At 43.0% G+C, this 72,089-nt stretch overlaps 1 long non-coding RNA gene across 1 annotated transcript; it reads right to left on the bottom strand.

The window, feature by feature from the left end:
* Nucleotides 1–23,536: 23,536 nt before the first annotated feature.
* Nucleotides 23,537–51,722, bottom strand: LOC122458463. The gene is made up of 3 exons (XR_006278520.1): nucleotides 51,680–51,722; nucleotides 48,815–48,822; nucleotides 23,537–23,648 (listed from the first exon to the last, which is right to left on the bottom strand). It is a non-coding gene; the product is annotated as an uncharacterized LOC122458463 (long non-coding RNA).
* Between the last annotated feature and the right edge of the window lie 20,367 nt (nucleotides 51,723–72,089).

Below are 72,089 nucleotides of genomic sequence, written 5' to 3'. Positions count from 1 at the left end.
ACTGGAACAAGTTTCAGGGATGCTTTTATGACATTTTTACTCACTGAGACGTATCATTTTCCTGTTTATAGGTTTAAAACAAGTGGGCAATAAGAAGAGCATGCTATTTCCAAGATTCTTCAGCCCCTTTTCTATCTACACATTTCCTATCAGACCTAAGCTTCTAAACACTTTTTCAGCACTAGAAATGACAATTACATTGACTGCTTTTCTAAGCCTCTTGAAAGCTTGCCACCAGTTGGCATCACATCCTCTCAGCTGTTAGAGATGGACTATGATATTGTCAGTAATTTCAGAGGCTGACAAACCAGCAGTGTTTCAGCACAGGGATTACACAAACATTTACCCTCATTGGTCACTGGCTCAGCCTGCCAATTAGAAGCTTTCCTAGATTAAATCTTATATGTGCCAATTTAAATTGTTGTCAGTAAGCCAGCATATGTCGATGCAGATGCATACCATTGTTATACTGCATAGGACACAACAACAACAATAGGGCAAGTCCAGATAATGCTAGCTACCTGTGGAAAAATCTATCAGGCTATGAAGCTGCTTTCAGGCAGAAAATCCTTTTCAGTTTTCATAATACTAACCATGTGCAAAACAAGCTTATGTGATAAAAATTTGTTTGTTTGTTTTGTTACATTTTTCTGTCAGACTTAGCTGCATATAATTGGAAGTATTTTATCTATTAGCCGTTTGTTTAACATACGGGCAGTGAAAATTTCACTAATGTATCTTCCAAGAATGGTGTAAACCAAAATACTTTCCCATCTATTTATCTACCCTTCCTTCCATCCAACATCTTTACTACACCCATCATTGTGATATCTGAGGTATTAATATTCTGCTGCCATTTGAAAAGGAATTTTTAATACTCTTGGTGACAGGTTTTTATATACCTCTTATTTATAATTATGAAGTCTGGAAAACCTGTATCAGCTTGTAATTTTACATATGATAGACTCCATAAACTTTTCCAAAAAGTTAATGAACTAGAAATATAACAGGTAAACCTCATCTTCTCAACAGAATGTGGAAGCAGGGGGAAATTAGGCCTTCAGGTCAACAAGCCAGATCCTCAGTTAACGGAAATCATTGTAGCTCCACTAAATTACCTCAGATTTACACCATCTATGGATCTGGCACAACATGTTAAAATTAGCCAATCTTTCCCATCATTTCTTGACCACAGGCTAACATCAAAACAGATCATAAGGAATCACACATAACTATGTTTTATTATTATTAATGATGTATATAGTGACTACAATGTGTTAGGCATTGTACTGCCAAGTAATAAGAGAAGCCTTCCTGTCTGAAAAAAATCTTTTTTAGGATGTGATCCCACAATTCCCTATTCATGAGAATATCCCCTTGACCTAATGAATTATCTTCAGACAATACCTCTGTTACGACAATCATACACTGCTGAATACTGATATAGTTATAACAATTCTGGGGCAGATCCTCAGCTATTGTAAGTCAATGTAGCTTCATGGATGTCAGTGGAGCTACTCTTATTTGCATTATCTGAGGATCTGGCATGTTGACTCTTAAAGAAGGAAGGTATATTTGACAGTTCCATGAACTTTGCTACACTAAATAAGAAAACTGACAATTATTTTATTTTAGAAGTGAAGAATATATAAAACACTATTGTGATGCATTCATAGACTAGGTGTATTTAAGAACAAGCAATAGAAAGCTTATTCTCCCTGTAGTTTTCTGCAGCTGAGCAAGTGTAGTTCTCCCATTCTTTTCCCCCCATTTAGTAAATGTGTAAGAGCTATGAAAAATATGGAAGTCAGTGGGGGTTTTGCTAATGACTTCAATGGGACTGAGATTTCACCCCTTATTTTTTAGTGCCAAATACAGCTGTTTTCCAGGCAACAAAGTGCGTTCGAGTGAAATGAGTGCATATACCTGAGGGAAAAGTGTTCCTACTCATTACTTGTCAAACCACGGAGTTGTGGTCCTATGCTATCCCTATCACAAATGGTGGAATTTCAACGTTCTTAACCACAACATTTAATGTGCCTGCACTATTGGTAATACTGTGGCTTTCAAAGATGTCCTAGATATGTCACCCTGAAACTGAATGCCATGAACTCCCAATTGCTAATCTGAATTAATGAGCAGATAATGTCCAGCTATGCTGGAAAAATAGTAACTATACATTGTTAGGGTTGATAGGTGCATACATATAGTATATTTTGAGAAATATGTCTCATTTTAAATATTTGTCTCTATTCTCCCTTCACATTCATTCACACAACCCTAAATGGTTTGTATGGGCATAAGGAGAGTGATTGAGCCAATCAGAGAAAAACATGTTTATGTTAACTTGAATTTGGGGGGAAGGGTATTTTAATCAGAAATTCTTGCAGTGATATAATCATGAGACAGAAAACAAATATATGTTGTGTTTTTAGTTTTAAAGTGGCAGTAAGAGTTCTATTACTGAATGCTTTATTTACACATAATTGTTTAATCTAATACCACCCTATCTTTGGCAATTCTACAGTAGCCATCACCTAGGAATCTATTGAACATGGTAGACTAGAAGTACATGACATGGTCTATGGTGGACATTATTACTTTTCAAGACTCTGTTTGGCTGAATGAGTTCTTCACTTTTGTGTGTTTCTGGGGTAATTTATGGGGACGTGATCAATACAGTATTTAGTTAATATTATACTTCTGTTATAGTAATAAAACTTTAGCAAAGAAGTACTTGCGTGTGCTACACAACGGTTGTGCTACTATACGCAAAGAAACATAGAAACACTAACAGGTACTACACAGAGATCATAACCTCATGGAAGGAGAGCTTTAAGCCATGAGACAGCCTAATTCTGGGCTGTGCCCAGACTGGCGAAGCTCCTGGCATAACAAATACAGCCTTGGGGATCTGTCTAAGTTACAGAAGCCTTGCTGGGTCTGCCCCATAGGCTACAGTAATCTCTGCAGCATTCTGTGTTATTTTGTGCCTTTGGGATATTTAAACACTTTCTTATTCAAAATTATATAATATGTAATCATGTCAATAACTTTTTTAGTAAAAGCTTTTAAAATAAAAAAAATTAGAACAAATTAAAAAAAACATTAAAGGGGTCAATTTTGAATACTCAGAGACAAAGTCATCTTCAATATTTTTCAAAAAATATGTTTTTATTTAATGATCTGCGCTACTCAGAGGGGAGGAATGGGCAGGCTATGTCAGGTTAGCCATCTGTTTGCTTTTTCACATGACTGGTAGAGTTCAGTAGCACAAGACTCAGCTGAATCATTGGCTGTCTTGTCACCTTTTCCTGTACTGCAAAGAGGATATCCCAGAGCTCAAGACATTCCAGATCTCAGTAAGATCTAACCAACAGATTTAATCGTACATACTGCTGAACATTCCTGCAAAGTGTAGAGGACCATCAACTCCTGTAGAAGTCAGTGCTAATTTAAGGCACACATCAGGACAGAGACCCTATAAGCAAACAGGCTAGACACAGGGTTAGATAAAGTAAAAACATTATTGTACATAACACAACTGGTACAGTGTAGCCTCGCTGACAGCATAGTCTAGTCAAGTGAATAGGTTCCATTCCCAGCTCAGGCACTGTACTGTTGTGTGACCTTGGGTGAATCACTTCATCTCTCTTTGCACGTTTCTCCTCCCATCCTTTATCTGTCTTCTCTATTTGGATTGTAAGCTCTTTGGGGGCAGGAGCTGTCTCCCACTACTAGATGTTTGTATATTGCCCAGCAGGAGGGGGCTTTGATCTCAGTTGGGATCTCTCAGGGCTTTTGTAAAATGATTATTATTATATTACTACATCACAATAGTTATAAGTAGAGCTAGTTGTATAAATGTAGAAAAAAAAAACATTTCCAGGCAAATATATAGATGTTTAAACAAATTTACACTGATTGAATATGCATTCCTTTTGGGTTTGCTTTCTGCAAATGTTTTAGCAAATACGTTTATTGGCAGAAATGTTAACTGGAATCATGATTTTTAAAATAATATCAAACAACAATAAAAACCCAAATGTTTCATAGATTTTAAGGCCAGAAGGACCCATCATGATCATTTAGTCACAGAACCTCACCCACTCACTCCTCATGATCTGAAGACTTAAAGTAACACAGAATCTACCATTTATATTAGTTTAAACCTGAAAGTAACCCATGCACCGTGCTGCAGAGGAAGGCAAAAAGAAAAGCAACAGGGTCTCTGACAATGTGACCCAGGGAAAAATTCCTTACCAACCCCAAATATGGTGGCCAGTTGGACCCTAAACATTTTGTCAAAACCCATCAGCCAGACACCTGGGAAAGAACTCTGTGTGGTAACTCAGAGCCCTTCTCATCTAGTGTCCCACCACCATCCATTGCTGGGATTTGCTACTAGCAATCACAGAAGCGACAGAGGAGGAAAAAGACCCTGGTCTTTTGTTGATCACAGGATGACTATGAGCCGTCAGTATTATGTGGCCATGAAAAAAGACTAATGCAGTCCTAGGATGCATCAGGTGAGGTATTTCCAGTAGAGGCAGGGAAGCGTTAGCGCCATTATATAAGGTACTGTTGAGACCTCATCTGGAATACTGTGTGCAATTCTGGTCTCCCATGTTTAATAAAGATGAATTCAAGCTGGAACAGGTGAAGAGAAGGGCTCCTAGGATGACCTGAGGAATGGAAAACCTACCTTATGAAAGGAGACTCAAAGACCTTGGCTTCTTAAGCCTAACCAAAAGAAGTCTGAAATTAGATGTGATTTCTCTCTATAAATTCATAAGACGGATAAGTACTAGGGAGGGAGAGGAGTTGCTTAAGTTAAATGCCAGTGTAGACATAAGAACTTGTGTTGATGGCCAGTTTATAGCCACATTTAGGCTTGAAATTAGAGGAGTGAAGTTGCGAATGAAGTTCTGGAACAGCCTTCCAAGGGGATCAGTGGAGGCAAAAAACCTAACTGGCTTCAAGACTGAGCTTGATAAGCTTATGGAGGGGATGGGACTGCCTATGATGATATTTGCCTCCTTGTCGCCTGCCCATAGAAAAAAATCCCCAGCTGCTGGAGATGGGATACTAGATGAGTGATCTGAGTTACTACAGAGATTTCTTTAGCAGATATCTGCCTAGTGAATCTTGCCCACATACTCAGGGTCTAACTGATTGCCATATTGGGGCTGGGAAGGAATTTTCCCCCAGGTTAGACTGGCCGAGACTGAGTTTGTGTGTTTTTTTTTTTCCTTCCTCTGCAACATAGTGCAGGGTCACTTGCAGGTTTAAACAATTGTAAATGATGAATTCTTTGTAACACAAAGATGATTTGACCATGATTTGAGGGCTTCAGTAATTCAGCCAAACGTCAGAGGGTGTATTTCAGGAGTCAGCCAAACGTCAGGAGTGGGTGAAGTTCTGTGGCCTGCAGTGTGCAGGAGGTTAGACTAGATGATCACAATGGTCCCTTCTGATGTTAAAGTCTATGAATCTATGTTTTGTTCCAGGGCATTGATGCAAGAACTGCTTGGTAGCCTGGGTATACTGCTGCATCTGGACCTTTCTGATATACCACCGTCTCAAGGGCTCGTATAGCTGTTGCCATTGCTCCCAAAAATAGCAAACATCTTGGTGAAATTCAAGTCCTGTAATAATTTGGTATTAAAGCATCAGTGGGAAGGAGAGGCAGGAAGAGGGAGAGGGACACAAAGATGATCAGACAAGTGAATGGAGACATGAAGGAGCAAACTGACAGTGGCCTTCGTGGTATAAAAATAATCCAGTAGACCCCTGAGACGTGGTTGGGAGTAGCCTTCAGCCAAGGGTACTGCCTAACAGTGCGGTGAGAGAACATCCACTAACCCAAAGGCCTGCAGTAGACAATTTGGTTCCTTGGCTGATAGAGGGTAGCACTCCCCATGTCTCCTGTCTAAAACAATCTGCAATGCAATTGAAATCCCCTCCTAGGAAAATAATAGTACTGGTGTCACAGCCAAGCTTGGCATGATCCAGTGTCTGCAAAAAGGAGATAATCTTGCCCCAGTGTGGGGGCATGCACAGTAAAATGATTAAAAACAATAGCAACAATACATCTCTACCTTGGGAAGCCAGCCCTCCACAGCGTCCTTATCAGAAAGGATCTGTGCCACAGCACCCTGGAAAAAGAAAAAGGCTACCCCAGCAATGACATTCAAGCCTTGGCTCAAGAAAACATCCTTTCAGCCAGTTTCACTTATTATAACGGTCTGAGTGCATCTCTTGCAAAAGGACAACATCAGCCTGTTTTTGTCTGAGAAATTTAAAGAGATTTATACCTTTTTATGACCATCCTGGCATCCATTAATATTTAGAAAGCCAAAGTTGAGCAGCACCATGGAGACGAGAAGGAGAGAGAGTCAAGCATCAGAGAAAGGCAATGGAAAGTGGAAGTACTTTTAAAAAAGGACCTTGGGGAAACCAATATATCTTGAACAATCCCCACATGCATCCTCATCTTGCTCAACAAATTTTGGAGACAAATGTTTTATAGGATTAACTGAGGTATCTCTCAAGACAAGGACAGCTGAGTGAACACAGTGCTGTAAATCAGGGAAATAGACCTTGACCTCAACTCCCCACTTCCCTTTATTTCTGTCCAAAAAGTCACTAATCTCCTTCTGTATCCTGCCTTCCTATCTAGCAGACTGGCCAGGACCTCAGGAACCAATGAGGAGTCAAAGAGATCATCATCCTCTTCATCTCCCTCAGACTCCAACAGCTAAGAAGAGCATTGAGCCACCACTGTAACATTCTCATCATACAGGAAGCAGAGAGATTCAGTAAAATCTTTACTTCCCCAAAAGTGGTAGGTAATGCAGCCCCAGGCTGGGAACTAGCATCATCATGACAGCATGCAGGATCAGGAGCCTGAAGACTCACCATGTGAGGCAGACAGCACCCCACTGAGAGCTCCAGACATGAAGCTATTACCTAACCCAACACTGTCCTCCTTCTCAGGGCACACAGCTCCATCCTCAGCTGCTGCCAGCAGCTTAGGAGCATCTAAAGCAGGGATTGGCAACCTTTGGCATGTCAGGGAAATCCACTGGTGGGCCAGGATGGCTTGTTTACCTGCAGCGTCCACAGTTTCAAATGATCACAGCTCTACTGGCCACGGTTTGCCATTCCAGGCAATGGGGGCTGCGGGAAGTGGCAGCCAGAACATCCCTCGGCCCATGCCACTTCCCGCAGCCCCCATTGGCCTGGAGCAGTGAACCACGGCCACTGCGAGCCGCAACTGGCCAAACCTGTGGATGCAGCAGGTAAACAAACCAGCGCAGCTGCCAGGAGCTTTCCCTGCACAAGCGGCGGAACAAGTTTGGGAACCACTGCACTAGGGGATGTGAGCAACCCATACTCAAATCCCTGCTCTGCCTGAATCAGAAGGCAATCCAGGGGCTACTCCCTCCTGTTCCCAATTCAAAGTGGGAACTTGTACCTGGGTCTGCCATATCTCAGCTGAATGCCCTCACTACAGGGTTATTGGTTACGCTTCGCTGGCCTGCGTGAGCTCTGTCTCTCAGTGCTTTTGATGTGAGACCCTCCCATCCTGTACAAAGAAACCTGTCCAAAAAACGGTCTGTTAAAACTGATACCTTTCCACTAAATGTTTGGTCCCTACAAATCAACATCTTCCTACAAAAAAAAAAAAAAAACATTTAATCAAATAAATCCTGACTAGCTTTATTATACATTTAACATTTGTTAATTTGTACAATGGGTGAAATCTTGGCTCCACTGGGCATTTTGCTACTGACTTCAATGGGGTTTTAATATAGATGCTAGGTAAGTGGCGATTTAATTTTGTATTAACATATGTTCTTGTGTATTTAGTGATTCAGGCTGTGCATGGCATGTCCTGGATCTAATTCTTTAATGTACTATCCATTGTAAACTACTGTACAGTACATTCAAATAGACATGCACAATATACAATTAGCAAGCCATTTGTAATTAAATCTGTAACCTCTAAAAAATGCATCTATTAGAGGCAGCTGTTGATTTATATGATTCAAAAATATACTTCACTATAAACATTAAGTAAACATTTGCAAGCCAATTATAATAAGCTTCTCAAATCTTGCTCCAAAATAAAAACATTTGTAATGCTTGCTGATGTTCTATAATGGCTGTGAGCTGTAAATACATTGTATAATTACTTAATGAAATAGTTACATGAACATAATCTATGTGTATCATATTGCTAATTTTATAATTCACTGGCAACAACTGAACTGAAATCTTCTTGAGCTTGATTAGTCCTTTTCTGACATCTCTAGGAGGCTAATTGTGGCCTGATTCTCCTCTGAGTTACACTGGTGTAAACCAGGAGCAACTCTCTGAAGTCAATTTAGTTACACTAGTATGAAGACACTAAGTGAGAGGAGACTCTGGTATCACCATTAGAAAATGTGATTTCTTCTTTCAGAAATATGCCAAGTATTTAAAACAAAACAAAAAAAAATGACAAGCAGTGAATTCCACAATCATGAGCTTGCAGATTTTCCTAAATCATCTTCCCATCCAGAAGAAGAGGCTCAGAGCTCTGATCAGGTAGCAATTTTCTTCTCACAGCCCTGCTGAACCGGTTTACTTACAGGGGGAAGAGCCACAAGTGCCAACATTGCCTCTCTGCACTAGTGCTCTGACTGCCCCTCTCTATTAGCAGGTGTTGCAAGAAGACTCTGCTGCTTTTTGCCAAACATCATTGGGGTCCTGTTGGTTAATCAGGAAACATGAGCTCCCAGTGTGATTCTGTTGCCAAAAGGGCTAATGTGATCCTGACATGCATAAACAGGGGAATCTCCAGGAGCAGAGAGATTTTACTTCTGCATTTGGCACAGGTGTGACCACCATGTCCAGTTTCGGTGACTACAATTCAAGACTTATGTTGATCTTGGAGTTTAGAGAAGAGCCACAACTATGACTAAAGGATTAGGAAATACGTCTTATAATGATAGACTCAAGGAGCTCAGTCTATTTAGCTTAACAAAAAGAAGATGAAGGGGTGACTTGATCATAGTCTATAAGTACCTATGTGGGAAATAAATATTTAATAATGGGGTGGAAGTGGGTGGAAAATTCAGACTAGAAATAAGGCATAACATTTTAACAGTGAGGGTAATTAATCATTGAAACAATTTATCAAAGGTTGTGACGGATTCTCCATTAATGACAATTTATAAATTAGTGGATATTTCTTTCTAAAATATATATTTTCTAGGAATTTTGTGGAAGTTCATGGCCTGTGTTATACAGGAGGTTAGACAAGATGATCACAATAGTCTCTTCTGGCTTTGCAATATATGGATCTATGAATGCTTGCACAGAACTTCTGAGAAGCTATAGATGGGGAGCCACATGTAAAGCTGGTTCAGCCAGCACCAAGTCAGGAGTGGAAATCCAAAAGTTTATCTAGTGTCAGCTGTCGACTCACCTCAGTGAAGACACCGTACTTAGATCTACTCACTGCGTCGACTTCAGCTATGTTATTCACGTAGCTGAAGTTGTGTAACTGAGATAGATTCCCACCCCCATCCCAGTGTATATCAGGCCTAAGTAAAAGACTTATTTAAATTTATTGTTTTCTAGTATTGCGCACACTGTTCTTAGGAGCCACCTAAAAAGGAATACTATTGCTGAGTATGTCAACTATAAAGACAAAATCAAGTCCATTTATAAATACATGTTTAGCATTTTGAAGCCAGACCCTGAGATGGTGTAAACTGTTTCAACGTCATTGCTATCCTACTTTACAGCAGCTAGGGATCTGGCTCAGTGTTTTAAAAGACCACTTTTTAACACTGATCCTGTTTTAATGCCAATTTGATTTCTAATGCATTGTTGAAAAAAAGTCAAAATGGAAATCTGGTTAGATTTTGATCAACTTTTAGTAGGAAAGGAAGTGAAACATTAAGTTATCTAAGCAAAAGATCTAGAATTAAATTTAAAAGTTTTGAGAAAAGTGAGAATTTGAATGGAAGTGCCAAGTAAACAATAAGGCTAGAATTTTCAAACCTGGGTGTCTAAACTTAGTCAAATACATTCATATTTAAACATCCAAGTTAACATGGCATGATTTTTAGAGTTAAGCAATCACAGCCTTCATATTATATCAAATATTATATAGCAGGATTGGGGCCAAGTATGAAACCATTAGCCTAGTGTATGTTAAGTAACATGCTCCCTTTGTTCATGCTTCCAGTCAGACTGGCTTCCATGAGATTATTTATTATTCTTTGAAACGAAAAGTGTGCCACTAGTGCAATTTCTCATGCACCCCATGCCTCTTTGAGATCAATGACAAAACTTCCATTACATTCAACGGAAGATTGGGCACCCCACTGGAAATGTTTAATAAAAGCCTTGAACTTTTCAAGATAATTGAACTTTAGGAAAGTTGACAAAATACTCATTTCTATCTTTAACTTTTATCATCATTTTTTCTGACATAATTATAATTGATTTTTATATTCTCAATGGGAAAAGAACACTTTCTTTTAAAACTTGGCTTACAGAGGCGTGTAGTAAAGCATAAAATCTAATGTCACCGGCATTCCTTCAGTCTCATCTGTTCATAAAGTTCAAAGTACTTCAAATAACTTTAATGAAGGACATTGATAGCCATATGGAAAATGTCAGCTTGAATATTGATACCCGTTATTAAAAATACATAATACAAGTGAAACCTTGCAAAAAAGTCCTTTACTTGGGAAGGCTGTGTACTTATTAGGTGTTTATTAAGTTAATATCATAGTGCTTAGAGGCCCAACTGAGATTGATCCACCAGGGTGCTGGGCACCATATGAAAACACATAGACAATTCCTATCTCAAAGGCTTTACAGTCAATTTGCATTGACAAAAAGGAGGAGGATAAACAGAGAAGCAAAGTGACGTGCCAAGATTACATGGTAGTTCAATGGCAGAGCCATGACTAGCATCCAACTTTTTTTCCCTTCATGTACTTTGGCCTGTTAAAATGCACAAGACACCTTCTATGTAGAAACATTTCACTGTTATTGACACTGCAGTTTGGTTTCACACATTTTGCTTTACACGTTATAGTATAGCTACCAGTGTTGCTAGAGAATGTTTGTATACTTTACAATTGGGACTGTATAATCTTCAGAAATTAGAGAAACTGCTTGAACTGACTGTACAATAAAGAAGAGACACTATAATAATCCAAACCAACTGGGCCATTTATCCCCTCACTTAGGATAAAGTAAGTATCAGGTCCATAAAAATAAGCAGGGACCAGAGAGAATCACAGTTAAGGTCATAATTTTTGGCACATCTCCAATTGTCACAGGTGGGCTTCCCTTTCATATATTGTCCAGATGCCACCAACAATGGATGTCATCATCTTCTGGTCCATGGACTGTCATTCTTGATTCCACAGGTGTAGTTGTAGAGCAAATAGGGGTATTTAATGTTGCTTCAAGCTAATTCCCTTAATTTTTTGGGCTTCATTCCACAAAGAAAAGGGAACAGAAATATATAGGAGCAATAAGTAGCATGAGATAATACAGAACAATGCTTGCCAGACTAACTCAGTTGCTTTTTTTCCCCAAAACTGGGACTGATCCTACAAAAACTTAATCCCGTAAGTAAACTGGATGCCAGCTAGAGAGAAAGTTGCACAGGGAATGTCAGTTGGTCTCTGCTCAAACCCTGGAAAGGAGCCTCTTTGGAATGGCATAATGAGCTTGTGAAATACCTTTGATTCTTCAGGTTCACCTGTGAACTATTGCTGCTCAATTAAAATTCTTGTTTATGCTGTAATCTCTTTTATTCAAGGACTAAGATTTATTATACATGTGTACAGCACCTAGCACAATAGGGCCCACTCTGCTTGAGACCTTTAGGTGCTACCCAATATAAATATTAAATATATTTGTCATTTGTTCTCTCAAAATATGACTTATTTACTATAAATAAAATCATAATCTTAGATAACTATGAGCTGGATTAAATGACTTTCATAGCCTGTTTTCCACCTACTTTACTAGGTTCAGTGAAACTGTAAACCAGTGTTGTGGGTTTATGAAACTATGGTTCTTCTGGACCAAGGCAAGAAATAGCTAATCTAAAGCCCTCTAATGGTGTTTAGCCAAATAACTGTCACTGTTATCTGTTACAAACATCTGAACAGTTTAGGTTTAATTGAATCAATTGACTCACCATGGCAGTTGGTCAAAGATTAAATTCCATATCTGGGCTATACAACAGCTAAATGTGTGCACCTTCGGTTTTTAACCTATTATAAAATTCCAGAATGGCCAATTAACTTGCTTTGGATGATCTCAAACCAAGACTAGGCTTATGCAGGGATGGTGACTCAGGTAAAATACACACTTCCCAAACTGCACTGCTTTATAAGCCATCAAAGCAATTTTAAAATCAATTTCATGTTTGACAGGGAGCCAATGCATCTCCCTCAGGATATGAATGACATGCTGAGGCACTTAGTGTGAGCAAAATTCTAACAGCAGCATTTTGCTCAAGTTGGAGCCTGTACAGCATATTCTCAGAAAGACCATAAAATAAAGTATGATGATAGTCTAACCTCAAGATTAAAGCTCAAAATATTGGCTATTGTTTCAACACGGATATTTGCTAGCATTGGCTGATTTCTAAATAGATGAAACCATTATAATTTTGTCACACATCTCATATGACAAGCGATGTATTGCGTAAGGTACCCATGAGCTTTTAGGAGTGTCTTATTCAACAGGAGACACTATCCAACTAAGACTGATTCCACACCTTCTATTCAGGATTGCCAGCTTTTTGGATATTACTAAATCTCTGCCATCCCTAAATCATTTCTGGACTCAAAGTTAATTCTGAGGGGCAGGTTGTTTTTTTTTTTTCTTTTGCATTTGGAATAAACCAGTTTGTATTGGATGGCAAACATTTTTCAAATATTTCCCAGTGAAGGATACGACTGTTTTTCAGTATCGAGCTCCTCTTTAAATTGTGCAAATGAACACTGGCCTGCACCATCAATATGTCATACAACTCGGCATATTTTTTTCCTGGAACTATGCACAAATATTTTCAGAAAAGTGCAGCCCCATATAGATTTGCCAATTGGTGTTGGGCCACATTTCCAGCTATTGTAAACTGACAGTTTAATTGAAATCAGTGGAGCTACCTTTATTTACACCACCTGAGGAACGGGTCTACCATCTCTGTTATTGATTGTAATTATGCAAAGTGCTTTTGTTTAAAATGGAAAACAAATGACTAGATTCTCTGTCCCTCATCACACCTGACTGAGTAGATGTATTCCAGGTCCATTGTGTTTATCACAGGCCAAGAGGAGAAAAGTTTGGGAAGCCCTTTGTTAAGTTAGATGATTAGATATGATCTAAAACCAGGATGAAGGTCAGTTTAACACTCAAGTTATTACACTTGGGGCCAACTAGCTGCGTTTTTCTTTATCTTTAATGCTTCTGTGCTTAACTATGCTTACAGAACTCAGGAAAATATAGTGGTTTCTGTTATATTGTATAAATCTTGCAACAAAACTTTTGTAAACTCTGAATATATTGCTATAAAAAGGAAGGCAGCCATCTACTGGACATAGTTAAGCTGTGGTGATTGTGATAATCACTGCAGTGGTGTTCCAAAATGTACAAGGAGCTTTTCAAATACAAAGGCCCCTATAGGCCAGATTCAGCTGGCATAAAACAACATCATTTCATTGATGTCAGTGGAGCCTATCACAGAACCTAAGGAGTTCCCCTTTCTGGCCACTCACTACGACTGCTGTGAGGGGAATCCAAAGTCTGCGTACACGGTGTTCCTTGTGGGGGTGTAAAGCTTCTAGCTTCTCAGCAGCTTGTAGCACTGTTTCCTCCCTTGGCCTCTGTGGCATATTGTCTGGGCACTAAGTCCCAGTCTGTTCTTCTTGGAAATAGGGCTCCTACTAGGCCACAGAACCTGCACTGACCCACAAGATACCCCAAGTACATAAACATACCGCTCTCTCAGAACTCCTCCCCTTCAGGGACACACAGCAGCTGTGAAGCATTTAACGTGCAGAGAGACACATTATGCAGTCAAACACATTTATGCTTTTTTATACTTAATCATGTAAAGCACAGAAGAGTAGAGCTAAAACAAAAACAAAAAAACACAAACATCTTAACCTGCAATATTCCTCACTTTGTCTTATCCTTCCCTTGTGAGCCTTTGGAGAGCCACAGGTGCCCAGGTAAGGTGTCTCTGTCCCATGCACACTATTGCATGCTAGCTGGTTTCTCTCTCACATAGATCCCCTTCACAGCTTATGTGACCTTGCTTTCTCTTGCCCCATGCTTCCTTTTCCTTTCTGGCTCTTCATTTTAAACTCTTCCTGGTCGCCTAGCCACCTTTGTTCTTCTCTTGATAACTTTCCATTGCTAACTTTTCCATTCCCTTCAGAGGAATCAGCTCAACTGGTTTCCTAAGGAAGCATCTCATTCATTGAACCTCTTATTTGCATTTGAATGATGTCATTAAATCCCAACCATTTTCTGTTGAATCTGTCTGGTGCATACATGCTACAGGACTTGTCAGCAGTGTTGGAGCCACATACATATAGACACTCCTAGCACAGATGATTTTCATAATACAACTTCACACACACAAAAAAAATCAGAAATTATAGAGATAATTCCACTGATTTACACCTTTCTGAGTTACACAAGTTCAGGATGTGACCCACCATCTGTCCTGAGTGTACATTCTAAAAAGAGACAAGAATGGGAAAGGGATGCAATATAAAGCACAGTGATCAGAGTGATTGTTGGCTACATGCTTTTGTTTTTAACATGCGATTTCCTGTCCTCTATCATTCAAATGCTTTATTTTTCCACTCAAATGGTTACAATCATTTAATCAGGTCAAGTTTGACCTATTAAACAAATTATAGCTTTAGCACATATTAATGAACTAGTTGCCCTCACCTTTTGTTTGTACTAACGTATTTTCAGTGATAGTGTTAATATAGGTGAAAAGGACCTCTCAATATGGAGTCAATCATTACATATGCTTGTGTGCCTTTACATAAAGGCAGGCTGGTAACTACTGGAAATTAGCTGATTTTGTGACAATTTGGGGACTCAAGTGAGGTAAAGGGTTTCAGCAGGATGAGGTAAAATAGTTCCTAGAAGTTTAATGGGAGAGTCACCTAGAAGGTAACATTTTGAAAATGTCTAGTTTTAGGATGAGTTGATTTGGGAAAATCCTCAGTTAACGTTTTGTAAAGGTCAGAAATATTATATAATATATATTTACAGTCAGCTCTCACTCAACCAGTTACAGAAGAAACATACCAGGCAGAATATATCCCATGAAGGAACAGATTCTATATATGGTGAATCTCAAATCAAACTCAAATATAGGGTTAAATCCTGAGATATTAGCATTTAAGGACTATGGAAATCTATGAAGATAAAACCGGGCAACAGGATTCTATATCCCCTATATTGTGTGCTGTGGAAATAATTTCCTTGGTGGGTCTTTGTAGCTATGTGAAAGGTAGTGGAATTGCAGTTTCATCCACAAACAAGAACGTAGCCCGTGGTTCCACATACAGTGAAGATAGGTCTACATCTTTCAAACCTGACAGAGGATGTAGATCATATCAGTTTTTCCCCCACACACTTCCCCCTGTGCCAAAACCAGCAGTTGTCATCCATGGGTCAGCTGTGTGTGTGAGTGGGCGTTTCCTAGCCTGACCACATGATGGTACTGAGGTTTCCTTCTGAAAGACAACTTTCCATTAAAAAAAAAAAATCCCAACCAACTCTATTCTTTCTCTCAAGCCTATTATGCAGCAGCTTAGTTTCAAGGGACCAAAACTATTTAATAGCCTTGACTCAGGTTTTTTTTTATTTTGGGGCCCATTAATATTCAGTATGAAATGAAGGCCAAAAATATATACTGTTTGTTAGGAGAAGCCAGTAGTTGTTTAGCAAGTACTGTGCAGAGTACCACAGGTAAATATATCACAGTTTAGCCTTGCCTTTAAGAGAGTCTCTAAAAGACTGTCACATATCACAATAGTAGTCATGAGCATGGCATAAGGCCACTGTTCCCTCTAAGCTGTGTGTGCACCCACAGATCCTAAACTCTGTGCACATAGCAAAACATCATGCACACAAAAACTTGCACAGAAGGAAGTTTTTGTACACACAGCCTGTCAAGAATTAGAGGGAACATTGCATAAGGCCCACATATGGCCAATCCACTTTTCAGTAATCCACATGAACCCAGAGTCCCTGTAATACATAGGTGGAGAATTGCTGATAATACAGAGCAGACTTCAAGTTGATGAATTTGTAATTGTAAATTCCATGTTTCTCTAAGGCAAGACTAATTTTACAATCTACCCTGAGTGAAAGGTAGTATATAGTTGCACTACCTCAGGAGCAGAGCAAGAAGAGAATTCTAAAAGTCAATCTTTTTCCCTGCCCCACCCTTGCTATTTGAGTGTAGTAAATGTTTCATCTCTTTGAATGAATTAGTTTATTTCATTCTGTGTACCAGGCCAGTTACTTTGGTTAGTGGGTAGCGGTGGGAAAAGCCAGGACTCCTCCCCCACCCATCCTCTTTTTGCCCACTTGCTCATAGATTATGCACACAATCCCTGCTTTCACTATTAGGCAGCATTACAATCTGAAAAGGGCCAAGAAGGGGAGTAAAGGTTGTATCAATCTAGCCACAAGTTATAGTAAAGGTGGCCAGAAAGTGATAATTCCGTTTCATGCAACTTGAGGTTTCCACTCCAATATCCCCACACTCACACTGGAACATCAAAAGCTGTTGGATGTTTTTGAAAAAAATGGACTTGTATTTTTGGATTTAAAAAGAGGGTCAGATCTCAGAAACCTTCCCATGAAAGACATTGCTGAAATTGACAGATCTCTGTGAAACATATTGGCTTCAATGAAACAGCTGTTTTTGGTTTCAACAAAAAAAAAATTGCTGAAAATGTTTCAAATGTCTAATTTTTAGGAGTTAAAAAAAAAACAAACAAAAACACACCCCCAAACTAATCTTCTATTAACATTACTTTACAGGGCAATATTTGTCTACTTTGTTTAAAAAAAAACAAAAAACAAAAACCACACTAAATTTTCATTCAATCCAGATGAGAGGCAAATGTTTACCAGGTTCAGACACTTAGGCATGATCTATACTTAAAAGTTTTGCCTGTAGAGCTATGTTGGTTAGCAATGAGGAAAATAAAAACAAAACCTCTTTACCAACATAATCTTGCAAGGAAAATACCTAGCGTAGATGCAGTTATACTATCCAAAAAGTCCTTTTTCCAGTAGAGCTTATTTTGTTTTGGGAACCATTAATGGACTCTTGCTGGTGTAAGCTCAGTCTCCACTGAGACGTTTGTCAGTACAGCTGTACCAGCATCACTGTATTGGCAAAACCTCTCTAGTGTCAGCAAAGCCATTTAGTGGGTGTTACAGCTCTTTTTGGTGGACTCTGCCTGGGAATGGAATTTTCTCACAATATTTCAGCACTTCCAGTTGAAGCAATGAAAAGCAAGCCAGAAAAGTTAATCAAATTGGTTTTGAATTTGGTTCATTTTGAGCTTGGGTGAAGCATATTTTATTCGTACTGGTTTGCCCTTGCCTAACTATTTTTAACGTAGTGACAGTGAACAACATTTTCTGTTAGACAGCTGCTGTTGGATCCTAGATAGCTAATAAATTCAAGACATATATGCAAGAATTGCACAGAATATCTGTGTGCGTCATTGTTCATCCATCTGGTATACACACCACGTCAGTTTCTTTAGCATTCATCAGTAAGGAAATGGTAGGGCAAGGGGAGTCCAGGGAATGAGATATGATAAAATTAGGTAGCACTATATATGACAGCCACAGCTATTTCACCCCTCCTGGATGGGGGCACAGAGGACGTACAGAGAAATTTTTCCATGGATCCTGTTTGCTCAGTCTCTAAGGTGCCACAAATACTCCTTTTCTTTTTGCAGATACAGACTAACACGGCTGCTACTCTGAACAATACAGGATACAAGTAATTTACCTTTGTAACCAATGGGAATTACTCATATCCTGCAATAAGGCAATGAAGCCTTCTGAGTTTCTGGAGAAACTAGAATTAGAGCAGCCAGCTCCTGCTATGTAATCCTGCTTCGGTGGTCAGGTTTTCTGGCATACACACAGTAATTTGGCTTTTGAAGCTCTTATATCACATGCAAAATAGGACACTTTGCACAATCTAGCCCATAGTTAATGGTGGTTTTGAACCTTTACACACACACACACACACACACACACACACACACGTGTGTATCAATGGTTCCACTGAAGTAGATTTACAGGATCCAAAAACTGTGCTAGGCACTTTACAGAGCCATTAAAGGGCAATGGGCCTGCTTAGAAGAGAATACAATCCATCAATCTTATTCTGCTTCCACTCATCCCTTACATGGGCAAAACTCTCATTTTGTCCTGCTGAGCAGAAGTGCTCACCAAACACAGGGGTTACACTATCTAGATTTCTCTGTCATTTTGGAATGTTCTTATATTATGAGGTGTATCCCAAAAATTCTGGGAGGATATTACACACAAGAACCTAACAGCCATAGTGGGTCAGACCAAAGGTCCATCTAGCCCAGTATCCTGTCTGACAGTGGCCAGACAGTGGCCACCCAGAAATTTAAAATAAAAATGAGACAGCTTAAAGATAAATCCCGCAAATGCATTGTCATCACTCTTGTACGTCTCAAGGAATAGGAATATAGGGCTCTGTCATCTCTTTAGGCACAGCTTGCAATGTGCAGCTTCATTGTCTCAACAAATGTGCATATGGAAGTTCAGGGGGAAGCATACTCCCTTTTGCATGTGAAATGAGTTTTGGTATATATGGGGGGGCATGGAGAGCAGACTAAAGCCTTGCCTTCTCTCTACCCTCCTTACCTATTGTGGGAAAGGATACATCACTGGGGGAGCCCCTAAAGAGTGGTTTCTGCATTTCAGACATTCAGTATAGTTCTGTTTCTAGGGCTACATTAATTTGTGTTTTGTATTACAGTAGGAAACAACCTTGAGCCCATCTTGTAGCACAGCTGGACTCTGGGGTTTCCATCTCCGCATTATGCAAATGTTCATACAAGAAATAGAATAAATGCAGATCAGTTTGCTCACATGGTTTTCATTCCTGAGTTTGGGGTTTTATGCAGATCACATTCAGCAATGGATCCTGGTCACATGCCACCTGAGGCATGTTGCACATACGCTAAGAAGATGGTGTCAGGAACCTATTGTGACCTGAGAGTTTTTCCTTTCCCTAGGGTATATCACATCTGAAATTGAGGCCCAAACTTAATTTTCATTCAGACCTTACATAGGCAGAATTCTGACTGACTTCAACAGGAGTTTTCCTTGTGTAGGAACTGAATGAAAACAGTATGAGCCTATGGGTTTATTTTTCAGATTGTATTCTTTTCTGGGGAAGGCCATTGCTTCAGCATTCACAACACTCTCTCTTCAGTAACTGGCCCAAGCTGGGAAAGCTAATGATCCAACCAGCAGATCCCACATTGCGCATATGCCAAGAATGGCTCTAAAGAGCGTGGCATGTTTTTGGATGTGGTAAATAATGCTAAATTGTGCACAATATTTTTGTATTTTCAAACAGCTTTAATTATTATGCATAATCTCAGTTTTCTGCCTATCATTTCAATCACTTTCCATTGTGTCAACATAATTTAGTTTTAGTTTCCCTGGGACAGAGTCTAAACCATGTAAAGCAGTGGTTCTCAAAGCTGGTCCACTGCTTGTTCAGGGAAAGCCCCTGGCAGGCCAGACCGGTTTGTTTACCTGCCACATCTGCAGGTTTTGCCAATCGCGCCTCACCCTGGCCACAGTTTGCTGCTCCAAGCCAATGGGGGCTGCGGGAAGCGGTGCAGGCCGAGGGATGTGCTGGCCGCCATTCCCGCAGCCCCCATTGGCCTGGAGCGGCAAACCACAGCCAGTGGGAGGTGCGATTGGCCAAACCTGCAGATGCAGCAGGTAAACAAACCTGTCTGGCCCGCCAGGGGCTTTCCCTGAACAAGCGACAGACCGGCTTTGAGAACCACTGATGTAAAGTATATACTTTAAAATCCCAATCTGAGTCCTGCATTCTGCACACTCCCAAAGCTTCTGTTGAAGCCAGTGGAACTTTTAGGTGAGCAAGGAATGCAGACATGTGCTTGATGACTTTCATTATTAAAACAATTACTATCATCATCAATGTGCATGATTCTCTCTCATTTTCTATTCATCTCATTTTTGATATTGGAGATTGTAGGCATTAGAGGTCAGATCCTCAGCTAATGTAAATCAGCATAGCTCTATTGACTTCCACAGAGCTACACTGATTTACAGCATCTGAGTATATTTTACTAGTTCTGCTTAAACAAATAAAGTGAGTATGTAGCTGTACCATGCATTGCTAACTAGAGCAGAAAGCTTGGCCAGAATGTGAGTTTTAATTCTTATAGCAGAACACTTGAAAAAACAATTACTACAATTTTTCATCTTATATCATTTCTTTGTATATGAAGATATGGAAAATATAGTTATCTGTGTCAGGCATTGCTACTTGGTAACAATACAACCAGAAGCAGTCAATGTCTGTTTAGATTAAATTCTCTAACTCCAGTCATAAAGGAGTTCCTTTCAGAAAAGCGGGTCAGCAGCATTCTCAATTTGCAGTTAAAGTGCCAGACTATGGATATATACATTTGCTACAGTACATGTATTCTTTTGTAGTCGTAGAAGGAAAATTTCTAAAAAATTGGTCACCACTCTCTGCAGGTGACAAAAACCCACTATAACAATATACATTCTATTCTCAGTAAATAGAGAAAAACAAAAACTCGACTTATGGGCAACTGCTGGTGCTCTGACAACCATTGCTCTTGTTTCCTCATTTCCTGTCTTAGATTTGTATGAAAGGTAGCAGACATTACTACTGTCAGAACAAAGTATTTTTTGCATTCACTATACTAACATGATCATTTGGTATTGCTGTACTCTAGATAATAAATAACTTTCATACATAATATCAGCAACGTTCAAATTTTAATCTATGGAATAACAGCAAGGTTCTCAGTTTGATTTCTGCAAAGCTTAATCCTGATTTTGGATTTGCAAATTGCTCACCACAGTCTCTTGAAATACAGATCTATTTTTTATAATCCCCTTCTGTGGTCCAAGGGACAAGATTCTGTTCCTCCCTTTCTTGAGCATACATAAAAGGGGGCCTACTTTAATGATGTCAGACTGGCTCAAATGTGCCTGTTAAAAAAAAAAAAACACCACACACTCATGGGGAAGAGATTTCAGAGACAGACTAACAACTCTGCAGTGCTCATTGGTTACTCACACACAAAAAGATCTCAATGAATCAATTGGCATTCCCAAAACTCACTTTTTTGCCAGAGGTTAGACGACAACTTATGAAATTGTGAGCTGGAAAAGCATTCAGGTTATTGACTTGCAAGTAAGCACACCAGACATAACACTGTTTTCAATATTACTGTGCCCAGGGATGTTACAGTAACTTACAGACTGGAGCTGTGTTTAATCAGGTATGCCAAAAACCCTTCAGTTTCAAAGTGGAAGGCTTGATGTACTCCACATATTCTTCCAGTTCATAGGTTTCAGAGCAGCAGCCGTGTTAGTCTGTATTCGCAAAGAGAAAAGGAGTACTCGTGGCACCTTAGAGACTAACAAATTTATTAGAGCATAAGCTTTCGTGAGCTACAGCTCACTTCATCGGATGCATTTGGTGGAAAAAACAGAGGAGAGATTTATATACACACACACACACAGAGAACATGAAACAATGGGTTTATCATACACACTGTAAGGAGAGTGATCACTTAAGATAAGCCATCACCAACAGCAGGGGGGGGAAGGAGGAAAACCTTTCATGGTGACAAGCAGGTAGGCTAATTCCAGCAGTTAACAAGAATATCAGAGGAACAGTGGGGAATGGATGAGTCATTACACAAAGTAAAACTATTTCCCCATGGTATTTCTCCCTCCCACCCCACCCCCCACTGTTCCTCTGATATTCTTGTTAACTGCTGGAATTAGCCTACCTGCTTGTCACCATGAAAGGTTTTCCTCCTTCCCCCCCCTGCTGCTGGTGATGGCTTATCTTAAGTGATCACTCTCCTTACAGTGTGTATGATAAACCCATTGTTTCATGTTCTCTGTGTGTGTGTGTGTGTGTGTGTGTGTGTGTGTGTGTGTGTGTGTGTGTGTGTGTGTGTGTATAAATCTCTCCTCTGTTTTTTCCACCAAATGCATCCGATGAAGTGAGCTGTAGCTCACGAAAGCTTATGCTTTAATAAATTTGTTAGTCTCTAAGGTGCCACGAGTACTCCTTTTCTTTTTCCAGTTCATAGTCATTCCCAATCAGCAGTGATGCATGAACTCTAATGGGGTGCACTCTATGTGCACTCTAATTCAGATGGGGGGAAGAGTAGATTTTTTTGTTTCAAATTTAAACTTCAAACTTTTATTGAATGTGTTTGTGTCCTAACTTTCACTTCAGTGGTGCCACTCTGAAGAGTTGCATCAACCTTATTGGCACTGCACCCGTTTAATCTAAACAGGTCCTCACTGAGGTTGTTTATGTTGTTGTTTCTCCAGCCTTGCTGGCTTGGTGTAGATCTACTAGCATCACCTCAACACCCTGGTGTCATCTCTCAGCTTCCCCCCCCCCCCCCCATCGTCCCCCCAGCCCAGTGCCCTCTTAATCTATCCTTCCCTATCCCCAGCCTGCAATAGTTGTTTCACTCCCACCAATCCCTTCCCATAATGGGATGCCTCTCTGGTACAATCAAAACCAAATGAAGACATGTTCAGACGAACAAAGTTTTGTTTTGTTCCAAAAATGGTTTATCTTAACAACCAGAGATAAATGTAACTGAATTATACAACCATAAACATATTTTTAATAAGCATTACCTTTAACGTCTGTGTTCACTTCTTGGCTTGGTAATGGGTGTTAGGATATAGATATTCAGACCTGTCTGTAAAGGCCTATACTCTAAGAAATTAGGTGTATTCTTATCACTTGGCTAGTTATAGAGGTATAAAGAAAAGAATCAAAATCACTGTCTGCTGGTGTAAGAGGCTTCTCTTACTGTGACAGTCTGAGGCCCTGTTCTTAGGCTAAGGCCTTTGGCTAAGCAGCAGAGGCAGCCATAAGCTGGGAAGCGACCGGTCACATCCTCACATTCCAAACTAGTCACATTGAAATAAGGTGCTGTTGGGCTGTTAGGAATACAGTCCTGGCCTGATAATGCCCATCGCCTCCAGAGAAAGGGAAATGCCTAGAAAATGTAAAAGGAAACTTAGTTTGTTAGCATCCTGTCTGGCAAGAACTCACATCAATAGCTGGGATGTGAAATCCTCACTTCTGTGTTCTATCACTGTAGTCCCCATTGTTTGTCTATATAATCTGTCTGGTTCTGTGATTGTTTGTCTGCTGTGTAATTAATTTTGCTGGGTGTAAACTAATTAAGGTGGTGGAATATAATTGGTTATATAATCATGTTACACTATATTAGGATTGATTGGTGAAGGTATAACTAAGCAGAACTCAAGTTTTACTATGTAGTTTGCAGTCAATCAGGAAGTGAGTGGGTGGGGGAAGTGGGAACAGGGACACAGGTAAGGCTCTGGTGACAGAGCTGGGAAGGAGGACACTAAGGAAGAAAACTGGAATCATTGCTTACTGGAAGCTCACCCCAACAATCATATTCTTTGTACCTTTGGACTTTGGGTATTGTTGCTCCTTGTTTATGCAAGAAGGACCAGGGAAGTAAGTGGGTGAAAGAATAAGCCCCCTAACAATGGCCATTCCTGCAAGAACTTGCATTGTTGGCACCATGCTAATGTACTGTGAAATTTCTTATGCAGATAATCTAAAATGGTTTAGTAAACTTCAGTAAAGAACCCAAGCCAGTTTAAATCCTACAGTGTATTGTCAGTAACCCAAGTATAACTTTCAGGAGCAGGCTTGGACTTAAAGCCCCAGACTCAGTAGATAGCAGAAATATACAACAAAATGTTTCCTTTTGCTTAAAGAGTATGTACCATATTTAGAGATCCTTACGGTAAATGCATTTTCCCCATCCACCCATAAACTTTATATGAAAGTAGACATATGCCAAAAATCATATTCCTATTCTATGAGAATCAAATAGAATTACTATATCACACACCTAGGATATTTTTAGTCTCTCCATACATTTGTTTGTTTAGCTTTTCCTTTTGATTCTTTGCTATAGCTCAGAATCACTGCAACATGTTGTCTTGTTAATAAAGGTCAGCATCTGAAAACAGGCCACACAGTGATTTGAACATCAAGCACACTATATCTAAGAAACTTGGCATACATTTATCTTCAGCTGTTTGACAGCTATTATGAAACCAATTGACTGTGACCTTTTACATGCAACTTAAAGGTTAAAATGTGTTTCCCAGTTTCCTTTCCCAATTTTCAAACTCTGGATTTCTTCTGTCCTCATTATTCTCGCAACAAGGCTTTAACAATGATGTAGAATAGTCCAACCTAACCATATCTTAAAGCAATCTTTCTTTTGAGAACACTGATACCTTGAGGAGACACTGAAGAAAGCATTTTACAAGGCTTAGTAGTTGCACTGATGTAAAAGTTCATCTACACACAAGAGATAAGATTTCAAATTTTCTAGACTATATTGTAAGGCTTAAGTTCTTTCATGATGACCATCAGAATCTGACAGTACTTTTGTCTATGAAGACTCAAAGTAAGGGTTGGGGGGAGTTCCTGGAAATTGTATCCTGCCAAAGCAATATGATAGCTTGACCTTCTGACCTCCAGATCCCTGCAAGCCTGGACCAGCAAAGCAGACTGAGGAAAAATCAATAGATGCTGTAATTTATATCATGCCAAAGAATTTGACAGTTTGATCTTCTGAGTTGGGAATCCCACAGGCTGTGCCTGGAGTACTTTGTCACTGATCTGGAAACAATGCTCAAATTGTGTCAACACCTAGGAAAGACAGGAACTAGGCACACAAAATCACCACCCTTCTATGGTTATGGTTAGATCTACAGACTGTGGTTAGCTGCTTTTGACCACCGTTTTTCTTCTGAATTTTGTTCTTTTGTCTGGAACTATTGAATCCAATGCACTATTCTGGATATCAAACTGGATACAACAAAACACATAATGATAGGCTCTACTCAGGGCCGGCTCTAGGTTTTTTGCTGCCCTAAGCGGGGAAAAAACAAAAATCACAAAACCCTCTGAGAGTACAACTGCAGAAGCAAAAAGCCACCCGGAATGCTGCCCCTGGAATTGTGCCACTCCAAGCATGTGCTTGGTTTGCTGGTGCCTAGAGCCAGTCCTGGCTCTAACCCCAAACTATAAGAGTGGCACCAAATTATAGCCAGAATTGCTCCATTTCTTATCTGGAAGCTGCAATACTATAAACAAACATGCACCTCCATGAACTACCCAAGCCTATGAAAAAGTATCTTCAGTGTTCTTGCAAACTGTTGGAAATCCTGTGAGGCTCCTTATTTTACCAATACCAGTTTACATGGAATGAAATTGCTCGTCACGCTGGTTAAGGTGCAAATGTTTCACCCATTGGGCAGAGATTATAGGGGGAAAAAAAAACAACATGCATATTTCAGGCTTTGATGTCCTTTGTCAGTCTTCAGATATGTTGATCTATTTTTATTCCAGCCATGTTCCTAGTCATAAAATGTTGCATAAGTTAAATGGCAAGAGAACAGCTATTGTGATGCAGTGCTAAACAGACAGTGTCAACTACATTAGAGACCATCGGCAAGTTTGAGATATGCCATAACTGAAAGTCTGAGGTCCACTCTGTGGCTGCAAAATTTTGTGATGAACTACTTTACTATCTGTGACATAATTTACGAAAACCTGAAGACTGTCAGTGGAGTATTTGTGTGAAAGGCAGCAACGACCAAAAAGAATTGTAAAATAGATAGAAGTTCACCTACAGCTATGAAGGCTTAGAAAACACTTTCCATAGCTACTTAATGTTCATTAATTGAAATTTCACTGGCACATGCCAAGCTCATTCTTGAATGATGATATTCAAACTTCTCTGTTTGAAGAAGTAACCAAGAGAGTTACTTCATGTAAACACCAAGCAGTTGGTACTTATCCATGTAAAAGAACTAGGACTGGTTGAAGAATTTGTTGAAATTTTTTAAAAATGGAAAAATTGGGTTTTCAGCTAAGGGTATTTCTACACAGTAGTTGAAAGGAATGACAAAAATAGCAGATGGCTTGGGCAGTGACTCAGGCTAGTCATAATTTCATACCCAGGGGATCCAGCAAAATTGTAGTTGTATGGTTATCCTCAGTCACTGCAGCCATGCTATTTTCACAGTAACACAGAATTAGCATATGTATGTCTACCCATGCTAAGAATTACACCTCCCTGCAGCTTTGCTGATGTACTCTAAATGAAGACTATCATAGGAAGTATCTGTATTTTCATTGGAAGTACAAAAACATTTGGGTGAAAAATGAAATTTAGTTTTCAGCAGGTTTTGGTCTTTTAAGATTTTGATTTATGGTTGCTGGACACCAAAAAAAGGTTGGATTTTGCAATTTTCATGGAAGGGAAATTTGTGTTTTTAAAGTTTGCAGTGAAAAAAAAATCTACCTGTTTTAGAAAATGGAAGTGTGTGCCTTTAGCTATGTCACTTAATCTGTTTAAAAAAAAAACTACATACACACACTTATAAAGTTATATATATCTATAGGAGCTTTGAGAAGTTTGTTTAATTAATGATTGGTATATCCTATGAGATCATTTAATGGAAAGTGCAACAAACAGTAAGTACAATTGTATTTGTATTTTTATTTATAACTTTTTGCAGTGGTACAGCAGGAAGCCTAAAGAAATGCTGTATTTAGAAGTCATTGGTTCCTTTCTTAAAAGAAGGATTATTTTGTCCAAGAGTTGTTAAAAGAGAGACAGAGGGCCAAGATAGCCAGAGGGGAAGAATTGATAATTTTCTTCTTGGAGGGAGGGGGGGGAAGAAAAGGACAAATGTATCATTTCAGTTATGCATATTTTTAAACATTTGTCTCTACTTATTGTATGAATTTGACCAGTAGTGTCACTGTCAATTAATTATAAAACCATATAATCTGATACTTCACATAGTACTTGAAAATGATGTGTTATGAAAGATTGTGACACTAAGGCATAGCTCTGACTAATGGGCGACATGTAGCAACCTTTCCCTATGGTCTGGTATAGATAAATTGTGCCTGCTTTCTCTGAAGTGCTGTGTTGCACTTTCCCACCCATTATTTTGGGGTCAATTTGCTCCCCCATGGGTTCATGGAATGAGCAGTCCTTGTATTCTTCAAGTTCTTCCGACTGTCCCTGGCTCTTGCTTATATAGGTCAAATGTAAGGTTTCTTCTTGTGCTGTACTCTGTCACCTTTCATGCACTCATGCCAGGGTCAAGAACAATCTGGCCTATATTGACTGAAGCTAAGGCTTCAGGTTGGAAGACTATTGGCATGTGGTTGTGTCAGGGTTCCTTCACCACTCTGAACTCTAGGGTACAGATGTGGGGACCTGCATGAGAGATCTCCTAAGCTTGTTTTACCAGCTTAAGTTAAAAGCTTTCCCAAGGCAAAAATCCCACTTTGTCCTTGAACAGTATGCTGTCACCACCGAGTGATTTAAAAAAAACCACCCCCCACCCCCCCACCCACACACACACAAAAAAAAAAAAAAACACACCACACAAAGTCAGGGAAAAGACTACATAGAGTTCCTATTTCCCCAAAATACCCCCCCCCCCAAGCCCTTACACCCCCTTTCCTGGGGAGGCTTAAGAATAAACAAGGTGAGCACAGACCAGCCTTGGATTTTTAAGACCCCCCCCCAAAAAAAGTCAGATTTTTTTTAAAAAATAGAACTTTATTAGAAGAATAAAAGATAAGAAAACTCTGTAAAATAAAAATACTCACAGGCAGTCAAATTCAAAACAAAAAATCCCTCTAGGCAAAACCTTAAGTTACAAACAAACAAACAAAAACACCCACAAAAAACAGGAATACACATTTCCTCCAGCACAGTGAATTTCACAAGCCAAAACAAAGAAAACCTAATGCATTTTTTAGCTGTAAAGTTAGTAATTTAGGAGTTGGAGGGGTTGCATCCTTAATCTGTTCCCAGCAAAGGTATCATACAGACAAAAGCCTCTCCCTCCCCTCCAGATTTGAAAGTATTTTGTCCCCTCATTGGTCATTTTGGGTCAGGTGCCAGTCAGGTTACCTGAGCTTCTTAACCCTTTACAGATAAAAGGACTTTGCCTCTGGCCAGGAGGGATTCTATAGCACTATGTACAAAAAGGTGGTTACCTTTCCCTTTATATTTATGACAGGTTGAGAGACAGAAAGTTATATTGCTCAACAGAAGGCACCATTTTCAACACTAGGATTATTAATTTGCTCTATAAAGCCCTGTCTAGCATGCAGAGTTTTCCTCATTCCTTTTCAAAATATTTGTTTCCCCCTTCTCAGAGATGCTGCAGTTTGTTATTTTATGACTATTCTAAGTCACAGGCTAAATTTATTTTTTCTGAACTAAAAACAACACCACATACACAAAAAACACACACTAGTGACCAAATAGTTCCTCACTAATTTAGCTCATATGACCCAAATCCAAGGAGTAACAGTATTAGTTTAAAAAAAAAAAAAAAAGATTTGTTTTAAGCAAATCTACATGAATATATTTTGGGGATGAGATTTGTGATTGTAGGAATGAAAAAATATATTTCAGCCAATTTAGTCCTAAAGGACTCTGTGTGTGTGTGTATATATATATATATATATATATATATATATATATATATATATACACACACACACACACACACACACACACACACACTCGGTTCTGCAGGTTGGTGACTTTGTTCTTTTTCGTAAAGCAGAATGAATTAAAAATAGATGAAAACATCAGTTGGGGTATGGAGGTCAATGGCCTTGAGAAGACTTGTAAAATTTGTTTCCTTGACCTCAGTGTTGCCTTTGGTTATCCATTTGAATAGGGTGCCTGTGTAACAGCAGGAAGCAATTGGAAAGTGCCAAAGCAGTGACACAATTTTATAACTAAATGATGCTTAATTATGTAGATTTTCAAAAAGTGTTGTTTGTGTGACTGACAAATGTGCAACTCTACTTTCCACTAAGTGGAATTACTTTAGAAGACTGACAAGACAAGCCTCATTTCCTTCTTTTTTTCCTATCTATGTTTGAATGGATTGAGTATAAAGGACTAACTGCTTGCAGAATTCCAAAATAAATTAGCTTTAGATTAAGTTTGTGTTTATTTAAAAAAATATCTGGTAGGGATTGTATGGAGGTCATTGAACATTAGAATTAAATAAAAGCTATCTTATGCTTGGTGCACAAAAGAGGCATTGCAATACTATTAAGTATTTTTTGCAGTAGGGGCACCTCACCCCCAACAGTATGTCAGCATGCTCTTCCTTACTGTAAATCAAAATTATACTTCATAATATAAAACATTCAATATGTTTCCTTGAATATCTAGGGAGGGAAGATGGTCTTGCAACCATGGCACTGAAGTGGGATCCACAAGACTTGTGTTCAGATCCTGGCTCCAACACAAACTTCCTGTGTGACACTGGATGAATCAGCTACTCTCTGCCTCAGTTCCCCCCCCCCCCCATGTGTGAAATAGGAATAATAAGTCTCCCTTTTTTCTCTTGTCTATATAGATTGCAAGTTATTCATGTCTAGGACTGTCACTTGTGTTTATAGATGCCTAGCACTATGGTCCCCTGATTTCAGTTGGGGCCTCAAGACACTACTGGAATAGAATTAATAAAATTAGAAAATGTTGGAGTTTAATATTTGCTTCACCATATGCAACTTAAAATGTTGTTTATACAATACAGCATTGAAAATTTAAGTGAGAGCCTGTGCTCCTTCCACTGAAATCTGAGATGAGCATTCTCAGCACCTCACAGGATGATCCTTTAAGTTGCAGGTCCAATTGCATCTGGGAAATGCAATGTATATTTACAGGGTGAAATCCTGGCCCCATGGAAGTCAATGAAACTATCAAAACTGGACTGGGCCAATTAGTTATAGCCTCAAAACAAGGAATTTAAACATGTGCCTAACCTAATACCTGTGCTCTCAAACTTAAGCACATGAATAAGTACATTGCTGAAATGGGGCCTTATATCTTCATCTGAATGAAATAATTTTCAAAACTCAACATATTGTAAAGAAGATGGTTTAAAATTAGTCTGCTACACATAAAGCCTGGCTTTGTAGTCCCCTAAAGCCTACAACTGTGTCAACTTCACCCTAATGTGTGGGCCAAGAAATGTGAAGGAGCATCTTTTTCTTTTTTAAAAAGAGTTTACTTCTTTTCCTTACAAAGATAGCCTTGAAAATGGAAACCAATGGAAAGTGATTATGTATGTGAATTATTAGAGTTGAAAGCTTGTTTTCACCATTATTTCCTAAAAATAGAGTTTTGGAAGCTGATTAACTGATCCTCCCACTCAAACCATTCCTTGTTTTATCAAACTAAAAGCGTGGTGGAATTTGGAATTTTATTGTTCTCTTATTTATGCTGTTTAAAACTGAGTCAGCTTTAGGTACTATGAGCCAGATCCTCACTTGGTGTAAGTCTTCAGGATGAAAGGCACTGTATAAATGGAATATCTGATATCTGCTGGGAGAGAAATACAGCAGTGCACAGACAATCCAGAAAGTTTTTGGAAAGTGTAGGGGACAATTTCCTGGTGCAAATGCTGGGAGGAACCAACTAGGGGTAGAGCTCTTCTTGACCTGCTGCTCACTAACCTGGAAGAATTAGTAGGGGAAGCAAAAGTGGATGGGAACCTGGGAGGCAGTGCCCATGAGAGGGTTGAGTTCAGGTAGAGTTCAGTACACAAGGAAGAAAGGAAAAAACAGCAGAATACAGACCCTGGACTTCAGAAAAGCAGACTGACTCTCTGGGAACTGATGGGCAGGATCCCCTGGGAGAACAACATGAAGGAGAAAGGAGTCTAAGAGAGTTAGCTGTATTTTAAAGAATCCTTATTGAGGTTACAAGGACAAACCATCCCAATGTGTAGAAAGAATAGTAAATATGGTAGGCAACCAGCTTGGCTTAACAGTGAAATCCTTGCTGATCTTAAACACAGAAAAGAAGCTTACAAGAAGTGGAAGATTGGACAAATGACCAGGGAAGAGTAGAAAAATATTGCTCAGGCATGCAGTAGTGAAATCAGGAAGGCCAAATCACATCTGGAGTTGCAGCTAGCAAGAGATGTCAAGAGTAACAAGAAGGGTTTCTTCAGGTATGTTAGCAACAAGAAGAAAGTCAAGGAAAGTGTGGGCCCCTTACCGAATGAGGGAGGCAACCTAGTGACAGAGGATGTGGAAAAAGCTAATGTACTCAATGCTTTTTTTGCCTCTGTCTTCACGAGCAAGGTCAGCTCCCAGACTACTGCACTGGGCAGCACAGCATGGGGAAGAGGTGACCAGCCCTCTGTGGAGAAAGAAGTGGTTCGGGACTATTTAGAAAAGCTGGATGAGCACAAGTGCATGGGGCCGGATGCGTTGTGTCTGAGAGTGCTAAAGGAGTTGGTGGAAGTGATTGCAGAGCCATTGGCCATTATCTTTGAAAACTCATGGTGATTGGGGGATGACTGGAAAAAGGATAATGTAGTGCCCATCTTTTAAAAAAAAAAAAAGGGAAGAAGGAGGATCTGGGGAACTACAGGCCAGTCAGCCTCACCTCAGTCCCTGGAAAAATCGTGGAGGTGGTCCTCAAGGCATCAATTCTGAAGCACTTAGAAGAGAGGAAAGTGATCAGGAACAGTTAGCATGGATTCACCAAGGGCAAGTCATGCCTGACTAATCCAATTGCCTTCTATGAAGAGATAACTGGCTCTGTGGATGAGGGGAAGGCAGTGGACATGTTATTCCTTGACTTTAGCAAAGCTTTTGACATGGTCTCCCACAGTACACTTGCCAGCAAGATAAAGTATGGGCTGGATGAACGAACTATAAGGGGGATAGAAAGCTGGCTAGATTGTCAGGCTCAATGGGTAGTGATCAATGGCTCCATGTCTAGTTGGCAGCTGGTATCAAGTGGAGTGCCCCAAGGGTCAGTCCTGGAGCTGGTTTTGTTCAATGTCTTCATTAATGATCTGGAGGATGGCGTGGATTGCATCCTCAGCAAGTTTGCAGATGACGCTAAACTGGGAGGAGAGGTAGAGACACTGGAGGATAGGGATAGGATACAGAGGGACCTAGACAAATTAGAGGATTGGGCCAAAAGAAATCTGATGAGGTTCAACAAGGACAAGTGCAGAGTCCTGCACTTAGGATGGAAGAATCCCATGCACCGCTACAGACTAAGGACTGAATGGCTAGGCAGTAGTTCTGGAGAAAAGGACCCAGGGGTTACAGTGGTCAAGAAGCTGGATACGAGTCAGTGTGCCCTTGTTGCCAAGAAGGCTAATGGCATTTTGGGGATGTACAAGTAGGGGAATTGCCAGCAGATCACTCCCCTCTATTCAACATTGGTGAAGCCTCATCTGATGTACTGTGTCCAGTTTTAGGCCCTTACAAGAAGGAGGTGGAAAAATTGGAAGGCGTCCAGCAGAGGGCAACAAAAGTTATTAGGGGACTGGAACACATGACTTATGAGGAGAGGCTGAGGGAACCAGGCTTGTTTAGACTGCGGAAGAGAAGAATGAGGGGGGATTTTCTAGCTGCTTTCAACTACCTAAAGGGGGTTCTGAAGAGGATGGATCTAGATTGTTTTCAGTGATAGCAGATGAAAAGGAGTACCCGTGGCACCTTAGAGACTAACACATTTATTAGAGCATAAGCTTTCGTGAACTACAGCTCACTTCATCGGATGCAGTGAGCTGTAGCTCACGAAAGCTTATGCTCTAATAAATTTGTTAGTCTCTAAGGTGCCACGGGTACTCCTTTTCTTTTTTCGAATACAGACTAACACGGCTGCTACTCTGAAACCAGTGATAGCAGATGACAGGACAAGGAGTAATGGTCTCAAGTTGCAGTGGGGAAGCTTAAGGTGGATATTAGGAAAAACTTTTTCAATCGGAGGGTGGTGAAACATTGGAATGCATTACCTAAGCAGGTGGTGGAATCTCCTTCCTTCGAAGTTTAGGGGTCAGGCTTGAGAAAGCCATGACTGGGATGATTTAGTTGGAGGTTGGTCCTGCTTTGAGCAGGGGATTGGATTAGATGACCTCCTGACGTCCTTTCCAACCCTGATATTCTATGACCCTTATTGTTAGCTGCTAGAACAAGGATGACAATTCAGCTTTTTTTGTTTGAAGGTGCACGTCACTTTGTATTTCTAAAGATTCATATTCCCTTTACTTTTTGGGTAACTGAATACTGTATCACAGGTTCCTTCTTAGCTGTACTGTGTTGTACTTCCTGCATTTGTATACCATTTCTCTGACTTATGTTCAACACTTTACTACTATTAATAAAGCTCATGATTTTGTTTTCTTCCATTGGATACTTTGACAGAAGATTATAGTTTTATCTACCATCCCTCTTTTGTTCAGCATTCTTTAGTGCGTCAGTATTGAGGCTACATTATATTCCCTTTCTTCCTCTTTATTTATCTTTTTTAAAATTTGTTTAATTTCCTAAGAAATGTATCCGCTATTTTTGTAGTCATTGTGAATTTTATTGCTTTCTCCTTTTATATTGACGGACTGCTTCTTCCTACCTCTTACCCCTCAGTACATCTACCGCCTGGAATTCATGTTTCTTCATCTGGGATATCACAAACAGAATGTGATACAATAGAGAATGAGTTATCTATGGCCCACAACCAGACAACTCTCTTTCACAAATTAATTTGAATCACATTATCCCCAAGCTGGTTCTTCATTGGATTAACTAGATATTCCCCTAAACCAAATTCCCTGGGTTTGATTTTAAGACCAATGTTTCTTTGTGTGCTTGCAATTTAAGAGATGTAATTGAGGTCATTCAAATATTTTACCACTTGAATGCTCTGACATATCAGGTACCATCATAAGACTTCTAAATTGCTTTAATTGCCCTAATAGTTATTTGTGCCTGAAAAAGGGAAATTAGATTTAAAAAAAAAAAACACACACATAGCCCTCACCTAAATTGCATGCCTTATTTTCCTTAACATGTTTGAACTGTATATTTTTAAACATCCCCACTGTTTTTATTCATAATATTTCAGGACGCCTCCTGCTCTGTCCCAAATTAGTTTCCAGAGTTTCCCCTCACTGGAAACTGCTGCAAAGACAGTTATCTGAATGCAATTTCATTAATTTTCCCTAGATGTACTCTATAATATGAATCATGCATTGTTTAACCAGCACTCTTTACAACACTACAATTAGAGTAGACCAACATTTTCCAAATTGTATATTTACAAAAAAAGTTTAAAATTAAAGTGGCTCTCATCAATAAACCTAAACTACAATAAATTAGCGCATTATGGTTAAGGCTATGATTTGGTCATGGAGTTTGGGGAAGTCACAGAATCAGTGACTTCAGCCTGCAGAGGATGGGACCTGCAAGCTATCACTGCCACCCGGAGTGGTAGGGGAATCCTCTGCAGCTCCCCAGCTTCTACAGTGAGGGCAAAGGAGGATCCCACGGAGCTCCCCAGTCCCCACAGGTGGTAGGTGATCCCCAACAGCTCCCCAGCTGCCACTGCGGGAATCCCCCCAAACTCCCTAGTCCCTGTGAGTGGTGGGGGATCCCTGGCAGCTCCCCAGCAGCTGGGGGTGGGGGGAGCGCAGATCTCCCAGAGCTCCTGAACTGCTGCTGGTGGCAGGTGGATCCCCCACAGCTCCCCAGCCTCTGCCAGGTGGGGGGAGGAGATCCTCCAGAGCACTCCAGTCCCCAACTGCCACAGGTGGCGGTCCCTCCCAGAAACAGCAGGGCAGGGTGTTTGACCCTCCTCCTTCCCTGTTTTGTCATGAACATTTTTAGTAAAAAAAATCAAGGATAGATCACAGCTTCCATGAATTTTTGTTAATTACCTGTGACATGTCCATGACTTGCTAAAAATGTCCATGACAAAATCCTAGCCTTAATTATATACAGACTTTAATTACATGCAAAAAAAATGACTACCTGTGAAAAGTTGGGTTTAAGTGAATTGTCCAGCGACAGAGGCAGAGAAAGAATCCCAGTCTCCAGGGTGGCATTCAACTGCCCTAATGAGAACATCCTTTTACTACAAACCTTCCAACATCAGTATTTACAGATGTATAGTAAATAACTGTTACTGTAACTTTCAAATGACTGTTTTTAATTGTGTATGAAAAAACAGAGTATGGACTCTTGTATCACTTCAATCTTTTTTTTTGTTGTTTGTTTTTAAGATACATTCAGAAAGCCAGAGCCCCCAACATATACATGAAAATGAGCTGGTATTTTGCATCTTATTTTCATGTAAGACTTTGAGGAACTAACTAACAATTTCCTTTTTGAAGAGAACCATTAGAACAGGGTTCAGCAACCTTTGGAGCAGCAAACTGCGGCCAGTGGAAGCCATGATCAGCTGAATCTGCAGATGCAGCAGGTAAACAAACCAGCCCGTCCCACCAAGGGGGCTTACCCTGGCAGGTGGCATGCCAAAGGTTGCCAATCCCTGCATTAGAACTTACTATAGTATAAACCCAAAGAGCACAGCAGGAGCTTATCCAACCCCAGCATGCTTGCATTGCATTATTTGGAATAATGTTATAGTAAGCTGAGCGTGACAAAGTTTCTCCTCTGCCTTGGTGGGGCCTGTGCTTATTGGCAGATTTGCTTGCCTCAGAGATTCACAGCAGTCCTCAGTTTGTCCACTTTTGTTAGTGGCTCAAAGCTACCATTCAATCAGCTAACCTCATCACTGACCAGCATAGGGAAAGGGAGGAGAACAGTCCCCAGTCTCTACTGACCCAGCTAGTGGGTCAGAAGATAGGCCAAGGACCTTCCCTTCTAGTGGGACCCACAGTCCAGGTTGCCTCCTCTTGTCTCAAATAGGGAATTAAGGGAACCCAGGCCCACCCTCTACTCTGGCTTCCAGCCCAGGACCCTGTGGATTGCAGCCATCTACAGTGTCTCTTGTAACAGGTACAACTCCCTCAACTACTTCCCCAGGACCTCCTCCCAACACCTTCTTCATCCTCACCCCAGAACCCTCCTCCTATCTGGTAACACTTGTACTTTACAGTCCCCCAACAGTATGCCTACTCACCCTCAACTGCTTGCACTTCTTGTTCCCAGCTCATCACATACACTTCACTGCAGTGAGGTCCTTTTTAAAACTAGGTGCCCTGATTAGCCTGCCTGTCCTAATTGATTCTGGTAGCTTCTTAATTGGCTCCAGGTATCCTAATTAGTCCACTTTAGTTGATTCTAGCAAGTTCCTGATTGTTCTGGAACTTTCCCTGTTCCCTTACCCAGGGAAAAGGAACCTGGTTAATCGGGGACTAATAGCTCTTCCTCTGATTGCTCTCCTATAGCTCTCTGGCCTAGAGGGAGAAGGAAGGAGAGGGTGGTAGCTGCTAGGACCGGCTCTCCCTGCTGCTGTTCCTACTCCAGCTACTCCCCTGGCTAGGCCAGATACCACCCCCCTTCTCTGCTACCTGGTTGCTGGCTGGCTGGGTCCTTTCTGTCTGCCTGGACCACCACCTGGAGTTCCTGGAACAGCTGTGGAGTCTGCTGCCTGGAGCTGCTGAAGCCCCAAGGAGGAGAAGGAGAGGACCATCTGCCAGTGGGGGAGCACCTAGAGACTTTGCAGATCACCGTGGAGGGGGCCTTAAGACTGAGTAATTTTCAAACTGTGCTCTTGTGGTGGGGGTTTTGAGTGTGTTTCTAGGGACATGGGGTGTGGTGTGGAGCTGAGCTGCCCCCTGATTCATCTGTGTGTCCCCCCCCAACCCCCATCAGTACCACCATTGCTGCCCCCTCTACCACCCCCATTGGCTGTGTACCTTCTGCCTCTGGACTCAGCTGCTTGCTTGGCCTGCCGTGTCCTTTCATCACCTTCTGGGCCTGAAGCAGCAGCCAGCCCAAACTGACTCTCTGCAAGCGCACGTGGGCGCACGTGCCCCCACCCCTGGACTGGACCCCTTTTGTGTACCCCAGCTTTGTCCCCCGTTCCCTGCCCCTTTTTGCCCTCCCCTTTACCCCAGCAACTCACTGGCTTCAGTTTTGTTTTACCTGCCCCACCCTTCTCCCTCTGCAGCTTTTGTTTGTTTGCCCTGCCCTGACCTCTGAAGCTAACTCCTCGGTTCCTTGTCCTGCTTCCGGCCTGGTTCTCCCCCCTCCCCACGTGGTACCCCTTCCCTGATTTTCCCCTTACCCAGTGCACCCAAGCCCCTGCCCATGCGCTTGTGCTCTTCCCCTGTTTGAGTTTGCCCCTATTTCACTGCACCCGCCCTAACGTTCTTGTGACCTCCCTCCCCTAGTGAAGCTAGAGGAGCCGGATTTCTACCCTGAGTCGGTGACTGTCCCCTACGAGCCCTTGATACCCCCCCGTGGAGACCTACGTGCAGGCTTTAGCGAGGGTAGTAGGGCTCACAGCCATTGTGGCGGCCTCCAAAATGTATGGGAAGGTCGTCTTTTTTTTTTTTTTTTTTTTTTTTTTTTTTTTTTTTTAGCATTGGAGGCCACTGCCCAGGAGGCGGTGGAGAAGGGCCTGGCAGTGGGGGGGGGTGTTCGTCCCCCTGGAGCTGCTGGACGACCTGGGCGTCCATCTCGTCCTGACCTCAGTCCCTCTCTTCCTTCCCAATGCCGCCCTATTACCTGCCCTCTCGACCCTGGGGAAGCCCCTTTCCGTCCTGAGCCCTCTCTCACTTGGCTGCAAGGACCCCATGCTCCGTCACGTCTTCTCATTCCTCTGGCAAGTGCAGCTTCAACTGCTGCCGGCGGCGTGTGACGGAGAGGCGCTTGAGGGGTCCTTCCTAGTCTCCTACCGGGGGCCCACTGCCGGGTGCACTATTCCACAGGGGAGGTCCAGTGCTACCTCTGCTGGGCGATGGGGCACGTCCAGAAGGACTGCCCCTTGGCCCGGCAAGGAGAGGCATTTGGGACCCTTGAGCCTCGGAGGGAGCCGCCCCTCCTCCCACTCAGTCCACCACTGCTCCCGCTCAGACCCAAGGGGCGCTCCCTCCAGCATGCCCAGACGAGCGGGAGAGCCCCGCCTCTGCTGCCTGCAGTCCGCCGGGGCATCTAGAGGAGGGTGCAGCAGGGATACCACTGAGTGTGGGAGAGGGTCCGCCCCAGGGGGATTTTTCCCTAACTCATGCTGCTCCACCGCTGCCTCCCACAGTCCCTGAGCCATCGCCCCTGCCTCCCAACCCGACCACTGTTAGCCGGCCCCCGATGATGCCATGATGGGCTGGGCCCTTGTCCAGGGGAAGCGGGGCAAGTGGAAGGCTCGAGCTCCGCTCCCTTCCACCGATGCGGAAGCCCCCTGGAAGACCAAAAGAGGGGGCACCCATGCCGAGCCCTCTGCTTTGCCCACAGGCGCGTTCCATCCCCCGGTGCCGGCTGGGGAAGGCATAGCAGCACGGGAGGGCAGTACCGTCCCTCCATTGGAGCCCCTTCCTTTCAAGGCCCCCGATGGAGCCCCTCCTGCCCCGTTACCATCCGGAGCCCCTGTGAGCCCCGAGGTGAGCGTCACTTCGGACATTGGCGGGGAGACCTCCGGGGTGGTGGAAGGGGAACTCCCCTCCATTTACGAGGAGATCGAGGCCCTGGGTCTGACCCCGGTCACCCAGGGGGAGGACGACCCTCTGCCAGCGGGCCTCGATCTGAGCGACCTCACCCCTGCCCCCCTTCTCCATGCTCCTCCTCCCTAACTGCTGTTTCTGCTCCTGACCCCGAGGGTTGCCTGGGCTTTTCCATCTGCCCAGCCACAGGTGGCACCCTGTTGGCCGCCAAGCCCATTGAGGCGACAGCCGGTGCCGTGTGGCTGGGACCCGGGCCCCACGGGCTGTCCCTTGTGGGCGTGGGGCAACAGATCTCCTCCAGGGAGGGGACCCCACTGGAGTTGCTATGGCTACTCCACCGGCCGTGGTGCCAGAGCCCGGCATCATGGAGGGCCCCCTTCCCACCTCCCAGTCCCTTGAGTTCCACCAAGGGGGGCCAATCTCCAGCTGCATGGCTCCTGGAGCCCAGGATCCTGCCCTTGCCCCTTTCCCTGCCTCTGCTTCCAACCCCTGTCCTGCTCCTACTCTGGATCCCTGCCCTGTCCTTGTTGTCGACCCCATCCCTGTCCCCTCCACCTCCCGTGGATATCCTTGCCGCCCCTGGGGCCACCACTTCCTCGCCCCCAGAGGATAGTTCCCAGTGAGTGGCCTCTGCATTTCCCAGTCCCAATTCACCAGGGGCTGTTTTCTTCCCTCTGCTGCCCCCAGTTGAGCTGGGGTTTGAGGGGGGCCATGTTGTGCCAGCCCATCGGGCACCATGTCGGGGGTCCACCCCTTCCTGCCCATCTCAGTGGGCCACGGGGCTGTGTCGGCGGTCCCTCCGGAGCAAAGCCGGGGGCTAGTGACCCTGGCCCCCATACGCTGCGAGAGGAGCTTCAGGAGTTCCTCGAGGACGTTCATGGCTCCCGTAACAAGGTGCAGCTCGCTCTCCAGCGATGTGGGGACTTCCATCTTATCCTCCAGGCTGTGAGGGCCCTCATGGGGGAGGGCAAAAGGACCAGGAAGTAGGGTGCTGCAGCCTACCGGCAGGTCCGCATCTTCCATGACTTTGCAGACCACCATGGAGGGGGCCGTAAGACTGAGTAACTTTCAAACTGTGCTCTTGCAGTGGGGGTCTTGACCGTGTTTCCAGGGACACAGGGTGTGGCATGGAGCTGCCCCCGATCCATCTGTGTGTCCCCCCCAACCCCCACCACTACTGCCCCCTCCACCACCCCCTCTGGCTGTATACCATCTGCCTCAGCTCCTGCCTCTGGACTCAGCTGCTTGCTTGGCTTGCCACGCCCCGATTCCACGCTTTGGCCCAGAAGCAGTAACCAGCCCAAACTGACTTTGTGCAAGCGCAGGTGGGTGCATGTGCCCGCCCCCAGACTGCCTACCTCACAGCTTTGCCCTTGCAACCTGCCCCATTTGCCCTTACAGCTTTTGCTCCTCCTTTATGCCCCAGCCCCCCTTACTAGCTTCAGTTTGTTTGCCTGCCCTGCCCATTTCCTTCTGAAGCCTCTGTTTGTTTGCCCTGCCTCCAGCCTCTGAAGCTAGCCCCTTGGTTTCCCTGCCCTACTTCCAGCCTGCTTAGCCCCTTGCTCCATGTGCCCATGCCCCCTCCCATACGCTTGTGCCACTCCCCATTTTAGTTTCAACCAACCCTCTTCACTGCACCCCCAATGTTGTTGTATCCCCCGCTCCCCTAGAGGAGCCGGAATTCCACCCTGTGTCGATGACTGACCCCTAACCTCTGATTGCCCCCCTTCCAGCCTACCCCTTTTGGCGCCCTCCTCCCTTGCCTGCAGCCTAGCAGGGAGGAGTGGTCGACCTGCTTCCCCTTTCCCCTCCTCCTTCTGGTGTCTTCCCTTTCCTCTCCGCTCACAACAGCGGGGGACGAGATGGGTGGAGCCCCTCCAGCAGTCCCAGCTTCCCCTCCCCCGCCTGCCCCTCCGTCCCCCCTGCAAGCCGCTACCGCCGCTGCCAAACCATATCCCACCACCCCTGCTGGGGCGCCAGCAGTGACGGACACCAGGATGACCTCTGCTGCTGCCATATGCTTTTCCCCCTCAGATTCTGGGGGAGCCCCTCCCAGCCGGTGGGAAGGGCCAGGGTAAGAAGAAGGGGAAGGGCCCTGCTAAGAAGACCAGGCCCTCCATGGCAGGGGCGGCCCCCACTGCCGCGGCCTGTCACCGGCTGTGGCGTCCTTCCACGCTGTTCCCTCCACCAGCTCTGCGGGTGTCCCTCCCCCTGCATACGCCCAGGTGGCGGCAGCCCCCCCACCTGCCGCTACGTCATCTCTCCTGCCCACCACCTCCGCTACCATCTATAGCAGCCGGGGACCCTTTCCCACCATGACCAGGAAGCACGGCATCTGTTGCCTCCTGGTGCCTGCCTCGACCCACATGGAGACCTACGTGCGGGCGTTGGCGAGAGTGGTGGGGCCCACGGCCATTGAGGCGGCCTCCAAAATGTATGGCAAGGTCATCTTCTTTTTAGCATCAGAGGCCGCTGCCCAGGAGGCAGTGGAGAAAGGCCTGGCAGTAGGGGACATGTTTGTCCACCTTGAGCCGCTAGAGGACCTGGGCGTCCACCTGGTCCTGACCTCCATCCCTCTCTTTCTTCCCAATGCCGCCCTGTTACCCGCCATCTCTACCTTGGGGAAACCCATCTCTGTCATCAGCCCTCTCCCGTTGGGCTGCAAAGACCCCGCCCTCCGTCACGTCCTCTCGTTCCACCGGCAAGTGCAACTTCAATTGCCGCCGGTGGCGCGTGATGGAGAGGCACTCGAGGGGTCCTTCCTAGTCCCCTATCAGGGATCCCATTACCGGGTGCACTACTCCATGGGGGAGGCCCGGTGCTACCTCTTGTCCCAGGTCTCAGGTGCTCTCCTTCCTTCAGGAGAGGGGGTACTCTGTGGTTTTCCTGCAGGAGACCCATACGGATCCGACCACCGAAGACAGCTGGCGGCTGGATTCGGGGAAAGGGTCTATTTTAACCATCTCACAGTTCATGCGGCTGGAGAGGTGACCCTGTTCTCCCACGACCTATGGCCCAAGGTGCTAGGGGGTCACCGAGGCTGTGCCGGGCCACCTGCTGCACGTACGGGTCCTCATGGAGGGGCTCATATTCAACCTCGTTAACATCTATGCCCTGGCAGTGAGCCCGAAGAAGGGGGACCTCTGCGATTTACGGAATTGGCGTCCCGTCTCGCTCCTCAGCACGGACTACAAAGTCGTAGCAAAAGCCATCTCGCTGCGGCTAGGGTCCGTGGTGGCGGACGTGGTCCACCCAGACCAGACCTACACTGTCCCGGGCTGCAGCATCTTCGACCACCTATATCTGGTCCAGGACCTTTTGGAACTCGGGTGTAGGGATGGTCTGTCGTTCGCCCCCCTGTCTTTAGATCAGGATAAAGCATTCAACAGGGTGGATCTCGTGGATCTCCTGAGCACTCTGCAGGCATTTGGCTTCAGACCCCAGTTTGTGGGTTTTCTCTGGGCGCTGTACACATCTGCAGAGTGTCTGGTCAGGCTCAATTGGACACTGACTGAACCGGTCAGCTTTGGGTGAGGAGTACGGCAGGCTGTACGCTCTGGCGATTGAGCCCTTCCTCTGTCTCCTCCGAAGGAGATTGACGGGGTTGGTGCGGCGGGAGCCAGAGCTGCGGCTGGTCCTGTCGGCGTACGCTGATGACGTGCTCCTCGTGGTCCACGACCCGGGCGATATGGTGCGGGTGGAGGCTTGCCAGGCCATCTATTCGGCAGCCTTCTCCATGCGGGTCAACTGGGTCAAGAGGTCTGGCTTGGTGGTAAGGGACTGATGGCAGGCGAGCTACCTCCCATCCGTGCTTCAGGCCATCCGGTGGAGCACGGGTCCGCTGCTCTGTCTCGGTGTTTACCTTTCTGCCACGCATCCCTCTCTGCCAGAGAACTGGCAGAATTTAGAGGGCGGGGTGACAGAGCAGCTCAAGAAATGGACAGGACTACTCCAATGCCTCTCCCTTCAAGGAAGAGTGCTGGTGCTTAATCAACTAGTCCTGTTCGTGCTCTGGTAACAGCTCAACACCCTGGTCCTGGCCCGGGTTTCCTGGCCAACCTCCGGATATCGATTCTGGAGTTCTTTTGGTCAGGACTGCACTGCGTCTCTGCAGGGGTTCTCCATCTACCTCTGGAGGAGGGAGAGCAGGGCCTGAAATGTCTGCTCACTCAGGTCCATGTCTTCCGCCTCCAGACCCTGCAGAGGCTCCTTTATGGTGCAAGTAGTCCGCCGTGGAGCATACTGGCGCACACCTTCCTGCGCCACTTCCAAGGGCTCCGATACGACCAGCAGTTCCTTTATCTCCTTCCGAGAGGTCTTCTGCGAGACCTCTCCGGGCTGCCGGTCTTCTACCAGGACCTCCTCCGGACCTGGAAACTCTTTACAAAGACCAGGTCCGTGGCGGCCACCGAGGGGGCAGATCTCTTCGTGGAGCCCCTGCTACACAACCCCCAGCTCCGTGTGCAGGTGGCGGAGTCCCACTCGGTGCGCCAGAGGTTGGTCCTGGCAGAGGTCACAAGAGTCGGAGACCTCCTGGACTATGACCGGGGAGACTGGCTGGATCCCCTAACGCTTGCTCAGCGCATGGGGCTTTCCAGACCTTGTACTCCCCGGCGCATACTTCAGGAGGTGAAGGCCGCTTTGCTGCCCTCTGCTCGGGTTTATCTCGACCGGGTCCTGCACGAGGGCACGCCCCACCTATCCCAGGCCTGCCGGACCTTTTAATTGGATCCCTGCCCCGTGGACCCAACCAACCCCCTCACCCCTTCACTGTAAGCCGGCTGCACGAGATGCAGCCAGTCTGCTTTCAAACTGTGCCAAGAAAACATCTATACATGCTCGTGTCCCACCCTGATACAAAATGGCAGGACCTCCTTCCACCTCTAGAGGGTGAGGAGCCCCGATGGGCCAGCGTATATTCCACCTTAGGCCCGAGGCCCGTCGGGGATGTCAGTTGGCGGCTCCTTCACGGAGCCATGAGCACGGGCGTGTTCGTGGTGCGGTTCATCTCAATCCCAGACACCTGCCCCTTTTTGCAGCGTGAGGGAAACCCTGGCACACACATACTTGGAGCGTGCCAGGCTGCAGTCCCTATTCCATCTCCTCACCAATATTTTCTTACATTTTTGATTGCACTTTTCCCCTAACCTTCTTCTTACTTATGCACTCCCTATCCATGGCCCCACAAAGTCTAAGGATCTCCTAGTCAGTCTCCTCCTGGCCATAGCTAAAATGGCCATCTATAAAACCAGTGTGGGGAGGTTGGCCGATGGAGTCTCCTGTGACTGTGGGGCCTATTTCCGATCCTCGGTCTGTTCACGTAGCCGGGCAGAGTTCCTCTGGTTGGCGTCCTCTGACTCCCTTGACGCCTTTGAGGAGCAGTGGGCTCTGTCTGGGGTTCTCTGCTCGGTGTCCCCGTCCAGTTCCCTTCGTTTGACCCTTTAACCAGAGACTCCTGTCTCTATTGTTTCATTAGTTGTCCCCCGTACTCATTTGGTTTCCAGGTTCTGTGGATACCCATCTTAGGGGGATGGGGGAGATCCTTTAGCACTTCCCAGATCCCAATAGGATCACTCTTCTGTAGCCCTCTGGCCTGGAGGGAGGAAGGAGGGAGAGGGCTGCTGCTCCTCCTGGTGCTGCTAGGCTCTGAGCTCTTGTTGCTGCTCCAGTTGCTCCCCTGGCTGGGCCAGACACCACCCCCCCACTTCTCTGCTACCTGCTTGGTGCTGGGCTGCTGAACCCCCAACCTCCAGTTGCTGCTGCTCCAACTACAGCTCCTTGGGCGACCTGCTGGCCCACTTCCGAGAGGAGGGTAGTGAGGGATCCCTGCCCCAGCTCTTGCTGCTGCTCTGGACACCCCTGGAGGAGGGAGGGCAGGGTCTGAAGTGTCTACACACTGAGGTCAATGTCTTCCACCTCCAGGCCCTGCAGAGACTCCTTTTATGGTGCAGGTAGTCTGGCATGGAGCGTACTGTCGCATGCCTCCCTGCGCCGCTTCCGAGAGCTCCGATACAACTGGGAGACCCTTTATCTCCATCCGAGAGGTAAGCAGCTGAGTCCCAGAGGCAGGAGCCAAAGCAGATGGTAAGTGTCCACTGGGAGTGGTGGAGGGGCAAACGGGGGACGCATGGATGGACCAGGGGGCAGGCTCCACGCCACACCCCATGTCCTCATGAACACAGTCAAGACCCCCACCACAAAAGCACAGTTCAAAGGTTACTCAATCCGTGAGGCTCCCTCCCCCGTGGTCTGCAGAATCTCCAAGCGCTCCCCCTGTGGCAAATGGTCCTCTTTGTCTTCATCCTCGAGGCTCCAGCATCTTCTAGGCGGCTCCAGCAACTCCAGGTGGCAGTCCAATGGCTAGCGGGCAGAAAGGACCCATCACAGGTTGTGGTGGTGGTGTCCCCGGCAGCCTGGAGCCACCCCTTCTCCTTCCCAGCCCACCACAGCTCCCATTCCGGCCCAAGGGAAACCTCCCCCAGTATGCCCAGATGAGTGGGAGAGCCCCATCCCTGCTGCCTGCAATCTGGTGGGGCCTATGGAGGAGGGTGAGGTGGGGATACCACTGAGCATTGGAGAGGTCCCGCCCCAGAGGGAATCTTCCCTCCCTCATGCTGCCCTACCGCTACCTCCCCGACTCCCTGAGCCATTGCCCTTACCCCCGACCCCACCCCTGTTAGCCAGCCCCCAGATGATGCCGTGGAGGGATGGCCTGTAGTACAGGGGTAGTGGGGCAAGCGGAAAGCTTGAGCTCTGCTCCTTCCCACCAATGTGGAAGTCTCCCAAAAGACCAGGAAGGAGGGCACTGATGCTGGGCCTTCCGCCTTGACCCCAGGTGGATTTTGTCCACCAGTGCTGGCTGGGGAAGATGTGGCAGAACTGGAGGTCATTACTGCCTCTCCACTAGAGTCCCTTCCCTCAGAGGCCTCCCGATGGAGCCCCTCCTGCCCCTGTAAGAGTTGAAGCCCCTGGAAGCCATGAAGAGCGTCGCTACGGGAGTCGGGGGAGAGCCCTGGGGTGGTGGAAGATGATCTCCCCTCCATTTATGAGGCGATCAAGGACCTGGGTCTGACTGTGGTCACCCAGGGGAGGATGACCCTTTTCCAGGGGGCCACAATCAAAGCAACCTCACCCCGGCCCCCCTTTCCCCATGCTCCCTCCCCCTAACCGCTACTTCGGCTCCCATCTCCAAAGGTCCCCTGGGCTCTTACATCCACCCAACCGCAGATGGCACCCCGCTGACAGCCGCTGACCCTACTGAGGCGATGGCCAGTGCCACGTGGCCGTGTCCCATGGGCTATCCCTAATAGGTGTGGGGCAACCGACCTCCTTCCCGGGCAGGCACCCCGCTGAAGACTGTCCACGTCCCGATGCCATGGCTACTACACCAGCCATAGAGCCTGAGCCTGGCATCATTGAGGGTCCCCTTCCCTGAGCCGAACCAAGGTCTTCCATGAGACCTCACCGGGTTGCCGGTCTTCTACCAGGACCTTCTCCGGACCTGGAAACTGTTCTCAGAGACCAAGTCTGTGGCAGCCACCAAGGGGGCAGATCTTCAAGCGGAGCCCCTGCTACACAACCCGCCATCCGTGTGCAGGTGGCAGAGTCCCTATTGGTGCACCAGAGGTTGGTCCTGGCAGAAGTCACCAAAGTCCATGGGACTACAACTGGGGAGACTGGCTGGATCCCCTGGCACTTGCTTGGTGCATGGGGCTCTCCAGACCTTGTACTTCCTGCCGTATACTTCAGGAGGTGAGGGCCGCTTTACCGTCCAGTGCTCAGACCTACCTCAACTGGGTGCTGCGAAAGGGCACACCCCACCCACCCTCCACCCAGACTCTCCGGACCTTTTCATTGGGCCCCTGTCCTGTGGACCCGACCAGCCCCAGCCCCTTCACCATGAGCTGGCTGCACAATTTGCAGCCGGTTCATTTCCAGACTGCACCGAGGAAACATCTATACATGCTCGTGCTCCACACCCTTCACATCCTCACCCTCACGCCCCACCCCGACACAAAGTGGCAGGACCTCCTGCCACCTCTGGAGGGTAAGAAGCCATGGTGGGCCAGTCTATATTCCACCCTGGTCCTGAGGCCTTCTGGGGATATCAGTTGGCGGCTCCTTCATGGAGCTGTGAGCATGCATGTGTACTTGGTGCGGTTCACATCCCGTCCTGGACACCTGCACCTTCTGCGGTGTGAGGGAGACCCTTGTGCATGTCAACCTGGTGCACTTCAGGGAGCAGCCCCTCTTCTGGCTTCTCTTAGACATCCTGTTACATTTTTTGATTGCACTTTTCCCCCTCACCTTTTTATCTATTCACTCCCTATCCATGGCCCCAAAGTCACAGGATCTCCTGGACAACTTCCTCCTAGCCCTGGCTAAAATGTCCATCTGTAAAACCAGGGAGAGGAGGTTGGCCAATCTTCCATCTGTTCATGCATCTGGGCAGAGTTCCTCTGGGCAGCATCTACTGGTTCCCTTGATGCCTTCGAGGAGCAGTGAGTGCTGTCTGGAGTTCTCTGCTCGGGGTCCCTGTGAAGTTCCCTTTGTTTGACCCTTTGACCTCACTTCTGTCCCTCTTATCTCATTAGTTGTCCCCCAGACTCATTTGGCTTCCAGGTCATGTGGATCCTCCCCTTAGGCTGGGGGGGAGGTCCTTTAGCAGTGGGTGGGCTTTCATTAATTCTTCTGCCCACCCACTTCCTGGATCCCAGTAGGATCACTCTCCTGTAGCAATCTGGCCTGACCCTGTCACATGAAGTAAGTCAGTTATGAAAAAAGAAGCTGTTCCCAGGACAACATTGACTCTTGCCAAGCATGACAATGAACTGGAGGGAGGGAGGGAGGGAGGGAGGGAGGAAGTGATCAATAGAGATTCTCCGATAGCAGAATGGGGCAGTGAATGTGAACTGTGTGTGTGGTGGTGGGGGGGGGGGAGATATAAGGCTTTTTTGGTGTTCCAACTTCCCCAAATTTCCTAAAAAAGCCAACAAAATACACATTGAAGATCATTCCAGACACATGAATTAGTGGCTGGAATTTGGATCAAATTTTCCAATGGTTTACAAAAAAAGGTTCTGATAAAAGCTGAGAGACACTGAGGTACAGACCTTGTAAAACGAACAAAGAAAAATACGACACAAGCTTAACTATGGTCTGCTACTGCAAGACACTGTGCATGCATGCATGCATGCATGTGCGCGCGCACACACAGACATCATAAAATTCGTTGAAAAAATGACTCACAAAAAATACATTTTCATCAAAAATGGATGACATTGTTAATTTGTGTGAGAGAGAGAGAGTGGGGGAGGGGAAGAAAGAGAAATGCTGTGCCTTTCTCTGGGACTTTTTTCTATAGTCCTTTGAATGCTTTTTTAAAATGTTCTTAATTTTTGTCAGTAAATGAAAAATCTGTAACTATTTACATAGTGTTTTCGTTAATGCTTTCAATAAGTTTTTTAAAAATGAAAAACATTGCATTAAAAATAAAACCAAAATGGGTCCATTTCAAACATTTCTGAATGAAACCAACTTAGAAATGTCAGCATTTTTTGGAAAAAAATTGTTCTCATCTTTGGATCAGTTCTAAATGCCATTTGTCTTCCCTTTAGTGGACATGGAGAACAATCTCTGTGCTCTTTAACATATATTTGAAGATTATTATCAAGTCCCTCCTCTGTCTCCTTTTCTCAAGACTAAACATGTCCAGGTTTTTTTAATCTTTCCTCATAGGTCAGGTTTTCTAAACATTTTATAATTTTCTTTGCTCCCCTCTAGATTCTCTCCAATTTATCCCCATCTTTCCTAAAGTATGGCACTCAGAAATGGACACACTACTCCAGCTAACGCCTTTTCAATGCTACATGGAGAGGATCAATTACCTCCCATGTCTTACGTATGACACTGTTAATACACCCCAGAATGCTATTACCCTTTTTTTACAACTGCATCAAATTGCTGTCTTAGACACAATTTTTAATCCACAATAACCCATAGATCCCTTCCACTATAACCCCCGGATATCTTTCAGCAGTACTACTACATAGCCATTTATTCTCTATTTTGTAGTTGTGCATCTTATTTTTTTCCTTCCTAAAAGTTGTACTTTGAATTTGTTTTGATTGAATTTATTCTTGTTGACTTCAGATGACTTATCTCTTATTTGTCAAGGGCATTCCCTCCCAGCTGGTGTCTTCTGCAAATTTTATAAGCATATGAACATATTGCATAGTACTGGACCCAGGACTGCCCTATATAGGACCCCATTTTGACAGTGAACCCTTGATAATTACTTTAAGTATGGTCTTTCAACCAGTTGTGCACTCACTTCATAGTAATTTCATCTTGACAGTATTTCCCTAGTTTACTTGTGAGATTGTTATGTGGGACTGGGTCAAACACCTTGTTAAAATCAAGATATATTATGTCTACTGCTTCCCTCCTACTCATTAGGCTGGTAACCCTGTCAAAAAAGAAAATTAGAGTGGTTTGGCATGGCTTGTTCTTGACAAATTCCTGCTGGATATTCCTTATAACCACATAATCCTCCAAGTGCATATATACAAATTGATTGTTTAATAATTTGTTCCATTATCTTTTCACGTATGAAAATTAGGCTGACTGGACCATAATTCCCTACATCCTCTTCATTCCCCTTTTTAAAGATAGGTACTATGTTTTCTTTTTTCTAGTCCTCTGGGACCTCACCTATCCTCCATGAGTTCTCAAATATAATTGCTGATGTTTCTGAGATGGCTTCACTTACCTTCTTATGATGAATTCAGTCAGGCCCTGCTGACTTGAATACATCTGACTCATCTAAATAGTCTTTAGCCTGTTCTTTCCCTATTTTAGTTTCTGTTCCTTCCCCCATGTTGTTGTTGTTGTTTGTTTGTTTGTTGTTTGTGCTGATTATCTGGTCACCATTAACCTTTTTAGTGAAGAATGAAGCAAAATAGGCATTAAAGCCCTCAGCCTTCTTGGTGTCATCAGTTATTAGCTTTCCTTCCCACTGAGTAAAGGACTGCACCATCCTTCATCTTATTCTTACTTTTAATGTATTTAAAGGACCTCTTCTTATTGTCTTTTATGTTCCTAGTTAGGTGTAATTCATTATGTGCCTTAGCCTCTCTCAATTTGTCCCTGCACGCTTGTGCTAATCTTTTGTTGTCATCCTTAGCAATTTGTCCATATTTCTACTTTGTATAAGATTCCTTTTTTTAAAAATGTGCAGGTCATTAGAGAGTTCCTGATGGAGCCATATTGGTCTCTTACAGTTCTTCCTATCTTTCCTTCACATTGGAATAGTTTTCAGGTGTATATTTATTATTGTCTCTTAAGAAACTGCCTGCTCTCCTGATCTAATTTATCCCTTAGATTTTTTCTTCCTATGGAACCTTATCCACCAATTCTTTGATTTTCTTAGAATCCATTTTTTAAGTCCCTTATATTATATGAAATCTCTATATACTGTGGCAAAAAGTACACCGAATACCTGTGTATCAGTCATGTTATATGCTGTACTATATGAAAAGCTAAACATAGTGGCAGTATGACACAGAAAATAATTTAAACTGGTTTTGTTGACCAGCTCACATAAATCCCCCTTAAGCCCTCCAACTAGGTCTTAAGCAGTGAATAAGCCTTGTGCCTCTACAAGGAAGTAAATTTCACTCTCTGAGATCACCACAAAATTTGACAGTATTTAGTCCTAAGAACTGGCTGAGCCTTCTAGAGAAGAGAGATAATTTGTGGGGTATTCATAAAAACAAAAAAAACCTTCTAAATAATGCCTTAAACATCTGCACCTGTATCAGTTTGTGTGCAAAATATCCTACTCAAACAGGCATAATACACAGCAATTGCCTACAGGATTTTTGTGTGCATAAAATACATCAATTAAGAAGATTCCTTTGAAAATTTGTCCTTATATATTTTATTTAGTATTTGGTAAGCGGAGAAGAAAGAGGAAAGAAATGTGAGTCAATTAGTAATATTAAAAATATACTAAATGCCTGCAGTGGACAGTTGTCCAGGAAATAGTAATATATATCCTTCATTGCTTCCTCTGCAATGCAATAGGCATCCTCCCTGGTGCCTGGCAAGCTGGTTAGCACATTCAGCAAGTCCTCTTGAGGATATCTTCTTTATGGCAGGTGACACATTGAGGGACACGTGTAGCTATATTTGCCTTGCTTACTGTCTCTTGATGTTTCCATATCATCTAAAGTATTGAAAAATGACAAATGGTCACTGAAATAAATGCATTATAGGAAACATGAACTGCATTTTCAGCAGGTTATCAAACAGCAAAATAAAAACAGTATTGATCTCTTAAGTTTTAAACCAGAGGTGTGATTGAAGATCACATCTTTGCTAGAGCGGCAAAATTATAAAGGATGATCAGTGCCTCTGATTGTCCGTTTGCCAAGCACACAAACACACAAAAGTTTCAGATGCTCATAAGAAGTAGCATAATTTGAAAACTATTTGTATTCAAAGGCATAATTCTGTCCTAGCCAAGGAGGAAAAACTTCCATTACTTGTATCATTGAGCCAGGCTCTCATCTTGTGTAAAATAAATAGGTAGAGTTTTATCATGGAAAGTGTCTTATGACTAGCATACAGACAGACTTACAGCATTTCATTAAAATTGAAACTCCTCATCTCCGCAAGGCATTTACACCATTAAAAACTTCTAATCCAGATCCTCAGCTGTAGCAAACCAGCATAGCTCCATTAAAAGTAAATGGAACTATACTGATTTAGAGTAGCAGCCGTGTTAGTCTGTATTCGCAAAAAGAAAAGGAGTACTTGTGGCACCTTAGAGACTAACAAATTTATTTGAGCATAAGCTTTCGTGAGCTACGGCTCACTTCATCGATGAAAGCTTATGCTCAAATAAATGTTAGTCTCTAAGGTGCCACAAGTACTCCTTTTCTTTATACTGATTTAGAATAGGTGAGTATTTAACCCTTGGAGTTTTCTTTAAAAAGTCTCTCTCTCAACGCTGTTACAGCTACATTACATCCACCTAAGTGAACAGTACTACTGAATACCTGATTTTAAAACCCACCCCCAATAATCTTTCTCTGGTCATTGGTCTAGAGTGCACTGTGTCTGTCCATTTAGAGCTTGATCCTGCAGACACTTTTATTTTTGAACAGATTGCATAAACTGAGCATAGTCCCATTGAAATCAGTGGTATGGTCCAGCCAAAATATTTCATTACAAGTTTAAAGGGACATTAATGTATTTTCCTCCAAAAGCAGATTTTATATAAACAACCCCATTACCAATTGTAACACAGCTAGAAATATTGCCATAATTTAGAAAAAATATGTTGGAACTATTTGAAATAAACATTTTTTTCACAGTAATTGAACCACAAAATAACCTGAAAATGTAACTGTCTTAATTGTTTTCCTTTGTCAAATTTAGATAAATGCCCTAAATAAGCATAAACAGTGAAAAGCAAAATGCATTTTAAAAATACTTCTTCCAATCTTTAAACTGACAGGGCTTGTTTTAGAAAAAATGTTCAATTATGGATTTTTTTTTAACATGAGGATATGACTCCTCCCCCACATCTCTCTCTCACACTTGATCACATTCACTTTAGACTTGTTAAATAATCATTTACAATAGAATCTGATTCAGGGTAGCTGAATAGAAACTGTAGTGAAAAATGCTCTGAATTGCTTCCAGTGCACTGTGATATCCCAATTTACAATTCGCTATGGATGAAATTCACCACGCGGCAGCGGGCCCATACAATGTTTGTGCAACATTCGGTTCCTCAAGCAGTGCACAGGGCTTGTGCTAGCTGTCTGCACAGGGCAAAATTTCACCACATAAGAAGGATCCATAGTACTATATATTTTCTGTATTTAACACTTCTGGATCTGGTTTAGCTAAATCCCAAGCAAAAAGGAAGACTTTCCTTTTCATCTTTGAAATGGTGAAGCTGGCTTCTTTTATTATGACACTAACCTTTTCCAGGGAGGAAACAAGTAAAGAAAAACAGCCATTGTTCTAGAAATGTCATCTTCCCGAGGAAGCAATAAAATGTATTTTCTCCACTGATGCCATAGCTCTTTCTGTCACCCATAGAACATAATTTGCAAGGAAGAATAACACTTGGAATCAAAGCCACAATCGTTAATGTCGAATTTACACTGGAAATCCTATAGAAGCCCTTAAGACATTCACATTATTGCTAAGTAAATCAATCATGATCAATGTTATTACAATGATTAGTAAATGAATTGATAATGATCAGAATTACTTGATAATATTAACTAACTAACTAATGAGATACCAACTGCAGGGCACCCCCTGGTTCTGCAAGCAGCTCCTCCCCTCACTTTCCCCCTGTAGGGAATCATTCACAAACTCTTTTGTCCATTCCCACCCCAGTTTGGGTTCTGCTTTATTAAATTAACAAACATTCCAAATAAAGTTTTCAAGTCTCCCAGGCATTTCCTGTCTGTTGTCTCACTCCCCAAGTCCCAGGTGTCTCTGCTGGCACCTACTTGCTCCCATCAGCCCCTATATTTATTCTGGGAATTGTCTCTCCACAGCTTCCTGCTGCCCTTATAGGGGAATCAGATAATTTGCCTCCTTAGTAATCAAGGTTGACTGGCTCCAGGTTTCTAGCTGTAAAGGGGCAAGCCACCCTACTACACTTTCAAAGGTTAAATATACTTGTAAAAGAAATATGGCTGGAAAATAGATCTGGAAATGACCAAACACCAACCTTCATCAAGTGGTATAGATTTCATATTGGAGAGATCAATTGTTACAGGATATCAGAAATTACATCAGTTGAGAAATAAGAAAAGATGCCTGAGGAAATTCTGAGCTGACAGTTAAGTGTGTGAAAACTTTGGTCATATAGAATTTCATGCATATAAGATGAAATTCACCCATGTGCAAAGGCCCAGTAGAAGGCTTATGCACCACTTCAGTCTAATTTAAGTACTTTAAAATAAGACTGAAGGGCAATTCAGGTAAGTGATGAGTAGGACTTTTGGCAGCTTTCTGCACGGGGTGAAGTTTACTCATAGCACATATATGTCTCGATTAATCTAGCGTGAGGTGTCCCTCTGTCCTTTCACATAATATCATCATAGATGACATAAAAGCCTTTTCTTTTTTGTAGTGCCAGATAGCTGTGTATTTTGTCTGTTCACTGTATGTACGGTTTTAATTATGTAAGCAGAGTGTGAATGAGCTCTCCACTGATATCTAGTGATGAGCTATGGAAGAGGACTTCAAGAGCTGATCTTGTTTGCATGGGTACACTTACCCTGCCTAGATGCTCAGCAGGATGGGATTGCTTGCCCAAATTATCACTTTTGGCTGGTGTTGGATCCCCAGTCTCCTTGTTATTGGGGCAGAAGTAATAAAGGGTTTTTATCCTTACTGTGTGAATCGAGGGCGGCAGAAGTGTTCTTGGCATATTCCTATGGAGGGATTCACCCTCAATTAAATGGCACTCACTTGGCAGGGACATGGGTTCCAAAGCCCAGTGAGTGGATAGAAAAGGGGGACAGGTATATTTACCTGGTCGTGTGGATGCTGCTTAAGGGTTGTAGACATCATTTGGCCCTTCCTGTCTTCACAATGTAATAAAAGAAAATTTAGACTCAATTGAGAGTCTTGTTACCTACTGCAGAGCTGAAATCACCAATACCTAGGTGTAAGTATTAGACCTGGTTTGGGACAGTGTCTTGGATGTAAGAGGCTGCTCTATGTGCACCAGCAGTGAGGCTCCCCCACTAACAGCTGAAATCACTGAGAGCTGTGTGAAGTGGTGGGCCCTGAAAACATCTTGGTGATTAGTCAACAGGGCAGCTGGTGGAGAGAACTGGAGCGAGCGGAGAGGTGCAAGCAAGTGGGCGGCCAGTAGGGTGGTGGGCGGAGAGGGGCGGTGAGTGAGTGCCTGAGAAGCGGAGCGAGTAAGGTGCCTCCTTTCCCCCTTCCTCCACCCAGGCTGGGAGGTGAACTCTGCATCTGCATTGACCAAAGGACAGCAACTGTGAATGGGGTGCAGAGAAAGGACAGGCACACGAAAGGGACTTTTGAGTTGCTGGAACCTGAAGGGAAAAGGAAGTCACTGCCCAACTTACTTGGGGATGGATCTTTTGCTCATGTTTATTAACCCTGTTTATGGCATTTTCCCAAATTAATGCTGAGTTACTTCCCTCCTTTTATTAAGTTTTTTGCTAAACTCAGATTCTGTGCTTGTGAGCGGGGAAGTATTGCCTCTTAGAGGCACCCAGCAGGTGGTGTGTAATTATCCCAGGTCACTGGGTATGGGCTCGAGACAGTTTTGTGTTGTATTGTTGAAAAGGAACCCCTAGATACTGAGCCTGGCCTTTGTTGATGCCAATTCTGCCTGGTGGAAAGGTTACAATTATATATTACTATTCTGATGTTTGAAACCCATAACCATGTTTAAAAATAAAAACAGCCATAAAGAAAATAATGTACATTTATAGAAAAATTGGGGAGGGTTGGAGAAGTGGAGAAATATTTTCCCCCTATGTCACGGAAAAGTAAACAAGACATCCGGTAAGATGTGCAGTAGAAATGTCAATATTGCCAATAGTAAGGGCATGATCTGACACTGCACTCAAGGAGTTCAGTACTGAAATAATCTGCTGTATAATACAAGATCAGAAGCATCTGTATTCAGAATCCTTGTCAATAGTTAGAAAGAGGCACAGGGTACACAAAATACTAGCTAATGAGGTTATATAGATAGCAAAGGATAGGCTCTACTATTGAACATGTGCATGGATTCTAACACCAGTCTTCTTAGTGCCAAGAGTCTGATTTTACCAGAAAAACTTTAAGTGAGCAACTATGTAAGTGTCATGCACTGAAGAAAAAAATTAAAAAAGGCTCACCTTCTCTTGCTCTTTTGGGAACAAATTTTAATGAAACTCAAAAACAAAACCCACTTTTCTGTCTATGCTGATCTCTCTAACAAGCCAACATGGCTTTTCTTTGTTTCCTGTGGTTTCTCTGGTAATCTGTTTTCCAGGTTTCCACTTCTCTTCCTCAGCTGAACCCAAAGCTGAATAATAATTTTCAGTTGCTTTGGTTAATATTTCATTAATTAAAATCCTGTATGGCCCATTTCCACAACACTTCAACACACGGATTGTCTCTTTTCCGTGTTTGTACCACACCCAGCACACTGGGGCTTTTGAACCTTACCATAATTATTTTTACTACTAAAAATAATTAACTAATTTATTGTAACTGATTGTATCCTTCATTGCTGAGCCTCTCCTCAGTGATATTTCTTAAGCCAAGGACAGGAAAACTAGTTCACAAGCTATTAGGAAGATAAAACAGTTTCATGAAGGTAAAGAAGTAGTGATTTCTAATGAAGCATAAATGCTTCTTTTGCATCAGCATTTGTATTTGCAAAAATTTGCCTGAGTCCCTTGGGCTAATGCAATTCTAGTCCATGTTCCACTGCCACATGGTTTGGAATATGAATTATTTCATGCTGACTGTATATGTTTACTTGTACTATATTATTAATCCACTAGATTTCTCTGTGTAGTGTATGGAATTCCAGGCACGGTACTGTCCCTAATAAACAAAGAAGACAAAGCAACAAATCAAGATATGTGCAAGTCTGTTTAGGTCTGTTTTAGTAGCTGTTTTCTTTAATAAATTCCTCTTGTTTAAGGAGGATTGTGGTTTCATATATCATGACAGAGCTCTTTGGTGATTCTGCTAACTTCCCTTCACACACCAGTTCTCAACATGTTTTCCCACTCCAAAATGGAACTGTGACCCCTCAAATGGCATAAGAGTTTTCAGTGTGTAAAGGACTACATTGCATATTGAATCTTGGCCATATAGTTGGAAGGACCAACTGAATTATTTCATATGGCTCCCTACATGTGCTTTAATTGGCCCAGTTTGTATAATGTGCTAAAAGTGCTATAGGATGTAATTCACACTTTTGAATAGCAAGAAATAAGGCAATAACCATCTTTCAATACATTAGAAGTTGACCCAAGGTATGAAGAACACATACGTGATTTGAAATCAATGTGCAGCTTTAAAAACTGCTGACCAACTTCGGAGAGCCTTAGAAAGGGCTGCCATTGATTACTTATTGAAATTGCTTAATTTCAGTGATTTAAAATGTCTATGACCTTTGGATTTGTGGGGGAAAAAAATTCTACACACTTTTTGTACTTCTGCTGAAAAGCTTCACCTCACAATGGAGTTGGAAGTGCATGTTCTGTATGATGAGTTCAACTCAATTATGCTATAATTGAGTGAAGTCTGCAATGCAGACAAGACCCATGTGGGGTATTCCACAGTTCAAGGACTGAATCATCCAATTTACTGAAGATAATGAAATGTGTCACCATCATTCCCACTGCAAATGCTCGTGTGGAGAGGATTTTTCATTGATGACAAACATATGGACTGATAAAAGGAGCAGGTATGAAAATGACTTAGTTAAAGCAGAACTTCAAATCCAGGCTAACTTTCCTTTTATATATCAATTATTTCACAGGTCTGCCCTGAAAAATGACTCTGTTCTTAGGATCACTAATAATCGAAATAATACTTAGCACTTGTATAGCTCTTTCATCTGATTTTTTGCATGGAATTGTAATTGGTGAATGTGCAGAGCTTTGAACGAGTACCGATTTTCCATACAGTGACGTAGGTCTTTGTTTGTTTGTTTGAGGGGTGTGGGTGGGGTGGAGGAGGTTCTCACATTCCAGCAAGGGAGCTGCCATTTCTGGAATCATCTCATTTCTGTAATCATGCTGTATATCATCTCGGCCTCAACAGTGGCAGGAGTTTGAACAATTAATGCTCTTCTATCTGTGAACTACTAGGTAACACTGATATATGCACATCACCTCCTCATCCTGTCATGCTTCTCCCTAAAGAGAGAGAGAGAATGAAAGTAGCACAATTCAGGTGGACAATAGCCACACTTGCTAAGACTAGTATCTAAACAATAAGAGGCCTCTGGGTTAAACCAATGTCATTCTAAATCTGCTATAAAGTGTGAGACTATATAAAGAATTTGTATCTGTGCCTGACTGCCAAAAAAAATACAGGCATCATGTTAAAGCTAGGAGGGAAATTGAACTGGATAAACAAAAATTTGATGGGATTTTTGTGAGCAGTGAAAATTAATGGGAGAAATTAGCCAAAAGGAGAAAGTTATCATTTTAAGAACTGTATATCCTTAAAACCAAAGCAGGGTGTAGTCTATGCCTTTATCAGAATCTTAGCTGAATTGCTTAAATCAAAGGAAATAACTTTGCCACTTAACCTTCCTGTGAAATATTTAAAACATAGTTTGCCTTAACTTGTTCATTATAATTTTATTTAGTTATTTATCTATAGTAATTGGCATGCCAAATAAATTAAACCATTCATGTACTGATTACATTTAATCATAACCTTGATTTGACTATTGTATTGTATCATTTTAAATTGGATTAGGCAAACTATAAGTTAAATTAGCTGGTAACATATTTGTCTTAAACTCATATTTGTTCTATAAGTTGTTTAATTTTCTAATACTTTTATAAAAAGATAAACTAGTTCAGTGAATATCTCAAAACGTCAATGCAAAGCAAGCAACCTACATAAAAAAAGAAAGATAAAACAACTAAAAATCATTCTGAACCCAATCTATATTTTAATTGCTTAAAGTAACACCCTATTATCCCTTTATCCACTTAGAGGCCTTAGTTGTTCTCCTGCCAATCCACGAGACCCTAGCTACTCTTGCAGAACCCAGGCAATGATCTCTCCTATAGAGACTTCTGGGAGAAGTATCGCTTGCAGGTTTGTAATGAATATAATTACAGTTCCAACAGTGATGAGGACAAACTTATTCGAAGTTTGATTTTTAAAACAATACCTTGATACAATTCTGAGCAAGATATTCATTCATTTATTTACTGTATTTCATAGTAGACTAGTGTGGTTCAATAGTGTGTCATTCCAATTCCTCCCATTTGTATGTATTCCATAGTTTACATTACTTTTGAGTTTTGGTGACTCTTGTTCTGGATCAGAAGTTAGGGAACAATGTTTGACATATTTTGAAGTCTCTTTTTGAGCTCAGCTGTTTGGCATGTCATCTGCCTCTGGTGAGCTCCATCAATAATTTGTAGAGTAAGCAAATTTCCCTGTCTGCTTACCTTTCTGAGACAATGGCAGTATATACATCAGAAGCTAAAGTTCTTTCTGATTTCTTTATTTTTCATTCTAGATTTCTAAGACATTTGAGATGTTTCTTTACATCACTCAGCTCATAAATGAAACATGGTTGTTACTCTGTACTGTGCTACAAATACAAACAAATATGGTGAGGAGGAGATGTAGAGGTAGGTTGTGCCTAGCACAGGGAGAGTGCATAACGGACAGTGAAACACATAGGAGTCACCCCTCCCCAACTAGAGAGACTTCAGTGCCACTAAAGCCCTATTTTAAGAACTTAAAGGGGATTTAAATAATTCCATTCTTGGCCTTATACACTGGAGGTAAAAGTAAGCCCCACAAAGAAGGTCAGGATAAGTCTTAGGCATCATTGAAGTCTTCTCTTAGTCTTCAAAATTGGGTGTAAATGTCACTGAAGTTGGGTATAGACCTTGTTCTGGCCCTCTGTACCCTCAGTGCTCAAGGAACAGGAAATTCTGATGCTGATCTCAGCACTAAAACACCTGTAGAGGACAGGAAGGAGCTTGGTTAGGGCTCTGGACCCCCTCTGTACCAGGCAACAGGTGCTCAGACCTCTACAAACTGTTGTTAGGTTGGTGTTCCTCCTAGCCACCCATTCTCCTGCTGAAGACTGGGGGCAGGAATCTCTCCTACAACCAAGATATGCTTGGGTGGGAAGAATAATGTGAGGGAGCCACATATGGCTTCTTGACTCTCAGCCTGCCCTGTCCTCAGCTATGATAAATTATTACATTGAGGGACCATATGCAGACTGAAAATTGCCACAGGTGAAGAGAGATCAAACCCTTTATCTGCCTTCATCACACCATTCCTCTTGTCAGCATGGGTTGAGAAGGAGACTGGCATAACAATTGGCTCCACTGGTTTTACACCAGATGAGAATTCTCTTCCACTGGGAAAACTCACAACTAGCCAGCTGCAGACAGATTACACTCCCATTCCCGGTGAATATTAGACTGAAAATCTGATTTTGTAGCTTTAAGCCACAAAATTAACCCTTACTGATTAGGTGAAGAAGGGAAAATACACACACATTCACACACACACACATACAAACCCCTAATCAAATTACTGAAGCATTAATTTGTTATATATATAATATTTGCATTGCTCATGAAATCAAATATGACAAATCTAGCATTAGCTTCTATATATCAGTATGATTTAATTACAGGCATCAACTCTATATGTGAAAAGTAAAGTTGTAAAAAAAAATCCTGAATTTAATGTTTTTATGAGGGTATGGATTTTGTAATAATTTTGTTGGTTGCAGAGTTCTTTATTAGAATACAATTCAGGGCAGACACTATGTTTTGTAAACCATCTGGCATTTTGTGGGCAATGCCAGAAATATATCAGATGATGATAATTAATTGTCACTAATATTTTGGTTAACATTGTAGCATTTAAGGAATAAATGTACAGTAGGGTTGAAATCCTACCCACACTGAAATAATAGTAAAACTCCCATTGGTTTAAATGGGGGCAAAATATTGCCCTATGAGTATTTTGTCAATTGCTTTCCATGTGCCTAGGGTCACAATAAGTGCATTTTTATAAATAGGGGAAAATGCTTAAATGTATGTATTATGGCATGGCACCCACCTCTCATGAGCAACCATTCGGCTGGGTGTGTCTTCAAGTCTTTAAACCGTCCCAGCCCTGGTATCAGATTGAACCTTGGAGGCAATGGTTTCACCCCTTTTGGTCTATGTGGGACATAGCTCAGCCTCTTAACAGTTCATTTTCCCTTCCTGGGCTTTATCTCTGTCCGAGAGTAGGCCACTTCCCCAATGGCCTATAGGCAGGGAGGGGACTTGGGCCCGCCCACTTCTCCAGGTCCCAGCCCAACTACTCTAAGAATAGCAACCACACACCACCTTGTCCCTTTAACTAATTGTGTTCAGTTCCATGGACCACGTCCCAGCCCCAACCTTCCCTGATGCTTCCCCGTTACCTCAGGGCTCTTTTATGTTCTGGTCCAGCAGCCAGCTTGGAGCTCTTCCTCCCTGCCCTGTTCCCTGCTAGCATTGAGCTGTCCATGGTGCTGCAGTTCCTTGCAGGAGGCAGAGGAGTGCAGATGGGGGCTCCTGAATAGCAAAAGGGAACTGCAGCACCACAGACAGCTCAGTGCTAGCAGGGAACAGGGCAGAAAGGAAAAGCCCCAAGGGTTCTATACTTAGGGGCATGCTGCAACAGTAAAAGGTTTGGGTACCCTGCAGTCTACGGGAAGTACTAGCAGGAAGGAGCTAGAAGACCTGTTACGGGTATGGCCAGCTTGGGCATATTAAAAGGAACTGCTCAATCATGAAATGTGACTACTTGAACTGTTATTACAGTGGAACCAATTAGTGGGGGTCTACTCCAAAAATCTGGGTGGCCCCTCCAGGTAGTAGTAGGGGTAGTAATAATCTAACAGTAGTATCATGACAGGGACCTGGAGAGCAAGAAGTGCTCTTGGCTGGCTGCAGGAGCTGCAAGGGACAAGGCAAGCAGTTACAAGCAGGGACTGAGGGAGCAAGGAAGGTGCTCCTGGCTGGCTGCTGGGACTTGATAAAGATAAGGACTATGTGGAAGTGGCCCAGGGAAACAGTAGCAATTACTTAAAGGGATGCAGATCGTGGCCACTACTTAGAAGGTCCCTGGGTTTGGGCCCAGAACAGTGGGCAGGCCTGAGTTCTCCCAAAAACCACTGGGGAAGTGCCTACACCCTGAAAAAGGGAGTTTAAACAGGGCTAGACAAGGGCTATACCTGGGACTGTGTTACCCCTCTCCCACCCCCTCTCCTGAAGGAAGCTGAACTGAGACTGACTCAGTGAGAGAACTGGGGTCACTGAGGACTCAAGTGAAGGCAGAGAGTCTCCATGGAGGAAGCCCTGAGGACAGTGCTTCATCCCAAGGCAAAAACCTTTGCTGGGTAGCCAGACCCCAACTGAGTGGACCATGATGGGTTCTACTGGACTGTTCAAGAACTGAGCCCAGAGATGGCTGCAGGACCATACCAAGGGCTTTGAGATAGTCCAGCTGACAATATACCCTGGAAGGGGTTTGTTTTGTTTGTTTCACACATGGACAGAGTGTGACTCAGCCAGAAGGCTGAGTCACCAAAGACCTGCCTCACAAACACAGTGGCTGACAGGGGGCACCATGAGCAGAGGAAATTGAGGAAACTGCAGGCACACATGTACACTTGACCGGGAGGTGCTCAGGAGGGGTCGGTGCAAACCACATTAGAGTATGTCATAAGTTTTGTGAGGGGTTTGTAATCATAGATTCATAGATACTAATGTCAGAAGGGACCATTCTGATCATCTAGTCTGACCTCCTGCACAACACAGGCCACAGAATCTCACCCACGCACTCCTACGAAAAACCTCACCTATGTCTGAGCTATTGAAGTCCTCAAATCGTGGTTTAAAGACTTCAAGGAGCAGAGAATCTTCCCTCAAGTGACCCGTGCCCCATGGTACAGAGGAAGGTGAAAAACCTCCAGGGCCTCTCCAATCTGCCCTGGAGGAAAATTCCTTCCCAACCCCAAATATGGCGATCAGCTAAACCCTGAGCATATGGGCAAGATTCACCAGCCAGATACTACAAAAAATTCTTTCCTGAGTAACTCAGATCCCATCCATCTAATATCCAATCTCAGGGGATTAGGCCTATTTACCCTGAATATTTAAAGATCAATTAATTACCAAAATCACATTATCCCATCATACCATCTCCTCCATAAACGCATCGAGTAAAATCTTAAAACCAGATAGATCTTTTCCCCCCACTACTTCCCTTGGAAGGCTATTCCAAAACTTCACTCCTCTGATGGTTAGAAACCTTCGTCTAATTTCAAGTCTAAACTTCCTGGTGGCCAGTTTATATCCATTTGTTCTTGTGTCCACACTGGTGCTGAGCTTAAATAATTCCTTTCCCTCTCCTGTATTTATCCCTCTGATATATTTATAGAGAGCAATCATATCTCCCCTCAACCTTCTTTTAGTTAGGCTAAACAAGCCAAGCTCCTTAAGTCTCCTTTCATACGACAAGTTTTCCATTCCTCGGATCATCCTAGTAGCCCTTCCCTGTACCTGCTCCAGTTTGAATTCATCCTTTTTAAACATGGGAGACCAGAATTGCACACACAGTATTCTAGGTGAGGTCTCACCAGTCCCTTGTATAATGGTACTAAAACCTCCATATCCCTACTGGAAATGCCTCTCCTGATGCATCCCAAAACCGCATTAGCTTTTTTCACAGCCATATCACATTGGTAGCTCATAGTCATCCTATGATCAACCAATACTTCAAGGTCCTTCTCCTCTTCCGTTACTTCTAATTGACGCGTCCCCAGCTTATAACTAAAATTCTTGTTATTAATCCCTAAATGCATAACCTTAGACTTCTCACTATTAAATTTCATCCTATTACTATTACTCCAGTTTACAAGGTCATCCAGATCCTCCTGTATAATATCCTGATCCTTCTCCGAATTGGCAATACCTCCCAGCTTTGTATCATCTGCAAACTTTATTAGCACACTCCTACTTTTTGTGCTAAGGTCAGTAATAAAAAGATTAAATAAGATTGGTCCCAAAACCGATCCCTGAGGAACTCCACTGGTAACCTCCCTCCAGCCTGACAATTCGCCTTTCAGTATGACCCGTTGCAGTCTCCCCTTTAACCAATTCCTTATCCACCTTTTGATGTTCATATTGATCCCCATCTTCTCCAATTTAACTAATAATTCCCCATGTGGCACGGTATCAAACGCCTTACTGAAATCTAGGTAAATTAGATCCACTGCGTTTCCTTTATCTAAAAAATCTGTTACTTTTTCAAAAAAGGAGATCAGGTTGGTTTTTATTATGATAGCAATGGGGTATGGGATACTGATTCCTATGTTTTCACCATAAAAATCCTCTTCAGTTCCAGTATTTTCATACTAGTGGTGGCTTTGGGACCACTTCCACCTTTGCATGTCTTGAAATTGACTTCCTTTACTATTACATGAGCACCTAGCTCTCTTTCTTTTCTTCTGGATCAACAATAATGTGTTTTTGGTAGTGACATGTTCAAGTTTCCCTACAACTCGACTGTAACAAAATCAGTTTCTACTTTGGTACCGCAGTGCTGCTTTAGCCTTCAGAATGATGGGAAAATGTGGATTTAATGTCCTCTCTTTGATTTTCACAGCATTGATAATGCTCTCACAAGTTCATCCAAACCATGCTGAGCAGCTGAAGAGAAAAGAGAATATTTTATTGTATATTTTTTTAGTTGAGAGAACATTTGGAATTTATTAGTGTAGTACAATAGCAATGCCCATGCAAATATGTCCTTGTTAACAGCATTAGCAAGTTACAGAGAGAAATAGGTCTAACACTTAGTTGAGATTCTGAGTCACATTCATATCTGCTGCAGTTTCCCTGTAGAATGACAATGCTTGGCAGATCTATTTATCACTGAATGTTAATACTTATTAGAGTGATCCATAAAACTTGCACATATTTCAGGACAGTAAAGCCTGTAAGTCGAAACTTCATAATCTTACAACTTTACATGGTGTTTTTATTAGGAACTGAAGGATTCTGGAAAATTCTGGGCTAGATAAACAGCGGCTGCAAATCAGCAAAGCTCCACTGGCCCAGATCTATGTTTAATGCTCTGGACAAAACTTCTGGATGTGCTGAAAAAACTTAACATATAATGACAGCTTTTTAAAAATAAGATCCTGCATTTAATGTGTATATAGGGAAATGTCTGTACTTATAATACAAAACAGCAAGCTACTATCACTTCTTTAAAAGAAGATAACAGTGCATTTAATAAGGATGGTAAACTCATGTAGCCAGATTTTGAACTCTTTGAGATTGAAAGTTTGAAATGAATTCTAACTGGGTACAGTGCTTGCATTCTTCTCAGATGAGACTGTGAAAAAGAAGGGGAGGACAGAAAAAAACCCAGTGAAAAAAATGGAAGTGAAAGGAACACAAAATGGGACAGAGGGAAAAACAAATAGCAAGGAACTGTGAAAAATGGGGAGAGAACAGAAAAGCCAAATGAAATATAAAAGAGAGGATATCCACTTTTGCTAGTCTGATGGTATGCATACCTCGTACTTCCTGTACCTTGTAGTCTTACCTGGAGACTAGGATGTAATAATAAGCCCTATCATAAGCCCTATACCAAGTAGTGTCCACAGTAGCTATCTGCATGTAGCTGTTTACACTTTAATCTCTCTGGTTTGAATCTTGCCCCAATTAAGTTAATTGGAGTTTTGCTATCAACTTGAATGGGTCCAGAATTTGGTCCTCTATGAGGATGAAATCCTGGCCCTAGTGAAGTCAATAGCAAACCTCCTATTTAATTCAGTGTAGACACCCAGAATTGTGAAGATGCCCTCAAGGACAGCGCTGCTGATCCAGTTCAGTGTGCAGAGATCATTTCTAGGTGGACCATATCGTCAAGGATTGTAAATCTGCATAGCCCTGTTGAGTCAGTGTAGGTGTGCTGATTTACACTAGTGAAGATCTGGCCATATAGACTTCATAATTTCCTCTCTCTTCTGAATAGTACTGACAAGGTAAAATCCATTTTTGTCAATGTATCACCTCAGCAGTCCAGATCTACTTGCCAAGAATCCTCTTACCAGGGCCCAAACTGTTGCAACCATTCTATCCCAATCCCTACTCCGGATTGCACAGAGGACAATAATGTCACCTACTATGAGAAGATGCCATCCCAATCAGATTTTAACCTGCATTGTTGTGCATGGTAAAACAAACAAACATTCTATTTGGGAGCAATCAGAGCAATGTTGAACTCCAGCTATTCCAGAATGTTGGAACATCTTCTTCGGGACATAGACAACTAGATGTAAATTAGATCAACCCCAAGTTCCTGGAGTCCAAGGCCCTTCCCACATACTGAGCCCTAATTGCTCACCTGTCTGACTGAACCTGTCAGGCTGCAGATCTAACCACTCTCCCTTCCTGCCCCTTTTCCTTAAATTCAAAGACTCAGAGGGTCAGTTCTTTCATACACACACACACACGCATACAGTCTCCATTCAGGCATCTTGAGGCAGTTCTGAGACTCTCTAGGCTTCACCCTAGTGTTTACCACAATTTGTTAATATGTGTGTAATTTACAAACTGCCTTGGCTTCACTATGCTTTTACCGCATGCTAGTTAGCATATGTTAGCTAAGTCACCTTTTTTACCTAGTGAAGGCTACATTAATGCTGTGTCTACACTAGTGAGCTTACAGCAGTATAGCTGTACCAAGGCAGCTGCGCTGCTATAAGATTTCTTATGTAGCCACTCTATGACGATGGGAGAGAGCTCTCCCATCAGAATAATTAAACCAATTAAACCACTCCCAAAAAGTGGTGGTAGCTATATTGGAAGAAGAAGCTTTCTCACTGACATCGAGCTGTGCACACAACTGCTTATGCCAGTGAAACTTACGTCGCTCAGGGGTGTGACATAACTGAGTGACATACGTTTTGCTGACATAAGTGGTAATGTAGACATGGCCTAAGTCTACACTGTCTGTCTATATGGGACTTGTAGACCATGCTATTTAGAGTGTGTTAGCTAACACACAACACATCTTATATATTAGTTAAGACATGCCCTGGGAATAAAGAGGAGAAAGAGAAATATATTTAACTTTTGTTTCATTTTGAAAAGAAATACAAAAGGACATTTAATAGGTGGGGATTAACCACAGTAACACTTTATCTTCATCCACCATGTGGCCTAGATTTGAAAAGTTTTGTCATTATGAATTATGTGAGCCATCCAGTCCCCATGCAAGGGAGAACAATGTGAATAAAGGACACGTATAAACAAGACAACACTGCCTTTGTAACACAGATACCTGCCTAAGAGGAGGAACATCTTTGCAAGCGGAGAGCACAATGAAAAATCAGAATAGCACTAGCTAGAAATGCTAAAGAAAACAAGGCAGACATTTCACCTTTATTTAAAATATAAATCATATTCGCATATACAAAATTCTTCCTAGAGACTTCATTTTAATGTTAGCTCTCTCACATACATTCCTATCAATTATCCTCTTAATGTTTCCTATAATTTGAAGTTGTAGGAAAACAATTAGACATGAACATTTACACTAAGCAATAATCAATGAGCCAAATATGATCTGTCCATACGAAGACTGTTGAAAAATGCACCATTACTACATAAAGGCATGCAGCACATCAAGATAATCTGCATTTCAGTACTCCATTGTCTTGCTGCAAGTCATCCCTAATATATTCTATGGTTTCTGAAATTGAATTTGAACAAGGAAAGCTGTACGGTGTCTATCATTAAAGCATCAGCACATTGCAGGACTTTACCTCATGTGGGCACTCCATTCTAAGAAGAGAGAACTTCTCAGCAACTTCTGCAGCATATATCAAATGGCTTATTTCTTTGACATGGAAATTCATTTCAGTACAATGGACCCGATACAATATTCACATCAAGTCACATGTCATTATACATTTAATCTTCTTAGATCTCTGCCAGTGGGCAGCCCATATTACGTTAGAAATACCAGCAGTTGTAGCATACAACAGGATTAATGAGCTTTCATTTTGTGGGTGGTGGTGGTTTGAAATTCCTAAACATTAAACTAAAAGCACAGTAAGGGGAATCTTTATACAAACAAATACTGTGAGGAATTTTCAAATATCAAGCTTTAGGGCTCATTGAACCACAGTGTGTTAACATTGTATCTTCCTTTACTCACTCCTATTTATTTTATTCACATACATTTGATATTTTTACTAGTTCCCTTCAACGGTTTTGGGCCCTTTATCACAGTTAAAATACAACACAATAAGAGAGAGTAACAAAGAAGAGTATCTAAAATTAGATTGTAAGTACTGTTCAGTAAGGAATGTCAAGTTTTTATTTGTTCTTTGGAACATTTAATACATTTTGGGCACTTCAGAATTCAATAATAAGTCCAGTTCCTGATCCCATTGAAGTTAATGGCAGACATTTCATTTGATTTTAGTAGGATTTCGCAAGGATTTGGCTCATAGAGCATAATCCTTTTTGTGAGTTCCATGTTTGTATTTTTAACAATGGCTGTCTTCTTCACAATTTAACTCATTCATATATTCTAAGGCAAGAAGTGGCCATTATGATCATCTAGTCTGATCTTCCACAAAACTTCCCCAACATAATTCCTAGAGCATCTCTTTTAGAAAAAACATCCAATCTTCATTTAATTAAAAAGCATCATTGATGGAAAATCCATCACAGCCCTTGGTAAATTGTTCCAATTATTTGCCACTTTAATAATAAAGCAAAATGCACCGTTTTTCAGTCTGAATTTGTTTAGCTTCAACTTGCTGCCATTCGAGCATGTTATACCTTTCTCTGCTATATTGAAGAGCATATTATTAAATATTTTTCCCCATGTAGATACTTTCAGACTGTTATAAAATCACCCTTTATCTTTCTCTTTATTAAGCTAAATATATTGAGCTCCTTGACTCTATCACTATGGCATGTTTTCTAATCCTTTAATCATTCTCATGGCTCATCTCTGAACTCTCTCCAACTTATCAACATGCTTCTCGAATTGTAAACACCAGAACAAGACTCAGTACTCCAGCCGTGGTCACACCAGTGCCAAATACAGAGATAAAATAACCTCTCTACCCCTACTCAAGAGTCCCTTCTTTATGCATCCCAAGATTGCATTAGCTTTTTTAGCTACAGCATCATAGTGGGAGCTCATGTTTAGCTGATTATCACCATGACTCTCAAATCTTTATCAGAGTTACTGATTCCAAGGATAGAGTGTAAGTAAGTCCTATAGTCTTTTTTCTTAGCTATAGAGATATATTTAGCCATATTAAATGCATATTGTTTGTTTGAAGCCAATATACCAAGCAATCAAGATCGCTCTGAATCAGTGACCTGCCCTCTTCATTATTTGCCCTGCCCCAATTTGTGTGTCATCATAACATTAAACTAAACTACAGTAAGGGGAAATTTATCATAGTCAATCTTGCAGAAGGAAACTGCATAATACTGTATTTTTAACATCACAATAACTTACATAGCATAAGACTGATGTTGAAAACATGGAATTATAACTTGACTACATGATCAAACAGAAAGATTAGTTGAGCACAAGAGAAAGAACTACATTAAATGTTATGAAACAGTAATATAGATACTGTAAAAAATAATGACCAGTCAAATACATTGCTTGCTCTCCTCTTGACAAATATTTCCTTTTTCCCCATTTTGTTTTAGCACAAAAGTCCTCCCTCCCTGGTCAAGCAAGCACAGATCCAATGCTACTGTGTATACTATATTACTGACAAGCACATTGGTGTCAAGATAAACCTTTTTTTATTAACAGAACTATGTGCAGAATGAGGTAACAAATGAGTTATTAATCTGTACAGCTGCAGCCTGTGACTGCTCTGTCCTGGGCTTCTTTGTTCCTATCCAGCAGGAAGTCCATCATCCGGTAAACAACCATATACAGTGTACAGGGAGTATAGCATCCCCACGCTTCCTGGAGGACTTATTCAATAGTACCTTGCAGTCAAAGCCCAATGACTGCACCTGAAGCGAGTGGCGGACATTGTCCAGGCTTGCCAGAGGAAGGTAGCAGTGCTATGGTGCAGAGGAAAGTGGGAGAAGGAGGTCAGAAACTGCTGCAGAAAGGTGGGTGGTGGTCAGGTGGGGAAGGGGGTGAGCTGGGGACGGTGCAGTGGGCATGGGCACCATCACCAGTTAGGTCGGAGATGTTAAGGGTTCTTCTATGGGATTACGCTAACAAAACATATGGGGCGTATTTGTGTGAGGGGTTTACTGAGGGATTTCAGATTGACTTTTTGGGGAATGGGAGCCATGTGATGTCAAAAATTTGAAGTCAATTGTTCGGATGGGATATATTGTTCAAAAAAAGATTACACAGGAATTAAATGAGAGGAGGGTGGCAGAGTCATTTAAACAATTATCTATTGGTTTCTCTCCGGGGTTTGATCCCCAAGAGGACTTCAGAGAAATATCAATTAATTCATCATCTTTCATAACCAGGAGGTGGTTCCGTTAACAATTAATAGACTCGGCACTATGTTCTGTGCACTATTCCTCCATTAATGAAGTCATTTGTGTGGTTAGGACTTGTGGCTTGGGGCACTAATGGCTAAGTGTGATATCAAATCTGCTTTTCAACTGCTGCCAGTGCATCCATTGGACTTTGACCTTTTGGGTTTCTCTTTTGAGGGACAATGTTATTTTGACAAGGTTATTCCGATGGGCTGTGCGGTATCCTATTCAGAATTTGAAAATTTTAGTACATGTTGCACCATGCAGTGGTGCAGGCAGATGAACTATGCCAAGTAGTGCATTATTTAGATAACTTTTTGTTTGTGGGATGAGCTGAGTCAGACTAGAGTGTTCACCTGTTGGACACATATCAGGCTCTGGCTAAATAGTTGGGGGTACCACTGGAGGAAGGAAAAACAGATGGCTCTTCTACTACATTGACTTATCTGGTAATCAAGCTGGACACAAGGGCGGGCACATCGCGACTCCTTCAGAATGAGCTAAAGGAGCTCTTGGGATTGCTCAGAAGAGCTGTAAGAGTCAAAAAAAACTCATACTACAAGACCTTCAGTCTATTATGGAGCACCTGAATTTTGCCTGCAGAGTTATTGCCCTGGGACATGCATTCTGTGCTGGCTTGAGGCAGAAACAATGGGAATAGCTTGGCCATACCATTACATACGAGTTATTAAAGAGATGAAGGAAGACTTGAAAGTGTGGGAAATGTTTTTGAGTCAATTAATGGGGTGTTATTATGGAGAGGAATGATTAATGGAAGCAGGTTTGAAAATCCATTCAGATGCTTCAGGGATACCGGTTTTGGGGTTGTTTTACCAAGCAGGTAGTGTGGCTGCCATCTGGATAAAAAATGGGGTAGTGCGTGACATGGATTGCCCCCCCACCCGCACCATTTTAGTTGCGGTGGTTATTTGGGGAATGGAGCTGGCTAATAAAAGGGTGTGTTTCTGGTGCGACAACATGGCAGTGGTACGTGTTATCAATCGCCAGACTTCCAGATCACAAAGGGTTATGAAGTTAGTGAACGCATTTGTGCTACAATGTTTAAGCTTTAACATACATTTTTCTTCCAAGCACATGCCCAGAATAGATAATGTCATAGCAGATGCCCTGTCTCATTTTCATTTCAACAGATTTTGGGAGCTTGCACCAAGAGCTAGCAATGAACCCGAGGAGATGCTGCTTGCACTATTGAGCCTCAGCATGTGATGTTGGCAGGGGGTATGGAGATTCTTGGCTCTGGGCACATGGCTGAGCTATGAAGGAAGTTTTAATGAGTTCTTTCAATTTCAGGATCCAGAATGCTGGTCACCGATATGGCCCATCACAGAGGGGCGGGTGCTGTGGTACATGACTGTTGGCAACCCATCTGCTTGTGTCCTCAACGATCTTGACATAGTGCAAGGGGCAACCAAGTTCTTTGGGAAGAATGGGTGTTCACCTCTCAGACTTGGGGCTGACATGTTTTTGGCTGCCAGACCAGAGGCCACTGGGTGATGTCTGAGAACCCAAGTCAGGTTTGTTTGTTTGTTTGTTTGTGGGGGGGGGGAGAAGCAGCCAAGCTAATTGATGGCGCCTGCTTGTGGCAGATGTCCAGTGCAGGTACTCCATAGGGAAGGCATCCAGTGACAAGATAAATGGCCTGGTAAATGACTTAAAAAGGAGGTGCTGGTTAATGAAATGGAGGGAGGGGATTCGGGGCTCCTATGATTGGTACAGCATGGAGGCAACCCCCCACCTTAACCCTCCTACAAGGTGGGATATATAGTAAGGTTTAAGCCATGGGTTGGCTAAATAGGTTGGGGT

This window comes from Dermochelys coriacea, chromosome 2 (genome assembly GCF_009764565.3).
Source record: "Dermochelys coriacea isolate rDerCor1 chromosome 2, rDerCor1.pri.v4, whole genome shotgun sequence".
Classification (NCBI taxonomy): Eukaryota; Metazoa; Chordata; order Testudines; family Dermochelyidae; genus Dermochelys; species Dermochelys coriacea.
Note: the sequence above shows the minus strand (reverse complement) of the source record. Positions and strands in the feature narration are given on the sequence as shown.